This window comes from Diadema setosum, chromosome 10, assembly GCF_964275005.1.
Source record: "Diadema setosum chromosome 10, eeDiaSeto1, whole genome shotgun sequence".
NCBI lineage: Eukaryota > Metazoa > Echinodermata > Echinoidea > Diadematoida > Diadematidae > Diadema > Diadema setosum.
In genome coordinates, this window is record NC_092694.1 from 39,688,841 (window position 1) to 39,760,929 (window position 72,089).

Here is a 72,089-nt window from a genome sequence, read left to right on the forward strand (position 1 = left end):
AGAGGTCAGACAATGGGGGGGGGGGGGGGCAAACGCCCTGCTGCATACAATACGGCTATGAGTATAATTGTACCAAGTAATCTGGTTATTTGATATGTAAGTTTTTTGTGATTATGAATAATTACTACACAGTATTATTATTTGAAGAAGGCGGCAGTCATACTTCTCTTTGTACAACCCGATTTCGATTTCGACTAGTTATCATTGTGTATTATGTATGTATTTTGTTGTTGTTTGTATATTATTGACAAAGTGCAAGAACTTGTGTTATTACTTTTAATGTAATATTGGTATATGAGAAGTATGAAATAAATTGAACTTGAACTTGAACTATAAACTGTTACACAATTGGAAAGATAATTCGTATAGTGGCGTAAATAATCACTCCTAAAAAATGCATTTTATTGGATGGTGATGAATGATAGGGGCCTATGGAACACGATTCCGTTTCTTTTGTCTGACAGATCAAAAGTCTTATCTCAAACTGAAGAGAAAGTTTTGTTTGTATTGAGAAAGTCTTTTGACATCTGATTTTATTCTGTAGTCGACAATTGAAAGGACTATCTATAGGGAAGAAGACTAAACCGCATTAATTGAATCGACAGTGAGTAATCCACCCCTTTGTTACATTTCACCAAATCTGTTAATGAATCATGCCCGCTTAATTTAAAAATATGTGTCTCCTCATCAAGACTGGTTACCATAATGGTTACATGCTGATTCGTATTTAGTTGTCAATTGACTTATCATATATGAGTCTATTCATAATTAGGAGTATTAGAGCCTCCATCACTTCAAAAGCTTACCAAAATCTTCTGCTGTAGACTCGCAAATCATTTCTCAAAGCTTGCACAGCAGCATGTAAAAAGAGTAGAACACACGCACACAAACATGCATGCACACACACACACACACACGACGAAATTAAAGAGGATAGTTGATATTATTACAAGACGTGGCAATTTAGAGGTTTCCCAGTTGAAATTAGTAAATTGTCGTTTTGTGCAAAGTAGTTGACTTTACAGTAAGCTATCAATTAGTATTATAAGAAAACAAAGATGACTGTCAAAGCCTCACCTATAATGAGAAAGGGCATTGATGCCACAACGAGATTGAAGCTGGCTCCCACGTAACTGAGGAGACCCACGGAAGAGGCGATGGCTAGCGACGCAGACAAAATGCCAAGAGAGCCCAACTCGGCCTTGCTGAAGACCCAGTCCGCCATGGCACAAGATGTGATGGCAAAGGTGAACAGAATGGTGTATGCGATTGTGAAGTATGGAAAAACTGCCAAGGTCAGTGATTTTATTTCGTTATCCAACGACTGTGATACTATGTATGATACCATGATGATATTGGAATCAAAGTCTTTGATGTAGTCGATGAATGTGTTTTCCCAAGTTCTGCACGAAGTCTCAAGCTCTGGCAAGTCTGGAGTAGTCTGTAAGTAGAAGTTCAAGGCGAAATATCCTGCCCTCGTAATCTTCGAATCATGGTCGTCTGTTAGGGAAACATCACCGAGGGAAGCTCCTATAAAAAGTTCGGTGCTAGTGTTAGGCAAACGAAATACTGGATGTGTTAGTGCAATGTCATTTATGCGACTTGCATTGTACCGCAAAACCTGCAACACAGGATTTTCCAGGCAAGACCCCTGCCATTTTGAGCACAGATTGCTATACCCGAGTGCAGTGCCGTTTGGAGTTTTAATCGTAATGTTTCGTACAGCTTTATCGAGCCTAAGTATTTCAGCCATGATATCCTCAACGAGAACGTTATTATTGACTCTCGGTCTGACGATAACGTTCGCACCAAAATCAGCAGTTCCCTTCCCGCGACTTGGGAGATACTCGTCATAGCGAACGGGAAAGACATCGTCCATCAGAATTGCGTCATCTCTTGCCTGGCTCTCATCCGGTGCAAAGAGGAAAACTGAGTCTGTCTCAAGTCGTATGAACACAATGCCAGCACCTAGAACTGCTGCCATCATTAAAGAAATGATGAGCACTGTAAATGGCCACCTGGCAATGAATTTTCCATAACTTGTGAAGGACTTGGAAAGTCCTCGTTCGATGCAGTCAAAAGCAGCCATTGCGCCTTGTTTCAACCAGCTACGAGGGACACCTGATGGAAAAAATGGAGAGGGAGAGAGTGAGAGAGAGAGAGAGGGAGAGAGAAACCAGTTCATCACAGTTCCTTCTACTGGTCCTAGTTTAAACCAACAGGTGCTTTATGTAGTTCTATGAAGATTCCTGACGTACGGTAAGACTGTTAGATGCACTATGAGTGAATAGATGGATACGTTAAGTGGTATATTAATAAAATAATGTATACGATACATACATGCATCTTCCTAATACGTTTTATTATTATTATTATTATTATTATTATTATTATTATTATTGTTATTATTATCATCATTATTATTATTATTACACTCTTGTGACTTGTCTTAGGTTTAAAAACGCACAATGCCTGTCAACCTATCCGTACATGTATAAAGTGTATGTGTGTGTGTGTGTGTTTGTGTGTGTGTCTGCGTGTGCCTGCGTGTGTATATCTAATACAATTGTGAATGTAGGTTGTGTGTATATGCCATTTGATTATTACACATTCATGATCATTCTGCGCATATGAATTTCTTTGGAAAGGTTATGCTGGTCCAAAAGCCAGAAAATGGGATATCCAAGAAAGCATTAACGTCCTGCGATGTCGTCTACTTCCACCTCCTATTCTACTGGTGTATGTATGTAGGGTGGCTGCTTTTTCAGATATGCAAAAAAAAAAAACACCAACTTTTTTTTTCCACGTCTGTGTAATTGCATTTCAATGGCAGATATAACACTATAGTCGCTCATTATATAAAAAAAAACCAACAACAATAAACTGATACAGCGATCTCACTTTTTTAGTTCCTGTTTAAACACTAGGTTGATAAGGCATAACCAATAGGTCCTATATATATATATATATATATATATATATATATATATAGATATATATATATATATATATATATATATATATATATTATATATATGAGTCGTGCGTCTTCAGCTACTAAACCCCTGGGCCGTCACATCTTTTAGGAGTGTGTATAACGAGAGTGAGGAGGCGGTAGACGTTGCTTTTGAATCCTCACAAGTGATTTTACTTCAAGCTTTCGGGTTTTCTGCCCTTTGTCAAGACTGAGGACAAATCGGACAAAATACAAAACATGGATATCATATACAAAAAATAAGGATGATCAAGACAATTAATAGTGAAAATAATAACGACAGCGATAGAGGCAGAGAACGAAACTGATGCATATATACACTCCCATTTGTGTATTTATTCTCTGCCGTCTCTGCCTCTATCACTGTCGTTATTATTTTCACTATTGTCTTGATCATCATTATTTTTTGTATATGATATCCATGCTTTGTATTTTGTCCGATTTGTCCTCGGTCTTGACAAAGGGCAGAAAGCCCGAAAGCTTGAAGTAAAATCACTTGTGAGGATTAAAAAGCAACGTCTACCGCCTCCTTACTCTCGTTATATTATATATATATATATATATATATATATATATATATATATATATATAACTCAAAATCCAACAGCACATAATTATGTATCTATATAAGTTCGTGGCAAAACATGTCACCCGCTCACATGCATGAATAGCTCAAATTGATCAATTTCTGTGTTCAAATCATCTCTTGATGGTAAATCAGTCGTCATTGTAAGCAATTTGACATTCAAGTCATACGGCAACAGTGAGGGTATTAAAAAAACATAACATAATTATGTGCACTGACATGACATGGTATAATACGATGCACCACATAATCAGTGGATATGTACACATAGTAAAATGCCTGTTCAAATACTGTACACGATTATAGGCCTACGTGCTTCCTATTGGAAAGCCGTGGCATGTAGCCTCTTTATACGACTGCCAAGTGCTCATTTTATCACTGGATGATACCCTATCTTTGAACGATGTTTACAAAAACAACAGTAGAGGGCCTAGTGATGTAGCAGCATGTCACCTTGCTTATGTGACATCAAATGGCTTACATGAATATTTTTATCTATGATGAAATACAATATGAAAAAAAAAGTAAATATATTCATATCACGCTTTCTCTTTAAGAAGGTGAAATGATAATAAAATAAGACTAACAGCAGTGAACAGGGAGCCAATCTCAACCCAATAATGATTTCTTACCAACCTTTATCAATCGAAACGTGACCAGCATGCAGATATTAAAGAAGATGAATTCCGGTCCCGTATTAATTTTCTTCTCACAGGACATGGCTCGATGGCCGGCCATGTAGAGTCCACGCCGCACCAACGCCTTTGCAGTTTGTTCATACCGTGGATCCCATACGTAGGGTCCATGTCCATACATACACTACGGTAATTAGATGCAACCCGAGAAACATTATGCAATGCCGTACGGTGTGTCGTGTGTCATTATTATAATGATATGCAGACTTTCGCTAGTCCGCCGCGCGGCGCACTGCACTCAGACGCTAGTATATGATGGGTTTTAGTTTCGATCAGTATAAAACATGTGGCTATAGAGACATGCATTATACACTGTAGCATGTATTATACATGTATATGACGGCGGCTTGGACTGGAACTAAGCTATCATTTCATGTTTAAGAATGGTATGATATTTATAGCATTGATATGCACACAGCAGAAGAAAAAATATAGGCCTAGCCTTTTGGCAGGATGAATGCAGGTGAATTAATGGAGATTTGGAACGGGAAAAAAAAAGGTGCCTATGCGAGCAGAGTAAAATGTACGTATTTCTCTTATTTGCAACTCAAGATCTTTAGCATTGGTAACAATACATGATCAATATCAAGTACATGTATTGGTTTCTTTTGCAAGCACCTTCGCTCCATTAATGTAAGGGAAAATGGGGTAAGATGACCGTAATTTACTTTGGAGGCACGTCATTCTTAACCTAACGGAATTTGGAAATTTTTCTTTGGTGTATATTACAATGTATGTCGTGGCCATATATTGCTACTCACCCATGTTGATTAAATCAAACAAAATATCTAATCATCAGAACAAAGTCAAACATTATTTTTTCATACCACTGGCAGTTTTACCCAAGGCCTCGGGCATAAGACGGGCCAGTGGAAGTGACAAAAAGGATCTCTAGGGCCTTTTTGCTCGAGGCAGTTAAAAAAAAAAAAAGACATGGAAAAACACGGTTTGAGCAGCCTCAGAACACACGCAAAAAACTCCATAAAACATATTTTGTGCAACATCCAATAACACTATTTACACACAGATTCAATGAATGAAACATTTGTAAGTATATCTGCAAGTCAACATAGCCAATTCTTGATTATTTCTTTTATTTTAAAAAGGTCTTGTGTGGCAAAACAACCATATACAGTAATAACAATATTTGAAACACAAAATGACCACACACACACACACACACACACACACAAAAAAAAAAAAAAAAAATAACCTAAACAAATCGATAGACAGGAATACTAACTCTCAACAAAACATTTTTAATGATGATTAACTTATACAGATAATTCATATAAACATACGAATGGCAGTCTTACATAATAGAGCAAAACTAAACATTACGTTTATCTTGCATGCTGTTCGGCGAAGTCAAAGATCAATCTATTATTCTTCTTTCATTGTTGTTGTTATTGTGATAACAAGCTAATCTGTTTATAAACAAAGCTTTCCAGTAATATCTCTCTTGTGACATAACAAGGTATGCTAAAAGTTATGATTAAAAATACCCTGTATTTTCTTACCATTTTCCTTGTTTTTAGCAGCTTTAATCACAAATATCTCAACTTAACAAGAATGAAGTTAGCTCGTTTTGCGATAAAAATCTTCATGTGGTTGTTTGATTTTATTTTTTTTTCAACATTTTTGTTTCGCTGTTTTCTTTGTGTGATGTGCTTGCTAATTACATTCTTCGTTTTCGTAGTGTGAGAATACACAATTATTTTACTGCTCCATTTTCAGGGCCACATTCGGAGAAAAACTCCCCCGAATGTGGAACTTTCCATTTTCATATAATTTCATATATTGATAGAAATAAAATTTCTTTATAATGTAGCAAAAAATCAACATAATATACACGATTCGAAGAAAGCAAATAAACCTTATACAGTGAATTTCATTAACAAGGTTTATACTATATTGATAAATTAGCAAATAATCGACAAAATTTTTTTCACAAAAAATTAAGGACTATACCACTTAAAAGGGATGGCAAGTATATCTGATCAGTGACAGGGCGATCGTTAACGGCCCGTTAATGATCGCCCCGTCACTGTACAGGCATGCTAACCTGGAAACATTGAACTGCACATTACTTGAATATGAGACCATTCTGAAGCAAATCATTTTCACACAATAGATATATAATGTACTCTTAAATGAATCCCACAAGGATTGGAACAATCAACCCCCATCCCCTTTAAAGGGATCGTATAGTTTTGGTTGAGACCTAACTTCAGATATCTAACATTTTTTTTTTGTGTGTGTGAGATAATGAGAAACATCTTATAATATATGAAATAGCTTGTAATTCCAAATGGGATTCAACACTTATTTGATGAAATTGGTTTTGAAATGGCCGAGATATCAAAATCAGAACAATCCTAATAAAAGGTGGGATCCACCTTTTCTTAGGATCGCTTTGTTTTACTTTATTTTCGATGTCACAGCTATTCCAAAACCGATTTCCATCTCATAAACTTTGAATTCCTAGAGAATGGTGTGCTCTGTATTTTTTTTTCAAAGTGTTTTTTTTTTTTTTTTTTTTTTTTTGGTATCTCGCGAAAAATCTTTATTCTCCTTTATTGGACCAAAATTCAAGAATTCTCTTGATAGTAATATAAAAGAAGCTTTAAGTTTTAATACTTTTTCTTTAAAGTTAAAGAATTATTTAAAAACTTCGTACGCAACATAATAATTCACTCTTTTTTCTCTTTACTTTTGATTTTCGAAATTGTTGTTGCTTCGGTAATTTCACTACTCTTTGTTCATCAGCGAGCCCGTGCTTTTGTGCCTCCAGTGCCCTGGTTATGACCCACCATTTCCCTCTCCTACCCCCCCCCCCCCCTTGTCCACCTCGGACTTACTACCTTCCTCACTATCTTTCCATACTCTCATCAATTTTTCCTTACACGGGAGCCGCCTCGTGTTTGATAATGTGCGTCCTTATGTGTGCATGTACGTGTGTATTACTCTGTCTTTCTTTTTTAATACCGCTTAGGGAAGTTGTATTTCTTTTTTTTTTTGCAATTAGATTTTTTTTTTTTTAAATGAGGGGACTGCATTCTACAAGCTCTGCTTTTTAGCAGTCCCCTCCATTTCCAGCAATTTTGTTTCTGCCTTTACCGCAGTGACGTAACAGTTATTTGTATCTCTGTTGATAATTTACCTGTATCTCTTTTGCAATGTTATTCTGTTCATCGCATTGTGGTACACACGTACTAATTTCCTGACATCTGTATATACGAGTGTTTCATTGTATTTCTAATACTTGTTTGTTGGAAATGAAATAAATCAACTTGAAACTTTAACAAAAACTATGAAAAGCCCAATCCTCATCTCCACCAATACTATACCATCCCTTTAAGCGGTTGCTTGTCACGTGGGAGTCCAGAAAACCTATGGGGGGGGGGGGGGCTGAGTGGTGACAGAACGGGAGTATAGGAGAATTATACTACGGTGTACTGTAATACATTTTGTTTAGCATGAATGGAGTGAGAGAATTGAAAGTGCATAAAAGCTTTTGTTATAGGTTTTATATTCACCACTTGAGCATATACTACACTACATATGTTCATATGAATTATAGGCCTAAGATCAAACAATGAGCATTGATGCAAATTACAGTCAAGTATAATTTCAGAGGAATTTGAGGGTTACATTTTCATTTTGTCCCTAGATAGTTTCAAGAATTCAGTAACTACCTAACTACGACTCAGCGTGTAAGGACGCAATGCATTTGATGCGCAAGTCTCCTTGCTTTACAGCTTTGATATGCATGGCCTGTTACGTTATAATGTTAAAGGCATAATTTACCATTTGCAGATGACACAAAAACTCAGCATTAGTGCTTCAAATACATACATGTAGTTCTTAAATGTGAGAGAGGAACAGAAACAACCAATGTGAAAATTTGAATCAGTATAATCAATGTTAATAAATATGCAAAATGTGAACAATAGTTATAATAAAATGTTTCCAGATTAAATGGCTTAATGAGAAAAACAGTGACATCTTATATTTTAGACTTTATTGCGACATGTGTATATGGTAGGATGTGATACAACCGACCTACACATATGCATCAAATGTGATAATATCTTGGACATTTTAAATCACCAGCTCCCAAAAGATAAATAGGACCTTTAAAGGGATGGTACAGTATTGGTGGAGATGAGAATTGGGCTTTTAACTTTTTGCGAGATACCAAGAAAACACTTATGATATACGTAGTACAGAGCATACCATTTTAAGAGGAATTCAAAGTTTATTTGATGAAAATCGGGTTTGGAATGACTGAAACATCCAAAAACAAAGTAAAACAAAGCAACCGTAATAAAATGTGGGTCCCACACTTTATTACATTTGCTCTTTTTTTTTTTTTGATATCTCAGCCATTTCAAAACCAATTTTCATCAAATAAACGTTCAATTCCTCATAGAATTACATGCTCTTTAATATTTCATAGAGGTTACTCATTATTTCACAAAAAAAAAAATGTTAGAAACCTGAAATTACGTCTCAACCAAAACTGTACGATCCCTTTAAAGTGATCTCCATGAATTTCTCAATTTTTTTTTTATTTTTTTATCATACTCAGCCTAGAAGCATAATAAAAAAAGTTATAATCTATTTGACGATGTAAATAATTGTAAACCAGATTCGAATACAATTGCTTTCGTGATATTTTTGTGCCTCCGCCACGAAGTGTCACCGGAGGCATTGTGTTCGGGTTGGGTGTCCGTGCTTCAGTCCTTCAGTAAATGATAGCGGACAGCGTAACTTAACCGTTCGAACTACGACTTGGAACGCTTTCTCCGACAAACACACAAACATTGTCTTTAACATCTGCACCCAAATGTCATCGTGTACCTAAGCTTCATCTAAATTGCTTCAAAATTGTAGGAGTTCGCAACGTAAGATTTGCAATTACGAACCGCCCGACCGACCACACGCCGATTCCTATTCCCCCTATGGCTTGTACACTTCGTGTATGCGGGAGGTATAATTCAATATGGCATACCAGTCGCCAAAGCAACATCTCTAGTTCTAATGTTATTTGATGTTGTCTATTTTTTTTTCCAATGCAAACTGTAGATGGACAGGAGAGTTCTTATCTTATGGAAAAGAAAACTTGTGTGTTGTTTGATAAGAAAACATATTCCATTTCACTGATTTTATTTGTAGGTCATATTTTAATTTCACAAGGGGCTGTTTCTTATTTTTAACTGAGAAAATGTGTGAATACAATGTATTGCACTCTGTTGAAAACAACAATAACGCATGTTACAACTGTAATTGGCAGTTCTTCGTTATTTCTTTAAAGAAATCTTTAAAAAAACAAGGAAAAGTAGAAATTACGCGGTGCGTAATATATGTCCCCGCCGGAAGTAGCATTTAGTAGCAAAATGTACAATATAGGTAAAAAGATCAAGGTCAAAGGTCAAAGAAGTCAAAGGTCAAAATTCTATGTAGAAGTTTTGAAGCCCTCACCTAGTGCCATCACATAAAGCAAACGGAATCGAAATCGGGTTAGAAATGGCGAAGGAGTAGCATTCTGTAGCCAATGTACAATATAGGTAAAAAATCAAGGTCAAAGGTCAAAGAAGTCAAAGGGCAAAATTCTGTGCAGAAGTTTTGAAGCCCTCACCTAGTGCCATCACATAAAGCAAACGGAATCGAAATCGGGTTAGAAATGGCGAAGGAGTAGCATTTAATAGCAAAATGTACAATACAGGTCAAAAATCAAGGTCAGAGGTCAAAGAAGTCAAAGGTCAAAATTCTGTGTAGAAGTTTTGAAGCCCTCACCAAGTGCCATCACTTAAAGCAAACGGAATTGAAATCGGGTTACAAATGGCGAAGGAGTAGCATTTTGTAGCAAAATGTACAATTTAGGTCAAAAATCAAGGTCAAAGGTCAAAGAAGTCAAAGGTCAAAATTCTGTGTAGAAGTTTTGAAGCCCTCACCTAGTGCCATCATATAAAGCAAACGGAATCGAAATCGGGTTAGAAATGGCGAAGGAGTAGCATTTTGTAGCCAATGTACAATATAGGCAAAAAATCAAGGTCAAAGGTCAAAGAAGTCAAAGGTCAAAATTCTGTGTAGAAGTTTTGAAGCCCTCACCTAGTGCCATCATATAAAGCAAACGGAATCAAAATCGAGTTAGAAATGGCGAAGGAGTAGCATTTTGAAGCAAAATGTACAATATAGGTCAAAGGTCAAGGTCAAAGGTCACAACTGAAATTCTTTATAGAAGTTTCAAAGCTCCCATGTAGTGCTATCATATAAAGCAAACAGAATCAAAATCGGGTTAGAAATGGCGAAGGAGTAGCATTTTGAACATTTTGATCACACACGGACGCACGGACGGACGCACGGACGCACGGACGGACACACGGACGCACGGACGGACACACGGACACACGGACACACGGACACACACACGTACGGAGCCCGTTTCATAGTCCCCTGCTCGAACTCGTTCGGCGGGGACAAAAAGCGCAGAAGAGAAAAGCAAATCCTGAGCTAGCTTCAGTCTACTCCTTCAACAAGTGGTGAGATGTGTTTCTATGCCTCCCTTGTCATAAGTGTGTTCAGCTTTTATCAGCCTTCTATTGTATGTGTGACAAAGTTAATCATCATCCTGGAAGGAAAAAATATATCTCCACATTATGCTGATATGCATTAAATATTCAATTGGAGTTTTATGTATAGGTTAATAGGCCTACTGTTTGATCAGATATATCACAATACAGATGTCTCACTGCTACCTTTTCTCTCATCCTTGTATACTTGTACCCTTAAAAAGTGTTTTTGCACAATGGTTACCTTTTTTTTTCCCAAAAAAATCTTTATTCAGTATATGAAAAATTTTACTCTTTACTTATTATGCCCCTCCGGTTTCAAAACTACTTTCGAACAGCCCCCTCCCCCCCCCCCAAAAAAAAAAAGGAAAAAAAAAGAAGAAGAAGAAGGAAAAAAAGTGGTTACTGCGATGGCATCATTCCTATCGGCTTATTCACATGATGTTATCAGCTAGTACAGTGCGCATAATGATCCAGGATAATGACTTCAATTCTAGTCACTGTTGTTCAATCAGCCTTATAGATGATGATCTCGGTAACCAAAAATGGTGGAATTTCTTAGTACACACATTAAGCTTGGTAACCAAATCAATATTTGGTAATTGTGGTTATTTTTAGTGATTTCAGAACCAACAAAAAATAATCACAACAAAAACGAATTTTCCCCAAAGTTTTCCCCTTACACTACATTGCAAGTTCCTGTAGACACATAACATGTGCGTCTTTTGTAACTCACACACACGAGAAAACAGGCCATACTGTAGACCTACATGTATACCCATGTACACATCTTGAGCACATGTTTTGCATGTAGTGGGTGTGACTACATGGTATAATTATGTTCTGCATGACTTTTGTTGCTGTGAAGTTACAAATTGTTCTAATCTACGGATCTGTGGTTTGTAATGCTCTGAAGGGGACATCAAGTCAGTGAACTACATCTTACAATTCAGCTTATGGAACATTCTGCAGGCCTATGTTCCCTTTCACGTCAATACATGTATCTGACAAACAACAAGTGGAGTGAAATCAATGCAATACATGTACATAAAACGAATTGACATTTATTCATTGTCCTGATACACATTGTTCTGGTGTATATACAATTATTCCTACAAATGAAAACAATATCCTTCAGATGTTGGAACACATGAGGTACAGTATTCACATAAATATGCCCACATACACGTCTATAGTGGAAACCGAGGACCTGTTTTACCCATAAGAATTTTACCACATAACCGAGGACTGTGTGTCAGTAGGACTCTTGTCAACTGAGGACTCATTCGTATACAGATTGCATTACCATCCAACCGTGGACTTATTACAATTATAATGCTAATCGAGGACCTACAAACATGTACCCCAACATGCAAAAGCATACAAAAGCACTGTTTGGAATGGTCTGCGTACCGAGGACATCCTTGGTTCTCTGTGTGTCCTCAGTTTAAATGTAAAGTTCGTATGTGTGTCCTCTTTTTACACCATGGGTAAGTGCACATACACTCACCCCCCCCCCCCCACACACACACACAGTCTTCCATTACCTAATGAGAAAGAAAGCATTTTGAATCTAAACTTTTCTCACAGAAAAAAAAGAAAGAAAGAAAAGAAAAGAAGCATGTACATGTAGACTGGATTTACATTTCAGGAGGACAAGAGAGGGGATCGACGAGTGAATTACAAGATTTACACTGAAGCCTGCAACTCAAGGCATGCACTCCTCTTGCAAACCAGTAACCAAAGTGAGGTGGTGTGGGTAAAACAAGACCATGGTATGTCAGGAAGTGAGAGATATTCAGGACCAGCTGAGCAGAGAAAGACCATGGACAAGAGGTCAGCAGTTGATCTGTCAATGGTCTATAAGATTTCCATGTCATGCGTATAGGTCACACAGTAGGATGGCGTATTGGTTCATAATTCATTGATTTACATCTAATGGAGATCTGACATCAAGTTGAATGAGCTAAAACTCAAGTTTATCTTTACATCTCATTAAAACACAAACACAGAATAATAAACATGGGAAAATTAGGCACATATTCATGTCATACAGATTTACAGACGGCATTATAACATTTACAGCAGCACTGGCCAGAATACAGGGTAATCCTTTTTACATGTAATCCTTTTACAAGACATCTGTAACTAGAAATGTCGCTATGGCGACTGATGCCTCCGCCATAATGCATGATTCTCCCAATAGGTGTATGGTACAATGTCTTCACAATGTGTTATGACAGTTTCACAAAACTGACAAAATATTGAAATGACAGGTTTGTCAGAAATATCTTGAATGTTCACTTTCCTTGAACTAGGTTTGCTATAATTGTCTAAGAGTGCAGGTACCTGTATTTGGGGAATTGAGAATTTTTACTTGACTTCTGACCTACCCTTTTATAAGTTTACGCATTGAGTAATTTTCAAGGTATGAAGAAAGAGTGTAATTACAGTATTAAAAAAAAAAAAAATATATATATATATATATGCATTTAAACCTGACCTTTGACCCTTAACCTTTGACCTTTGACCTTCTGGCTGGAAATTTCTCAGAGAATCTCCATTAGGGAATACATGTATATATCAAGTTTTAATTTTAAAAATAATAATGTAAGCATTGCATATTAATATTAGTATATGAGGGAAATATAGTAAAATTTTGAGTTGACCTTGACCTTTGACCCATGACTAGTGACCCATGACCCCTTCATTCCCTAGAAAATCCCTGCCAGTCAGTACATGTGTATGTACCAAGTTCCATGAAGATACATTGAACCATTTGCAAGAAAAGTGAAATAGTAACATATTCACCTAACCTTTGACCTTTTGACCTTTGACCTTATGACATGAAACTCTCTCTGGAGAATCTTTATGCAGTAGTACATGTCTACTGTAAGTTTCAAGATAATACCTTCAGGTATTGCATGGATATGGGGGAAATATCAACGTTTTTAGCATTTGACCTTGACCTTATGACCTTTAACCTCTTGCCAATGTCACTAAAATCTAATCAACTAATTGCTCCATCATACATCATCCTTGGACCAAGTTTGGTGAAAGCTGCTAATTCATCCAGTTTTGAGTTATCATGTAAACAGATAAATTCTAGGATTTGACCTTGATCTTTGACCTTTGACCTCTGTCCAATTTCACTCAAAAACTAATCAAGTAATTGTCCCATCATACATCATCCTCAGACAAATTTTGGTGAAATTTGCTGAATCCAGTCTTGAGTTATCGCGTAAACAGATACAATTTAATGATTTGACCTTGACCTTTGACCTTTGGCCGATTTCACCCAAAATCTAATCAATTAATTGCTCCATCATACTTTATACTTGGACCAAGTTTGGTAAAATTCCAGTCAATATTACTCAAGTTATCGTGTAAACGAATGCGGACGGACGTACGTACGGACAACCCGAAAACATAATGCCTCCGGCACCACTTCGTGGCGGAGGCATAAAAACACTGTAACTGATAAACAAATTACATGGAGTTTCATAATGGGAAGGAATGGGTTCCTTTTTGTATTCTTTATTTATCAACATAATGTCCTGGTCTCATGGAATTCTAAGCACTAAATTTTCACTGTACAGTGTAAAGTAAAAATTATGCTAATTTATGCATAATGATGCATGAAATCAGACTATTTGGTATAAATCACTAAATAAAGCTCAGAACAGGCACACTTTTTGTGTGAATATTCTCTTTAGTGTCCTTAGCAAATGTAAGAGAAAAAAAAATTGCACCAACAGAAACATTTCTTAATTAGTTAATTGTTTTTTTTTGAATTTCTAACGTATTTCTTTGTTTTTTCGACTTTGTTTTTCATTGCTTTTTCAATGAAATTTGTCCACAACATTGTTCCAAACATGCAAGTATGAATTGATTTTAATCAATAAAAAGCCCAAATAATTTTGAGCAAGTTTTGGTCTGACATGCATGTACATATTTATGCATAACTTCGGAACCGCTCGCCCGGGCATCGCAAATTTGGTGTCAAAAGATGTGGGAGACTCAAAAGAAAAAAGTCATGAATTATCACGGCGATAGCTTTTTGCAATAGCGATACATCGCACAGAACGTCGAAGGGGGGCGGGGCCTCGGAGCCAAATTTCAAATGTACTTGTGATATGACATGGTCTTCTTTACATATCAGATGGTTCTATTGCTTTGCTACAACGCCTGCTACGTTTACACCCCCCCCCCAAAAAAAAGGAAGAAGTTTAATAGTGCAGTTACATTGTAGAATTAGACAAAAGGAATAAGTCTGCTGATACAGGTAGAACATGGTGAAATTATTGTATAAAACTAATTTCTAATGGTAAAACTGGAATATAATGTCAACCCATATCGTCGCTGGGGCAACAAGACCTCGTATCTACAAAATGTCAGATGTTCACGAGAGCCAAAAAACATATATACTATAAAGAATGGGATAGCCTTTCCTTCCACATGCCGTGGTGGCTTCATTTTTGGGGTAAGACAGCTAAAATTTGGACAGGACATCGCTTAACTGATTATCAGACCATCATTTAAAAGAAGTCATTTTGACCAAAATTTGAGATACAAGGTCTTTTCACCCCAGCGACGATAAGTATGTTCACACTGCCAACTGAAGACGAGTACACACACATATATCATCCTGTAAGCAAGTTCACACTGATGCTTCATAGCATAGAAGGGATTGTACTTTACCCAGTGAGCGTATTAACTTACAGGTGCCTCATAGCATAGTAGGGTCGTATGTCATCCAGTGAGCTTGTTCACATGGGTACCTCATATCACAACAAGAGACCCGCGGGTCTAGCGCTCACCTGAGTATCGCAAGTTCACCTTTCACGCAGTCACTAATCTAAATTATTCACAGCTCTACTAAAATTTGACCAGGCATTCTCAAGTAGAAGATGAAAATGTACAAAAAAAAAAGGGCCCAAATTTTTTAAGATTCCTTAATTTGGGGAGATTGGGGCCCCTGGGGCCCCCTGGGTGGGGCATGGTGCCCATTTTGATAAATTGAGATCCTGACCCCCTAGGGATGCTACCTGCCAAGTTTGACGAAAATCCATCATGAGGTTCTCAGGAAGAAGATGAAAATGTACAATTCAGGCCCCCATTTGGACCCCCCCCCCCCCCCCCCCCGCCCCCAAGAGGGGCACCCCTGAATCTGCTATCAACAAACTTGAAACTACAGTCATTAATGTACTCACTCATAGTATTATCTTAGTTCTATAACTTCTGATTCTAGAGAAGATTTTTTTTTTAAGATTTCTTCATTTTGGGGGGTTTGGGGCCCCCTGGGGGCCTCCTGGGTGGGGCATGGTGCCCATTTTAACAAATTAAGATCCTAACCCCCTAGGGATGCTACCTGCCAAGTTTGGTGAAAATGGGTCATGGGGTTCTCAAGAAGAAGATGAAAATGTACAATTTAGGCCCCATTAGGACCGCTCCCCACCCCCCTCCCCTGGGTCCCAAGGGGGGCACCCCTGATTCTGCCATGAACAAACTTGAAACTACAGTCATCAATGTACTAACTCATAGTATTAACTTAGCTCTATCACTTCTGGTTCTAGAGAAGAAGATTTTTACAGATTCCTTAATTTTGGGGGGTTTGGGCCCCCCTGGGGGCCCCCTGGGTGGGGCATGGTGCCCATTTTAACAAAGTGAGTTCCTAACCCCCTAGGGATGCTACCTGCCAAGTTTGATGGAAATCAGTCCTGGGGTTTTCAAGAAGAAGATGAAAATGTAAAAAGTTTACACACGACGGACGACGGACGACCACTACGGACGACGCACGCCGGACGCCGGACGAAGGGCGATCGCAATAGCTCACTTGAGCCTTTGGCTCAGGTGAGCTAAAGAGGATTGTATGTCACCCAAAGTGTGTTCATATGGGTGCATCGGGGCATAGTAGGGATTGTATGTTATCCAGTGCGTTTGTTCACACTGGTGTCTCATGGCATGGTAGGGATTGTACATGTTATCCAGTGCATTTGTTCACACTAGTGTCTCATGGCATAGTAGGGATTGTAAGTTACCCAGTGCGCTTGTTCACCTTCCTTGCTATCCTTTGAGAGAAAGAGTGATTTGTAAACTTTGCTATTCTTGGAATTATACTCTGGTGCCATAATGCTGGGGTCTAAGGTAGTCTTCTGTGTCTGGGATTGTGGAAGTCCTGGTTTCTTGTCTGACGTTGCTTTTATGTTATCCTCCTTCCTGGCTGCAACAAACTTTTTGTTGAGACAACTTGTGTGATTCAGACCATTGCTACCTGCATCTTCTGTATATAAAATACAAAGGGATAGATAATGTACATGTACAATCAAGCATTATAACCTTATACCTGTAAATGGAAAGGTTGTTGTATTAGTCATTGACATAAAACTCACTAAAAAACATCTCATAAAAAAGTGCAAGTGTGAGTTTAAACAAGACTGTAACATGGACCATGTGTGAACACTTATTCTACATCATAGTTGGAGGACTATTATGGGGAGACTATGTAATGAAAAGGTTGGTCCGTCACAAAATATATTAGGGAATCCAAGTAATGCTTCACAAAACACTTGGGCAATGGACTTTTGCAAGTGAAAAAAAAAAAAAAAAATCAGAGAAAATTATCAATCAGATAAGACCTTCCTTCACTCAACCTACCAGTCCATGCCAAGGATCTATTCTGTTATTGCTTTGGTGCATATGTGACCCTGCATCACAAAACCAACAAAAATTCACAAAACATTGATTTTCATTTCAGGGCAGATTCTGAAAGAACAGACTCTAAGCTTTAAAATGATTATAACTCGATTCAAATTGACCCTCCTAACCTATATAAATATTGGAAAGAAAGCGCACACTCTCGGAAAGTGTGAACAGAAAAAAGAGGTTCTGAAGTACAGGGTCTATTCAAGCGCTTTCAATAATCTTTACCAAACTGGGCTAGCTGTGTGATGAACGGGGCAAAAAACATGATGTAAACCACTGGAGCAACAACAATGAAGGGATTATCAGATTAAGCTGAAATTGATCATGCTTATTAGCACATTCTGTCCATGATTAATAGCAACGTTCAAAACAGTAACATTACTGCATGTATTTCAAAAGTTATTATAGTTGAAAGAGAAGTGTGTATAAAGGATTTTTAAGAAATGAAAAGAGGCCTCTAAGATATACCTTATCACACTACTCTACACAAAAAAAAAGAAAAAAAAAAGGGTTGTGGGTCAATCCATGTCAAATCATCCAGTGCTTGTCACCCGACCCCCTCCGATTTTCTTAAAAATCGCACCAAATGTTCCCCAAAGTGTCTGACGGAAAATCCCAAAATATTTTGCCCCAAGGTCAATTGGTTGCTAAGATACAGCCTCACATAGCAACAGGTGCGCATTCCAAACTGTTAGTTAAAAGAAAATTAGGCATTTTTGATTGACTGTTTTAGCATGGATATTAATGCAAAAATGTTCATTATCTGGAAATTGAGAGAACTCTATAGTCTTTGCAAGAAAAACTTACTGTGACACGAAATTGACTTTTCGTTAACGTGCACGAGGTCACCGAAAATGGTGTTAAATGTTGATTTTGAAAATTTTAATGCATATTTAGAGGCTAATATCTTCCACATTTCATCACCTCAGGTTCTAAAATATTATGCTGTTGAAGGCTTTGACTTGCTCAGTAATTTTGAAAAAAATCAGCGCATTCATGCGCACCGTTTTTACGGAGAGCGCCCTCAAAGTTGACAAAAATGAAAAATGTGCCAAATTCAAGGTCACGGATCACCCTTCGTCCCACCTAGGAATGGCATCAATTTTTGTGTATTGATAGACATTTACCTATATTATCTTGGGTTACCAAAGAAATTTTGCTACCGAAATGTTCAATGGCAAATTTAACCCACCGAAAATGGTCGTAAACGGCCAAATTTCCATGTAATATCACATATTGGGTTTAGAGGACATTTCAAATGTCCACACTTTCAAGATGAAAAGCACTAGCCCTGTGATATTTGCAGTAGGCATAGTCTGTTATACATATTTTAGTAATATATACCACAAAACACTTTTATTCCTTAATAATGACCTTGAAATTTAATCCAAAATTTGATAAAAACAATAAATTGCTCCATTTTCCTCATTGCACTGCATATAAATACGTGTTTTGAAAGACATTTCACAGAGCAATATTTCAAGAATTATGAAAGCTGAAAGCCTACCTTATTAAGGTTCTAAAGTATTTGTGCTCTTCTTTCAGATTTAGTGTCAATTTGATCATTAATGTTTTACCCTTGACCTTGAAGCCCTTCTAAAAAATAGCTGTAAATTTGTTAACTACAAATTACACACACGACAGGTGTATTATGGCATGATATACTTGTGATTCTTTCACAAACACAAAAGCTTTTTATGGTGTAAATGTATATACTGGAATTAATCTACACTCATGCTTGCAAGATATGTTACAATTAATAACTTTGTTCTGACAATGACCCTCAATTTCAATCAAAAAAGGGGACAGTAATATTTTGTGATTTTGTGTGCATTTCTTATGGAAAACAGTGCTTTGTTTGGAAACTCATAAAAACTTGACCATTTTTACTATCTATCACTTTGATTGATTAATTTTATTCTGGTTATGGTAGAAAAGTGGCCCGTGACAATTTCCAATAAAAGAAAACACAGTTATGCTTTAGAAAATGAAAAACAAAGAAATACATAAGAAATTCCAAAAACAAGAAAATACATAAGAATTGAAATGATTTTGGAAGTTTTCATAAGGTACAGAACAAATCCCCCGAAAAAGAAGACTCTCAGTCCTTTTAATGTGCGTTTCACAGGCTAGAATAAGAATCTATATTATGTTGGGCGCAACGTCCATAATAATAGCAACTATTACTCAGTACATAATACAGGTCTTTATGGAGAGGAATCTAGGCATTTCTCATGATTTTGAAGGTCATAAATTGAGGGTCATTGTCAGAACAAAGTTATTAATTGTAACATATCTTGCAAGCATGAGTGTAGATTAATTCCAGTATATACATTTACACCATAAAAAGCTTTTGTGTTTGTGAAAGAATCACAAGTATATCATGCCATAATACACCTGTCGTGTGTGTAATTTGTAGTTAACAAATTTACAGCTATTTTTAGAAGGGCTTCAAGGTCAAGGGTAAAACATTCATGATCAAATTGACACTAAATCTGAAAGAAGAGCACAAATACTTTAGAACCTTAATAAGGTAGGCTTTCAGCTTTCATAATTCTTGAAATATTGCTCTGTGAAATGTCTTTCAAAACACGTATTTATATGCAGTGCAATGAGGAAAATGGAGCAATTTATTGTTTTTATCAAATTTTGGATTAAATTTCAAGGTCATTATTAAGGAATAAAAGTGTTTTGTGGTATATATTACTGAAATATGTATAACAGACTATGCCTACTGCAAATATCACAGGGCAAGTGCTTTTCATCTTGAAAGTGTGGACATTTGAAATGTCCTCTAAACCCAATATGTGATATTACATGGAAATTTGGCCGTTTACGACCATTTTCGGTGGGTTAAATTTGCCATTGAACATTTCGGTAGCAAAATTTCTTTGGTAACCCAAGATAATATAGGTAAATGTCTATCAATACACAAAAATTGATGCCATTCCTAGGTGGGACGAAGGGTGATCCGTGACCTTGAATTTGGCACATTTTTCATTTTTGTCAACTTTGAGGGCGCTCTCCGTAAAAACGGTGCGCATGAATGCGCTGATTTTTTTTTAAATTACTGAGCAAGTCAAAGCCTTCAACAGCATAATATTTTAGAACCTGAGGTGATGAAATGTGGAAGATATTAGCCTCTAAATATGCATTAAAATTTTCAAAATTAACATTTAACACCATTTTCAGTGACCTCGTGCACGTTAACGAAAAGTCAATTTCGCGTCACAGTAAGTTTTTCTTGCAAAGACAATAAAGTTCTCTCAATTTCCAGATAATGAACATTTTTGCATTAATATCCATGCTAAAACAGTCAATCAAAAATGCCTAATTTTCTTTTAACTAATATTTTGGAATGCGCACCGGTTGCTATGTGAGGCTGTATCTTAGCAACCAATTGACCTTGGGGCAAAATATTTTGGGATTTTCCGTCAGACACTTTGGGGAACATTTGGTGCGATTTTAAAGAAAATCGGAGGGGGTCGGGTGACAACTTTTCTGAAAATTGGATGATTTGACGTGGATTGACCCTTGTAGAAAAACAGCCTACAGTGTGTACATACAAACTTTCCAATTCATTTTATGATCCCAACATTAAAAATAATGTAAAAGAAGCACAGCTCTTTCAGGAAATATGAAAAACTCAAGATTGAAATGGTTGACCTGTTTCACCTTTTTGAATCCTCCCTTAAAATCAAGTGGTGCGAGTTTTTGTTGGTTTTGTGATGCACGGTCACATACTCTCTGATTGGCAGGTCTATAATAGCAGGCCTGCCCTAGTCATGTTTGTTAAGACTGGTGTGCAATAAATTAAGACTGATTCAAACAAAGGACCATACTATCTGCTGAGTAGTCCCTTTAAGGGGATTAGCCTTTGGAAGCTTTAAGAATCATGACTTACCTCAATGACATAAAAAATGACATGGGGCAGAAAGACAGCACACGACTGAAAATGGTTCATCAATAGATTACATGTATCAATTGAGAACTAGCTGAAGGGAATGGTGCTATCACAATAACTACTGGGTTTTTTTTGTGTGCTATTGGAAAGTAATTTTGAAACTGAATGGGCATAATACAGTGTAGTTAAAAACTAGAAATGTCGCTATGGCGACTGATGCCTCCGCCATAATGCATGATTCTCCCAATAGGTGTATAGTACAATGTCTTCACAATGTGTGATGACAGTTTCACATAACTAGCAAAATACTGATATGACAGGTTTGTCAGAAATGTATTGAATGTTCACTTTCCTCAAACTGGGTTTGCTATAATTGTCTAAGAGTGCAGGTACACATATTTGAGGAATTGAGGATTTTTACTTGACTTCTGACCGACCCTGTAATAAGTTTATGCATTGAGTAATTTTCAAGGTATGAAGAAAGAGTGTAATTACAGTACAAAATAGATTTTTTTTTTCATTTAAACCTGACCTTTGATCCTTAACCTTTGACCTTTGACCTTCTGGCTGGAAATTTCCAGAGAATCTCCATTAGGTAATACAACATGTATATATTAAGTTTTAAAACTTATAATGCAAGCATTGAATATACACTAGTATATGAGGGAAACAGTAAAATTTTGAGGAGTTGACCTTGACCTTTGACCCCTGACTACTGACCCATGACCCCTAAATTCCCTAGATAATCCCTGCCAGTCAGTACATGCGTATGTACCAAGTTCTATGAAGATACATTAAACCATTTGCCAGAAAAGTGAAATTGCAACATTTTCACCTAACCTTTGACCTTTTGACCTTTGACCTTATGACATGAAACTCTCTCTGGAGAATCTTTACGCAGTAGTACATGTCTACACTAAGTTTCAATAAAATACCTTCGGGCATTGCATAGATATGGGGGAAATAGCAACATTTTTTGCATTTGACCTTGACCTTTTGACCTTTGACCTCTTGCCAACGTCACTAAAATCTCCTCAACTAATTGCCCCATCATACATCATCCTTGGACCAAGTTTGGTGAAAGCTACTTAATCCAGTTTTGAGTTATCACGTAGACAGATAAATTTTAGGATTTGACCTTGATCTTTGACCTTTGACCTCTGTCCGATTTCACTAAAAAAACTAATCATGTAATTGTCCCATCATACATCATCCTCAGACAAAGTTTGGTGAAATTTGCTCGATCCAGTCTTGAGTTATCGCGTAAACGGATACAATTTCTTGATTTGACCTTGACCTTTGACCTTTGACCTTCAGCCGATTTCACCCAAAATCTAATCAAGTAATTGCCCCATCATACTTTATACTTGGACCAAGTTTGGTAAAATTCCAGTCAATATTTCTCAAGTTATCGCGTAAACGAATGCGGACGGACGTACGGACGTACGGACGTACGGACGTACGGACGTACGGACGTACGGACGTACGGACGTACGGACGTACGGACGTACGGACGTACGGACGTACGGACGTACAGACGTACGGACGTACGTACGGACGGACGGACAACCCGAAAACATAATGCCTCCGGCACCACTTCGTGGCGGAGGCATAAAAATACTCATATACTGAATACAGATTAAATCAAAATGTCAACCATTGTGCAAAAACACTTAAGGATGCATGGATGAGGGAAAAGGTAGCAGGGAGACATCTGTATTATGTTATAAATATCATACACATAGTGTATATCTGATCAAACAGTATAAAAATCCAATTTGATAATGCATATCAAACATATGTGGAGATATATTTTTTCCTTCCAGGATGATGATTAACTTTGTCACACATACAATAGAAGGCTGATAAAAGCTGAACACACTTATGACAAGGGAGGTATAGAAACACACATGGGCGTACATCCCGGGTGGGATGGGGGGGGGGGGATATATCCCCCCCTGAAATGGAGGAGGGGGGGATGGCCTGTACAATCATCCCCCCTGAATTTTGAGGGAAAAAATGGAGGAAGCAGAAATGTGATTGTAACAATTTTGACATAATTATTGCATGACGTTTGTACGCCGGCCTTCAGACAGGTAACATAGCTGAACAGTATTCTATCTTGTAGGAAAATGTATACATAATTTTCTCAAGCGCTCGCTCGCTTCGCTCGACATACAGTCACTGTAAGGTATGGCTCAGACGTTGACAACGTCAAATAGTATAGGCCTACATGTCAGTGGCGTATCTAGGGGGGGGGGGCAAGGGGGGCACGTGCCCCGCGCGCCACTCCTTGGGGGCGCAAAAAAACGGGGAAAAAAAACGAAGAAGAAGAAAGAAAAAAAGAAAAAAAAAAACGAAGAAGAAGAAGAAAAAAAGAAAAGAAGAAGAAGAAGGAAAGAAAAAAAAAAAACTCGCCCGGAAGGGGAGAGGGAGAATGGTGGGGGGGGGGGGGGGGGGCAGAAAACCAAATCAAACAAGATAAAAACCATGATGATGACGCGGACAAAATGACAATGTTTATTGTGTTCACACAATTCCATGTTCTGTGAGCTGAAATATAAAAATTTTCGGCTCACTCGCTGCGCTCGCTCGCCAAAATCTATCAAAATTTATTACAATTAAATCACCCTCAAAAAGATCCCTTTTAAGTGCTTGAAAAAGCATCATGTGGACTTTGTTTAAAGTCCCTACCGGGATGGGGCTGGGGTTGAACAATTTTTCAGAAATTAGGGGCGCAATTTTCGTGCTTGCCCCGGGCGCCGTTTTGCCTAGATACGCCACTGCTACATGTAAACATGCTATGACGCGAGTAACTGGGGACCATCTGCAAAATATGTACGAAAACAAAAAAACAAACAAACAAACAAACAAACAAACAATAACAAAAACTATATCGTCATAATTGAACCCCCTCCATTTCCTGAATCATTCCTGAGAAACGACAGTGACTGATTACTCAGTCAGGATACATCTATGGGCATTCCCAGGGAAGATCAGGGGCGTCAAATCTATCTCGGGGGGGGGGGCAAAGGGGCATTTGCCCCGCCCCTTTGGAAGTGTTTAGGCAGACAAATCATTTATCCCCCAAGCAATTCCCGAGATGAGGACAAATCTCGAACTTTCTTAATGGAAAATTGTCCAAATATCCCCAGAACTATGCACCAGATCGTTGTATTGCAATCATAAGCATGCAAAAGCTCCGCTATACAGGATCCCTTTCGATAAACTTTGTACACTTTTGACATTGACGTATATATCCCTAATTCATCAAAGAGTGTGCAGCAGATCTTTCACTTAACAAAAGCACCCTCATATGCAGAGGCATTGATCGGGGGGGGGGGGGGGATGGTTCTCCCATAAAAGTGGGACAAACAAAAGCGAAAAATATAGCTACAAACGGCAATTTTTGGAGTGTAAAATACCAAAATTTTAAAGCTCGCTCGCTCCGTTCGCTCGCATTCAACCATAAGGCTGCTTTCACATAGAAGTATTTGGTATTCGCTATTCGCTATTCGAGCACCGAATATACCATCACCCGCACCGTCAACTCACCATCCCATGTAGTGAGGATTTCTTCCTCCTACATCGCAGCAAATCTTATAAACAATTTCTAAACTGCATCAGAATGTCGGTCTACATGCTCATATTTGCTAACGGGCAAATCCAGACCAAAAGTGTCATTATTTCATAAACGAGAGACGGTATACGCTGCAAGAAAATCGAACAAGCTCGATTCACACTTTGCTATACTTTTCGCAGGTATTCGGTACTTTCGAATAGTGCCCTCTTATGTGAACCGGTGTGAGGAAATCCTATCGTTCGATTCAAGCTATTCGCGTGCCCTCGAAAAACGAGCCCGAATACCCGAATAGTATACAGTGAAACCCCGTTATAACGAGTTCGGTTATAACGAGGAACCGCTTATAACGAGGTGATCGCGTCGGTCCCGTTTTCCTTTGCGTGTAAACCTATGGCAGAACGAATCGGTTATAACGAGTTCGGTTATAACGAGATTCCGGTTATAACGAGGACATTTTCGGCGCATCATGATAAAGAAAAACATAAGAAATTTGATCGGATATAACGAGGTACCATTTCTTGACTTGCCGCTTTTAAACACGAGACAAATGAAACATTGAAAATCGAATTCACGCTATCCATGTCTTTTTCCCGTTTTGCAGAGAACGGTTCCTTCCATGTTTTCTTCTAAACCACGCAAAAAACAACAACATATTGATACCATTCGATGTTCCTACTAAATTATTAAACATAATCACTCGATTTTCTTTTACGCGAGATCACACGCTTGCGTAATGTTTTGCAGACCACAGCGCAACAAGGGAAAAAAGATAACGCACTCAAAAACTTTTCATGTAGCGACAGTCGTGGCAAATATGGAAATTGGAATGCGTGTGCAATTCAACATTATATCCTTTCCATTTGTAGTCCCGACTTCCAGTTCTTTTGCTGGTTAGCAAATACGAGTGTATGATTATAGCCGAACTAATTAATGAAATCGCGATCTCGCCTGGTGACAGTAGCATAAAAATAGTTGAATAACGCAATCCTGTCGCATTTTTTTAAAGAACGGATGTATACAATGCGAAGGGATTTTCGGCAGATGATAAAGAACGCATCTTTAATCCTTTCGGGCGAAACGATAATACATTGTATGAGATTACAGCCGAAATGATTCATGAAATCATCGCATTCCCGCTGGGCACCAACAGCGTAAAATAACCTCGCAAGTTATGGTAAACGACGCACGAATGTTACTCTGAAATCATCGCGATCTCGCCGGATGACAGTAGTGTAAAAATAGTTGAATAACGCATGTTTAGCTACTAATCGGTGTTCATAAGAAGAAACAAACGTATTTAACAATTTAAATAGATCTGGGTTTGTTCATTATCACAATTTTAACAACGCATTTCACAATGAAGATTTTTCTTTCTTTCAAAATGGTCTACGAGTAACAGATTTGGGTAGAAAGGATCACAACCTTCTAAATGCAATCCTGTCGCTTATTTTTCAAGCACTGATGTACAAAACGCGAAGAGATTTTCGGAAGAAAATGAACGCATCTTTAATCCCTTCGGGTGCAACGAACATACATTATATAAGATTACAGCCGAAATGATTCATGAAATCATCGCATTCCCGCTGGGCTGCAACAACGTAAAAATACCCCGCAAGTTACGCTAAACGACGCACGAATGTTACTCTGAAATCATCGCGATCTCGCCGGTTGACAGTAGCGAAAAAATAGTTGAATAACGCATGTTAAGCTACAGTCGGTGTTCAGAAAAAGAAACAAACGCATTTAATAATTTGAATAGATCTGGGTTTGTTCATTATCACAATTTTAACAACGCATTTCACAATGAAGATTTTCTTTCTTTCAGAATGGTCTATGAGGAACAGATCTGCGTAAAAAGGATCGCAACCTTCTAAATTCAATCCTGTCGCTTATTTTTCAAGAACGGATGTACAAAACGCAAAGAGATTTTCGGAAGAAAATAAACAACGCATTTTAATCCTTTCGGGCGCAACGATCATACATTGTATAAGAATACAGCCGAAATGATTCATGAAATTATCGCATTCCCGCTTGACACCAACAGCGTAAAAATACCTCGCAAGTTACGGTAAACAACGCATTTTATACAATGTGATTTTAATATAATATAGGCCTATTCTTCTCAAGAACATAACGTGCACTATTATGCGAAGAGATTTTCGGAAGAAAAATAAAGAATTATCCTATTTCAACCCCGACATTTTCGCCTAATTCACAAATAATTTCCCTTTATTCTCTCGATAATAATGACCCATACTTGTGTAATAACAACGCAAAGGATGTTCTTAACTTTCATTGTTGGGTATATTATGACGTCGTGCTTATGTTTTTCTTTGTTTTTGATGCGTACGGTTATAACGAGGTACCGGTTATAACGAGGTAATATCGCCGGTCCCACGGACCTCGTTATAACGGGGTTTCACTGTACTTCTATGTGAAAGCAGCCTAATGCCATTCTCCTGATGTTGCTGCCAGTGACTGCAGCAGTTTTCGGCCGGTGCGCCCCCCCTCAATTTCCAAAGCGAAAAATATAGCTACGAACGGCAGTTTTGGGACTGTAAAATGTGAAAATTTTGAAGCTCGCTCGCATTCAATCATTATGCCATTCTCCTGATGTTGCTGCCAGTGATTGACAGCAGTTGCGCCCGGTGCGCCCCCCTTAACATGCTTAATTTCCAAAGCGAAAAATATAGCTACGAACGGTAGTTTTGGGACTGTAAAATGTGAAAATTTTGAAGCTCACTCGCTTCGCTCGCTCGCATTTAATCATTATGACATTCTCCTGATGTTGCTGCCAGTAATAGCCAGCAGTTTTCGCCCGGTGCGCTCCCCTTTATTTCCCAAGTGAAATAATACAGCCACAAACGGCAGTCTTTGGACTGTAAAATGTCAAAATTTTCAAGCTCGCTCGCTCCGCTCGCTCGCATTTAACCGCTATGCCATTCTCCTGATGTTGCTGCCAGTGATTGCCAGCAGTTGCGCCCGGTGCGGCTCCCCTTAATTTTCAAAGCGAAAAAATATAGCTACAAACGGCAGTTTTTAGACTCTAAAATGTCAGAATTTTCAAGCTCGCTCGCTCCGCTCGCTCGCATTTAATCGCTATGCCATTCTCCTGATGTTGCTGCCAGTGATTGACAGCAGTTGCGCCCGGTGCGGTCCCCCTTAATTTCCAAAGCGAAAAATATAACTACGAACGGTAGTTTTTGGACTGTAAAATGTGAAAATTTTGAAGCTCGCTCGCTTCGCTCGCTCGCATTTAATCATTATGCCATTCTCCTGATGTTGCTGCCAGTAATTGCCAGCAGTTTTCGCCCGGTGCGCCCTCTTTATTTCCCAAGCGAAAAAATACAGCCACAAAGGACAGTTTGGGGGACTGTAAAATATCAAAATTTTCAAGCTCACTCGCTTCGCTCGCTCGCATTTATTCGTTATGCTATTCTCCTGATGTTGCTGCCAGTAATTGCCGGCAGTTTTGCCCGGTGTGTCCCCCTTAATTTCCAAAGCGAAAAAATACAGCCACAAACGGTAGTCTTTGGACTGTAAAATGTCAAAACTTTCAAGCTCGCTCGCATTTGACCGCTATGCCATTCTCCTGATGTTGCTGCCAGTGATTGACAGCAGTTGCGCCCGGCGCGGCCCCCCTTAATTTCCAAAGCGAAAAAGTATAGCGACAAACGGCAGTTTTTAGACTGTAGAATGTTAAAATTTTCAAGCTCGCTCGCATTTAATCGCTATCAAATAGCGGCCATTTTCCTGATGTTGCTGCCAGTGATTGACAGCAGTTGCACCCGGTGTGCCCCCCTTAATTTCCAAAGCGAAAATATAGCTACAAACGGCAGTTTTTGGACTGTAAAATGTCAAAATGTTCAATACAAAAAGATTTATACCCCCCCCCCCCCGTTTGCTTCGCTCCCTCACATAACCGCTCCTCCTGTAGGTCAAATCCTGTTTACGCCGGTGATAGGCCCCATTATTTAGTAGGCCTTCACAGTGATGTCGCACAGGCGGAGCAAGAGCTGAAATACCACGATTTAGTCTTTCAATAATGTATTGTGAATATTTCATTTTCTTATTTTTCTTTTAAGAAAAGAAAAGACAATTTTCACCAAAAGTGTGCACCAGATTGCTGAATTTCAGGTCTGAAAATGCAAAATCTTCCTTGTGTGGGAGAGGGATACCCCCCCCCCCCTACACACCCTCCCCCCGTTCGGTCGCTCCGCTCCCTCTCACAGATATTTAAAAAACAAAAAAATGTCTTCATACTTTTAAGGTCTGATTTTCCGCCGAAAGTCATCTGACAAGCAAAAAAAAAAAAGCAACAAGAACAAAAAGTCTTCATATTTTTGCTGCCACTTTCCTCCCACTTTATATTTCATGCAAAAGAGTGGGACATCCGGTTCCTGTAAAGTGTGTGTGTGTGTGTGTGTGTGTGTGTGTGTGTGGGGGGGGGGGGGGCAAGCTTCTTTCCCCCCCCCCCCCCCCCGGTCCGGTTATGGGCTTGTAATCGTGGTGATGGTGACCATCCCCCCCACTCCTCAGTACGGATTTACGCCGTTGGAAACACATCTCACCACTTGTTGAAGGAGTAGACTCTGAAGCTAGCTCTGGATTTGCTTTTCTCTTCTGAGCTTTTTTAGCTTTCTACAAAGAAAAGATGAGAGAAAAAAAAGAAATATGCAAATAAAAATTGAGCTGCAAATTATCATTTGTTATTTTTGTTTTTGACGAAGTGCAACATTCATACATTTTCTTACAGTTTAAATACAAAACAGCCTCTTGTGAGATCAGAACATAACTTACAGTAAAAAAAAAAAAAAATCAAAGAAAATGAAATATTTCTTTTCTATAAAACAAGAACCCTCCTGTCTGTCAACAATTTTCATATAAAAAATGAACACTTTTTTAAAGCAACATCAAATGCTGCCACTAGAACTAGAAACATTGCTATGGCGACCAGTATGCCTCTGCCATATCGCATTTATATTCTCCAAATAGGTCTACAGTACATATTGCCAATGTGAGACAACAATTTCACACAATTGGCAAATAATCATTTTATACACCAATTTTCATGACCACACTACAAGTCACTTACAAAATATGGAAAACAGGTAACATTAAGCATTTTCACTTGGCCTTTGACCTTTGACTTTTATGGTCTGAAACTTCCCCTAGAGAATCCTAAGGCCCCCCCAAAAAAATTGTTGCATTGGCGTAACCCGCCCGACCCTAAAAATTCCGCCGACCCCATGTTTTTTTATTATTTTTTTTGCTATCGATATCAAATATCTTGTTGATTGCGATCACGATCGCACATACCCGGAAGTGGAAACGGCTCTGGGGATATCGGATGTATATCGGAAGCCTTCCTTGATCAGTACGTCATCTGTTTCCAACACGGACATGTACTCTAACAAGATTTATTCAGTGTATACGTAGCATTCAGACTGCGATGTATTGTGCACAGTTTTGCCATAGGTTTCTTGTGTAGAGAACTTACACGAATCTGTATATGTGGGACTGTAATAGAGATCGCCGTGTGCAATGAAAAGATCATACATATGGGTCAATTTGCATCTATCTTATCTAAGTCAAAATAGTAAAATATGAAGTGAAAACATTCAGGATAGGGATTTCAACATCTTTAAATTCTGTGAAGGGGTATAATTCCAGTAATATCGGCCTCATAAATGATTTGTAGAATAGATGAACACAGCACATTCGGTGCAGCAGTTGTAACTGTTTACTGAGCTGAGCACGAGTTTTACACGTAAAATGCAGGTAGCAAAAAAAAACAAAAAAAAAACAAAAAAAAAAATCCGCCCGACCGACCCTATTTGAAAATCTCATGTTACGCCAATGCAACAATTTTTTTTTTTTTTGGCCTAATTTGGTAATAGATGGCTCAGTATGCATAAAAAAAAAAAGTTTCATGAGAAAACACTGAGGCATTGTAGAGATATTGGGTAAAATCGTGAAATGTTAGCATTTGACCTTGACCTGTGACCTTTTACCTTGAGCATGTGCACCCAAAAGTTGATACATGTAGGCACAACTTTGTCCACTCACACATACATATGCCAAGTCAAATTGGATACATCAATTGGTTTTTAAGTCACGCTCTCCTAGAACTCCATTACAGACGTTCTGATGGATGGACGGTTAGATGGAAAACCCAAACACATTAAGCCTCCAGCGACACTTTGTGGCAGAGGAAATCAATAAAGATATCATGAAAACACTTAGTAATTTATTACAAACATGACAATGCTAACATTTTCTTTTACACACTACTGTCTCTACTTTTGTTTCTCTCTCTCTCTCTTTTTTTTTTTTTTTTTTTTTTTTGCTTGTCCTAAGGTCCATCAATGACACATACCTTCAGGGCTTTAGCTAGAGCCCTACGCTGCTCCATACGGACAGTCAGTAGTTTGACGTCCTCTTCTGTTCCATGGATGATAATGCCATCATCAATAGAGAAAGGCTGGCCACACTACAAATGTTAGAAAAGAGTAATGTAGAGAATTCACAAATATCAAGTTTGAATTTCCTTTTTTTCAACTCTCCATTGATATCCTACCCATGTGATACTAGTGGTAAAAGTTGTACCAGTATACAGATGTACATAGACTCATGCAAATCAGCTGTTGTAAGTTTGTAACCTGAGAAACCAAAGAATGAGCTAATATGGCTGACAAGTCAAAATTAGACATTTTAAAAAGGATAATACAATGTAGATGTTTGATATCCTCACTACATCCTGGCTAAATTTAAAAGTCTACAAATATGTTGGAACTTGACATTCCCTTTCCAAAGAGGCATGTTACAAATAAACATACCAAGTAGGTCCCTACTGCATTTTATGTGAATAGTGTATATCTTATTCTCGGGTACACACAGTTATTTTCATGAATGAGGAGGTACATGTAATAGAAATTTTCATGAGATGTTTGGTGAATTGACGCTGGCGCTAGCGTAAATGCACTACTACCCTAGCGCATGGAGACATTTTCGGGTGTTGCTACATTCCCGATCTAACTGTAATTAAAAAAAATTGCCAGAAAATTATATCTTCACCGAAATAACAGCTTATATTGTAGCCATTCATGTGCCCTAAAAGTTTATCACCAGAGCCAGACTCTTCAGAGATTTAAGATGAATTACAGTATTTGAGCCAAGCAAAAGACTTCATCAAAGACAAATAATGGAAGTTATATAATGTCTGGAGATCAGTAAATATGCATGTATGTATGTATGTAGGAGTGTAGCAGATTACATATTGAACTCTTTCATACTCTGTGAAACATGCACTGTAGATGTACTGTACATATGTTGTTGTTGTTTTTTTTTTTTTTGGATGTGTGTATGTGTGTTCAGCAAATACATTTCCAAAGATGTCCTCTTGTCACCTCGAAATAACACTCCCTCCACAATTCAAAATGTGATATTCTAACCATTGTATAATACTTTACCAATGTTTTTGTCTCACATACATTGCTAATAACTTTCAAAAGGAGAAGCGATGAATTAACAAAAGAAACTGCTTACCTGTAAGTAGCAATCACAGTATGAAAAACAATACATTTTCATGGTATTTTGGTCTCTCATATATATCTTACCTTGTGACAAATGTCTGACTTGACTTCTTTGAAAGCCTTTTCTGACATTACACAGCCACAGTTCCACATGAAGCAAAACCTAAACAGTAAAAAGAAATAGAGAACACACTATAAAGATATGTGCATATAAGTGCAGGCTAAGCACTTCGTCAAAATCCAAGCAGCCTTACCACTCTGCACAAAATATAACATGTCATACGGCAGCAGTGGAAGAAGGAGTAATTCAAGCCCCTCTCTGCATACTACAAGGGAATGAAGAACAGGAAAACTAAGCAAATTCTATTGCCATGCAAAGACGACTTGGGCTTTGGCATTTCACCCTATCATTTCAGGCAACTATGGTTTAAGTATTCATTAATTTCTATCCTTACCAGATAATTATAATGCATTAGACTTTCCTAGCTGAGGTTGCAACAACTTGAAGTACAACAATTTTTGACCTGAATAATTATCTAGATATTTTTACCTTTCCCGTTAATCAAGATTACATTATCACTACAACATCACGCAAGGCTGCACACTGTGTCATTTTTTCTACTGGTGCGACCTGTCTGTCGGACCAATAGGTACCCAGTTTTTCCATATTTTACTGGTGTATATCTGAGAAAGTTACTGGTCCGACAGTGATTTTTACTCGTCAGGGACCGTCGGAACAGTGCCAGTGTCCAGTGTGCAGCATTGCATCAATACAGTGTCAGTTTCTTTCATTGAGTGAATGAATGAATGATCAAGACTGTTTACTGATAGCATACAACATCTTACATACAAAAAAGAAACACAATCCTTTTACTGGCACTGATAAAGAGAAAATAGTCGCCATGACAACATTGCATGACTGTATGATAATGAACACGAGATGGCGCATTAACGAGATCTGGGATGGGCAGGTACACATCCTGAAAACATAATGCCACAGGCACCATTCAAGATGGAGATATTGGATTCTCAGAATAAGACAACATAACTCACAAACAACTACAATGTTATACAAACAAGATAGTCTGCACTATGATCATTCTCACCATAAGAACTTTTGTGACCATCTTAGTAAGCCATTATTATGGGAAAATACAGTGTATGAACCTGTGTTTATTATTCAGTGTTTAAATTGCAATGTCCTTTCCTCGAACAATTTCTTGTTCCTTGTTCAATAAATCTGTGAAATGCCAGAAATGTTAAGGATAGGGGAAATACTAACCGATATTTTCCATTCATCTCAAGTCCTGTAACAGGGCAGATGTATGGTGCTGTGTGTCTATCCACGTAGGAATCACCCTTGTCTCCTTTCTCACCTTTGTATGCTGGGTTGTCAGTGAGGTTCAGTTGACGGATATCCTATGAACAGAAAGAGCAAATCAAAACACAACATGGCATGTTACAGGAGTATGACACCATGGACAGATAGACAACTGCAAGGAAAACATATACACATACATCAGAAACAAAATCGTTCCTCTATATTCACTGAGTCATGACACATCCTGTGTCTAATCAAATTTCAATACACCAATGGTCCAAGAAATGTTTAAAAATAATTTCATAGGAATACCATTGTAAATATTTCATTCATTTTGTGAAAGGAAAGAAGTCTCAAATTTCTGAACTATTGGCTCATGTTCTTTAAATGTAGAAACAACACAAAACTTTACATGTACATGCACAAAGTTGCACAATCAATTCTGACTGGAGCTTTTATAGCTGTACACCAAAAGCCAGGTAAACTGCTCATGGCAGATAAGTATGGTGTAAATAACCTGCATTTCAATACAGCGAAACAAACTGTTGATGGAACTTTGACTGTAACATGTAAGTTTGAAATTCAGATAATTTGTACAACATTCAGTTCAAAGGTTTTTACTCTCTACAGCACTGTATTTACCATCACATTAATGTTGAACATAAGATTACAATGTACAATTTATGGAAGTCACTTTCAGATGTATTTCTATAATTTGTTACTTTAATTCATACAATGTATGTCTTACCTTTAAACTCTTTATATGCTGGGCAGAGTCACACTTGGATTTATCAAGAAGATATTCCAGTACTGCCTCCTTGTTATATAATCTATTCATGGAATGACAAACACAATTACAGTACAGTTTACTGTTATGTCACATTCTGATGATGAATGCGTGACCATGCATCAAAAAGCCTGTACTGTAAAAGTGTAAATTTTCGCGAATTTCGCGCAACCAAAAAGCACGCGAATATTTCTGCTGCCCATACGTTCCATTATATTGATGTCTTGATTCTGCGGAATTAAAAACAAGCGAAACTCTTCTTGCCTGGCTGAGCGGGAAAACTAGTCATGCGAAAATATCCACTTTTACAGTAATCTATTATACATTATATGAATGAATGAATAAATAAATAAATAATAAAAAAAAAAAGAAAAGAAAAATCATATATATTGATACAAAATGTGTTTTGGGGCCAACAAGTTCTATATAGTTTCTAGTATTTCCTCAGAAAAGTTAATGTTCTTCTATCTTTTATCTATTTTAATGTAAACGATGAATTCACAATTTATTAACCATATTTGGGCTTTGATATTGTTTTTGGGGAAGAACAGTCTACTTAAAAGTCCACTTGCTCAATTACTGGCAAGTATTTTATCATTATTATTATAATTTTTTAAATACAGATTCAAACATCAATTTACTCAGGACTTTCAGTGGATTTGAAACGTCCAACTTGGAAGAGTCACATATTCTGTTAACGATGATTAAGGCTGAAAATCTCTTCTGTAAATGTATAAACAAACTCAAACATTTTTCTCTCCTGACTCTTATCGTTTTAGTTTTATACATGGCGAAATCTGGTGAAAGTGTGTTTCTAAACAGGCATTATTTGTTCAAATTTTCAAATGATAAAGAAAATATAAAAAATCACAAAAACTAGAACTAAGGTGCCAGTTCCTACTCCTAGCTCAAAATATAATAGAAACCCAAGTTTAATACATTTTTGATTTGCTACAGTACGAGAGTTCTAAATACATGATTTGGAATTACAATGCAGACTTTGTTGGTTGTTTAATTATAAATAAAATACAATTTTGGTTTTCATTTATTTTCATCCTGTTTCATGGCATTATAATATCGGTCATGTATACATCATGAAATGAAGAGTCATTCTACACGTTGTAGTAAGGAAGACTCTTTACCTTCCAAGTTCACAAGATACAATGGGCTGTCGGAGCTTCTCCTGAGTGATGGCACAGTGATGCCACTTGGCAACTCTCTCCATATTATGGTCTGCCTGCAAAGAGAAAGAAAACCCATTTGCAATACACTGTATGACCAGGACGGCACCAGGTACATGTGTGATGGAGAATGAGAACTTTTTGTGCCCCATACATTACAAGTTGGCCTCCCCCCCCCCCCCCACTTTTTTTAACAGTGGAAGTACGCAGTAAAAAGAAATAGAGAGAAATCTTGAAGTGTGAGCATGGTAAGGTTATGTTTTTGCACTGAAAACCTTTTTTTTTTTTTTTTTTTCCTTGTAGAGCTGAAGAAATCAAGAAGTTGAAGGAGATTCTTTTTTTTTTTTTTTTTTTTTTTTTGCTTGTCATCTGAAGGGACCCAGAAGCGGAAGGAGAAAGATGAGCTGAAGACCCCCCCCCCCTTTTTTTTTGCTTGTTAGCTCATGAATTCCGGAAGTGGCCCCCTCCCCCCCCCCCCCCCCCACTTTTGAAAACGCTCTGCCGGCCCTAAATAAGAACAACAAAGTAGCGTGGCTCTAATGGTACACAATCTTCACTGGTAGTCTCTACAGGAGCGTCGTGTACACAACAAGGCCATCATGTTATACAAGATCATCAATGGCCTTATTGCTATCCTTGCTGCCCCACCATACCTGTATCATTCATCAGACCTGACCAGAGGCCACCACATCCAACTCCGGCAACATCACTGCAGAATCCTCTCTTATCAACACATGCAGTTTCTTCCCTTAAGTGTTGTTTGCATCTGGAACGGCCTTCCCACAGCTGTGGTTTCAGCTCCGTCTCTCGAGACCTTTCGGAGCAGTTTGACACCACTTACACTCCGATAACCCTCATAACAGGGAGGTGGAAGAAAATCTTCCACCTCCCTGCTCATAATAAGGTTTTTTTATTTGCACCATTAAAGGGACTGTACAGTACTGGTTGTGGTGGGAATTTATGTTTTGAACATTCCTACGTGAGATAATGAGAAACCTCTTATGTATGAAAGAGCATGTAATTTTAAAGAAGGATTCAATGTTTATTTGATGAAAATTGGTACCTTGATACCTGATACCTTGATGTAGTAATCCCTTGAAGCAGCTTGTACATGAAGCTATACTGGGATGAACTCGAGCTGTGTGTCATGAGGGGGTGTCATTCAGTGTATGTACAGATGTCTCACTATCATACAATAAAATGTGAGTATAGGTGCTCAGTGCGAGTAAAAACAGCGTCGATCCTCTTACACAGTGGCAGATCCAGCAGGAGGCTGCATTGCCCTGAGGATGGGCAAAGCAGCTCCTTGGAATAATGTTGGGTTGGCGGTGCTTACTACGGGTCCCGGCAGGCGGTTCCATAGTCTTATAGCTCTTGGGTAGAATGAATACTTGTGGGAGTCAATGGTGGATCTAGGGATTGTGTATTTGAGTTGGTGATCTTGTCTTCCAATGTAGTTAGCTGGGGTGATATCGGGTGGGAAGGGCATGGCAACCAGGTGATGTTGGATTTTGTGAAAAAGTGTGCATTGTGCAAGAAGGCGGCGAGAGTGAAGGCTATCCCATCTGAGTGCTGTTACTAGGGCTGTGGAAGATGATGTTGGGCTGTAATCACATAGGACAAAGCGGGCTGCAGACTTTTGTACTTGCTCGAGTGAGTTGATATTAATAAAAGTATAAGGATTCCACACTGCAGAGGCGTATTCTAGAGGCGTATTCTAGTTTTCTGGTTTCCAAATGGCTGAGATATTAAAAAAGTGATGATAATAAAAGGCGACAGGCCACACCTTTTATTAGGATCTCTTTGCTTCACCTTGTTTTTGGATTATCTCAGCCATCTCAAAACCGATTTTCATCAAATAAACTTTTGATACCCCATAGAAAATTTGCATGCTCTTTAACATCTCATAGAGTGGTTTCTGAATATCTCGCAAAGCAATAAAAGCTAAATCTTCGCCTCGACCAAACTGTACACACCCTATGGCCCGAATTCACAAAGGTGGTACAAACAAAACCGTGGTTTAAACCCTGGACAAAAACCATGGAGCGCCAAGTGTCGCACGGAATATTTCGTTACGAAATTGGTCATTTCGTCGATAAAATGACAGGTTTCGTAAACGAAATTATCATTCCGTGGACGAAATGTTCATTTAGTTACAAAATGTTGTCATTTTGTTACAAAATAATAATTTCATCGACGAAATGACTGATTTCGTGACGAAATATTCCATGCGACACTTGGCGCTCCATGGTTTTTGTCCATGGTTTAAACCATGGTTTCATTTGTACCACCTTCGTGAATTCGGGCCTTTAAGTTTATCTTCTTGCACCACATGTGAATGTTTGTTCCTGTAGTCACACCTAACACACACAGTTTTATAGGCCTATACTATATAGCACCCCCAGTACGACAATACTCTTTGAGAGTCGATCTACCCATCTCGGAAGAAGAAGAAGAATTAATATATGTGATGCTCAGCACGGATTTCTCTAGGCCTAGGCCTACCCAACGTTAGAAGATTTTGTGTCACACAAATAAGAAATCGTAGGAATGTGGAATGCATCTCTCGATGAAGGTTGTGAGTTTGACGCCATTTTTATCTTGACATTCTCTAAAGTTCGACTCTCTGCCGAGCTGCCCTATACTGCCTATGTCCACTTAGTCCATGACTGCCTTGTTTGGCTTGTGTAGGCTAAATGAATTAAATTCCATTGCATTTTTATGGACAATGCAGCAGCTGGGCTGCACACAGCAGGCGCTGGGCCGTGCAGCATCACACGTACACGCACGGCGTCTGGTCGGGCTGTAGTGTAGGGCATAGATAGGGGACACTAGTGGCACTGGTAGGGCCCCTACTGCCATTTGCCATTTTTTTTACTGGTAGGCCTAGGGCCTAGTAAATTTGATTTATTATGATATGACTATGAGTGGGCTGTAGACTAGGTCTAGGGCATAGTAGGGGTTAGCCCGACCAGACGCTGTAATTATGCCGTGCGACGTACCATGTACCATGCTCCTCAGTATAACATATCAACTTAAATTACTCCAAAAATACATCCCTGCTAGATCTTTACCATACGCTCATCCAATTCCGGTTCTCTGATAATCCCAAGATTCACTACAATATGGGGCACACGTGCCTTTGGCCATGCTGCTCCCACCTTATGGAATAACTTACCTTCAGCCGTAAAAAATTGTTCTTCATCAGACTCCTTTAAAAGCAGTCTAAAAACTCACTTGTTGAAAGCCTCAATGCTCAATTTGACTAGTCTACTCATTACATCATGTAACGTTATTTGATATTTTTATGTCCTTTATCTCCTTCACTTTCTCTTCCTTCCGCGCCTAGAGAGCACTCTGCAGAGTGGATTTGGCGCTATGTAAATCATATCAATTATTATTATTATTATTATTACAGCGACTGGGCTGTGTATAGTTAAGTAGGGGTCTAGTTAACTGCGACCAGCCCCAACACGCAGTGTTGGGGCTGGTCGCAGTGGGGCTCCCACAGTGTGTAACTGTGTACACGGAGCGTCCCGGGGTTTAGTATTCAAATCCTCATCAACACTTGATCAACAAAATACAAAATGATGTTCATGTTTACATACTCTCTCGGGCTTCCTCCTTGTCCTCACAAGATCTTGACGACCAGGAATACTTCCTCCATCCCCTCCCATTGTATTTACTGTCTTTCTACTCCACAAATCTGGTAATAAATGGTGATCCCCTCTCTTATCCACAACGGTAGGCACTTTTGAGGCGAGAATGCTCTGCGGGAAGTAGTTTCACCAAAGGTCACAGATATTAATTATTCATGAGCTGGCGGGCTGACTGCCGAAGCCTTATTGAATATGTATGAGGTGGGAAATTCCCTGTTCCCCTGCGTTATAAACACCACCGAGTGTACGTCATGTAAACACATTTTGCTTGCACAGTTGCAACAGTATGTGTATGTGTGTGTGTGTGTGTGTGTGTGTGTGCGTGTGTGTGTGTGTGTGCGTGTGCGTGTGTGTGTGTATTTGTCCGTCTGTCTGTCACTCACTCGAGGGATGTCCATCGACGACTCACCCTTGCTGACATCCCGAAGATTCTGTACAAACCTGGTTTGACGATGAGTTTGATCGTCATTGTGGTAAGTGCGTTTGAAGGGGGGTGAGAAGATTCTTCAAATAAATACTTTTAGTATGGCCTAGATGTTATTTTTTTTTATTTTTTTGTTGGGGGGGGGGGGTGGGTAAAATGGGTTGGGTCAGAAAACACAGAGAAGTACACTTAAAGAAATCAGTCATTCTCTTAAGTTCTAATTGAATCGAAGTTCATCTCAATCAACCGTTAAAAATGACAACGTCTATAGTAATACATGCTCTTCTAATGCCTATGCGTTATACACATGAAACGAGGCGACAGTAGAGTGTGGTGAGGCGACAGTAGAGTGCGGTTTGGTCATATTGGTGAATTTACCGATGAACTTCAATTTTTAACATTAATTATTTTTAGTGGAGTGACAAATAAAGCTCCTGGAGCCGAAACTCATGTCTTTTGGAGCGATTCGACCGTTAAAAGTGACAACATCTTAGTATTAAATGCTCTTCTAATGCCTATACGTTATACACATAAAACGAGGCGACAGCAGAGTGTGGTGAGGCGACAGTAGAGTGCGGTTTGGTCATATTGGTGAATTTACCGATGAACTTGCATTTTTAACATTGATTATTTTTAGTAGAGTGACAAATAAAGCCCCTGGAGCCGAAACTCATGCCTTTTGAAGCGATTCGACCGTTGAAAGTGACAACATCTTAGTATCAAATGCTCTTCTAATGCCTATGCGTTATAGGCCTACACATGAGGCGACAGTAGAGTGTGGTGAGGCGACAGTAGAGTGCGGTTTGGTCATATTGGTGAATTTACCGGTGAACTTGCATTTTTAACATTGATTATTTTTAGTAGAGTGACAAATAAAGCCCCTGGAGCCGAAACTCATGTCTTTTGAAGCGATTCGACCGTTGAAAATGACAACATCTATAGTATTACGTGCTCTTCTAATGCCTATGCGTTATACACATAAAACGAGGCGACAGTAGAGTGTGGTGAGGCGACAGTAGAGTGCGGTTTGGTCATATTGGTGAATTTACCGATGAACTTGCATTTTTAACAGTGATTATTTTTAGTAGAGTGACAAATAAAGCCCCTGGAGCCGAAACTCATGTCTTTTGATGCGATTCGACGCTTGAAAATGACAATATCTGAGTATTACGTGCTCTTCTAATGCCTATGCGTTATACACATAAAACGAGGCGACAGTAGAGTGTGGTGAGGCGACAGTAGAGTGCGGTTTGGTCATATTGGTGAATTTACCGATGAACTTGCATTTTTAACATTGATTATTTTTAGTAGAGTGACAAATAAAGCCCCTGGAGCCGAAACTCATGTCTTTTGATGCGATTCGACCGTTAAAAGTGACAACATCTTAGTATTAAATGCTCTTCTAATGCCTATGCGTTATACACATAAAACGAGGCGACAGTAGAGTGTGGTGAGGCGACACCCTTACAAAAAAAATTGCTATGGTATACCATAAAAATACCATACAATGTACACCTGTATGGTACCATACCATACAATGGTATTGTATGGTATCATAGACTTATACCATTCGAATACCATATGAATACATCACAAATACCATAGCACAAATACCATATACCATACATACACCATACACATGTACCATACATATACCATACACATACCATAGCACATGTACCATCCATATACCATACATATACCATACAAATACCATACATCTCATTTACATTTTTGGGACAAATTTATGCAAATTTATGCTACCATACATCTACCATAAAAAAATACCATACAGTTACCATATAACCACCATACACTTACCATATATTGTTAACCATACATCTACCACAGAACCACCATAAATTTACCATATAAACACCATACAGATCCAGCAAGCAGCATATACCTACCATATAACTACCACACATCTACCATATTACCACCATACACCACCACCAATGCACCATATATCACCATATAGCTACCACAGAAGCACCATAGAAGTACCATACAACCACCATACACCAACCAGCAAAGCACCATATACCTACCATATAACCACCATACAGCTACCTCAGAAGTACCATATAGTTACCATACAACCACCATACACCATCCAGCAAAGCACCATATACCTACCATATAACTACCACAGTAGCACCATGTACCTACCATATAACCACCATACACCTACCACCGAAGCACCAGATACCTACCATATAACCACCATACAGCAACCGTAGAAGCACCACATATTTACCATACAACCACCATACACCATCCAGCAAAGCACCATATACCTACCATATAACCACCATACAGCTACCACAGAAGCACCATATAGTTACCATACAACCACCATACACCATCCAGCAAAGCACCATATACCTACCATATAACTACCACAGTAGCACCATGTACCTACCATATAACTACCACAGTAGCACCATGTACCTACCATATAACCACCATACACCTACCACCGAAGCACCAGATACCTACCATATAACCACCAGATACCTACCATATAACCACCATACAGCAACCATAGAAGCACCACATATTTACCATACAACCACCATACACCATCCAGCAAAGCACCATATACCTACCATATAACCACCATACAGCTACCACTGAAGCACCACATATTTACCATACAACCACCATACACCATAGCACCATATATCTACCATATAGCTACCACAGAAGCACCATATACCCACCATAAATCTACCACAAAAACATCATACATCTACCATAGGAGAACCATATATATACCATAGCGGTATCATACATGTACCATATAACCACCATACATATACCAAGAAGCACCATACACCCACCATAAATCTACCATAGCGGTATCATACATGTACCATATAACCACCATACATATACCAAAAAGCACCATATAACAGCCATACATCTACCATATAACCACCATATATCTATCATATAGCCACCATACATTTACCTCAGAAGCACCATATACCCACCATAAATCTACCATAGCGGTATCATACATGTACCATATAACCACCATATCCCAAAAAACACCATATAACAGCCGTACATCTACCATATAACCACCATATATCTATCATATAGCCATCATACATCTACCATAGAAGCACTGTGTGGTAAAAGCATGGTGATTTTGTGGTAGATGTATGGTGGTTATATGGTGTATGGTGGTTATATCCCTAATAGCAGAAACACATCTTAAAAACGTCTTAAAGACGTATTTTCCTGACCAGTAAGTTGTCTTAAAGACGTCATATAACGGCGCAAATAAGACGAAAACTTGCACCAACGCGAGACGTCGTGATGACGTCATATTTTTACGTCATTACGTCTTATTGGTCATGAAATGACGTATTTGAGATGTTATTAAGACCAGTAACTGACCATAACATGACGTCTTAAAGACGTAATTCTTAGCTGTCACTGGTCATGACAAGGTGTCTTTAAGACCAGTTACTGACCATAATACATTGCATGACATGTTTAAAACATAATTCACACATTTAAACGGGCATGAAAAGACGTCATTAAGATGTATTTAAGACCTGTTACAAGTCATGACAAGACGCCTTTACGGCATATTTTGGACATGTTACTGGTCATGAAAAGACTTCATTAAGATGTGTTACTGGTCAGAATAAGTCGTAATACTCTGAAAACATTTTAAAATGTATAAATGTTCACAAAGATGTCTGTGTGATATCATTACGGTGTCAATAATTGTTTTATTTTAAATTCTATTTATCATGTAAAATGAGTGGGACAGCATTAATGCATCAAAAAGACAGATTGTTCTATGGTTACAGTATATCAATGTATAATTTACAGTACTCAGTGTAATGAGCATACTTGTCTTACAACTACACCTGTCAAAACCACCTCATAAACTGACACTCAATCACTAACACAAGACAAAGACTACAATACTGCATCAAAAAATTAAATACACACAAGTTGATTAGAAACGTATTTACATAATTCAATCATGAACACAAGAAAAACACATACATTCTATATCTTGAAAAAAGGAAAACATTTTTAAAAATACACTTTGCTGTTAACATAGCAGTTTCCAAGCACATGTATTGAAGGTCTAACTAGTATATTGCTTACTAGAATCAACTGAAAGACCTGAAAATTTACACATACAGAGTAGAATAATTTAACCACCCCCTCAAAAAAAAAAAAGACCAGTATTTTCAACATTTGGATTTCAATATGCAAATTTCTTATGAATTTTAGGGAAAGTTGGAATTTCATCTAAAATCAATGAAAAATAGAACTCCTTCAGGTTTTCTGTAGAAAAAAAAATCTTCCAAATGATGTAATTGATATCCATGACACAAATTCGTACAAATTTTGCACATTTCCTATTTTCCTTTGTTTTTTGTTTTTACAGAATTTTCTGCTTTTTAAAAATGAAAAGGGAAAATCTAGCCATGCTTACTTTAGACAATAATAAAATATAATTTTAAAAACTGTATACCCCCTTGCCCCCAATGTCACTGGAGGGGGGTGATTACCCACAATTTCAGAACATGAAATGGCGGTTCTCCACAAGACTGAGCATAGAATTCATGTTATTGCTGATATACTCTGTTACTGTTTCACCTTCCACAGCTCTGATACAAACTTCCAATTTTTGGCTTGATAAAATATCCACGTGTATCAAACATTTTGAAAGCCTCTCATAAAAAGCTTATCATACGATTGACAATCTGCAGATGTCCGAATTTTCACACTGTAACATTGGCAATTCGCCGGGGCAGCGGCTGAGCTGCTGCAAGCAAGAGCACAGAAGTGGTCTCAAGTGCTCTGTGTTGGTTGTATACCTGCTGCGATGTGGCGTGTGAGAGCCATATGACAGGCGTAGAAGTCCGCATTTCACTGACTGTATATTAGGGAGTTAAGATTGCACCTTGACATACGTTGTAGTCGACATGAACCGATGGCGTCATTTAAGGCTACGTTTACATGGTGCAGTGGACGACGTTCACCCGTCTGAGATGACGTGAAATTGGCGGGTAAGGAGTGAACACATCGACGTACTGTTGAGAGTGAGGCACATGCGCAGTAGCCCTTTCGTTGCAGGCAGACATGATCTCCACTCCGTCCACTAGTGCATGTTCACTGAAATCTTAAACTCCCTATTGGGAAACCACACACAAGTAGACGTGCTAACTACAATAGGTTGTGGGTGTTGACTTTTGTTCCAGCCTTTTTGCAAAATTGTTTATTCCACACTGACGTAGTAATTTCCATTGGATGCTTCCTTGGAGACAAGATACAGCTAGTACAGGGTGCTGAGTAAAGCTAGCTTGTTACTTGCGAATTTTGTTACGGGGCTTGCTCTGGATCCTGAAATGACCAGTCATGTTGGGGATGCCACAGCTGGTTGCTGGACTTAGAGTGCTGGGAAAAGAAGGGGATGTGAAATGAAGATTTGAAATACTGGTGGAACTTCTTTTTGCTACTATAAATTACATCTTAGCCATATACTGAGTATCAACACAAGAGTTTTGGGTCAATTTAACATGAGTCACAAAATTAATGCTCATCTAAGTTAACATATTCATTACTCTTCTTACCCATCATTGCTAATTTTCTAGGACAAGGTGCTAGGTAAGCATGTGCCCGCTTGCCCTGGGCAAGTCAAAGTCGGGCAAGTGTTGTGGAGCAAAGGCAAAAACTGATTGCTCAAATCAGGCACGGAAAATTCTCAAAGTAAGGTGGCATTTTTTTTCTTAATATTCCTCAAATGCCATTATGCAGTTAATGAATTTGATCCTATCAAGGTAGGACAAACTGATCATCCAAATGGATGACTTGGTACCCTCTAGTTACTACAATCTTCACACAAAAGTATATGTTTTCATTGGCTTAAATACTCTGTATAATGATCTGACTTTGCAAGGAGAGGAAATTTGTGAAAACTTTTCAGATTTACCAAAACTATCTTTGTGCTTTAGAATCAGTAATGTGATAATCACCTGATTCTTCTATTGCTGATGGTTGCCTCCAACATGGAATCCACACCTAATCTGTTGCCTTTTGACACCTCCTGGTGGCTATTTCATGATTTTCTGTGCGAGAGATAAAAGTGAAAAGGTGATCCAAATTGTGACTGAGACCACACAAGACAGTACACAAGTGCCATTCATCTACCAATATTTCTTGTGAGCAATGGAGAGTGATTCATGGGCTATGGATCACTTTCCAAGAAATATTGGAAGATGAATTAAGCTTTAGAGGCTTATATTTTTCCCTTTCTATTCAATGAAAAAAAACTAACGATTCAAAGATCCATGTATTCATTAAGCAATAAAAAGCAAGTTACAGAAAACAATACATTTTCTATTACAAATATCAGTCTAAAATTCATATCTACAGTCTCTTTAAATCAAATTATAGGCACACTTTTTGGAGTATAAAAGTGAAGAAAATCAAGCAAGTTGAAAGCAAGCTTCACATAACACATTTCCATCATATGAATACATTGTACATCATGTATGACAAAAAAAAAATGAATTAATCTATTCTGCACATATTTTTGTTGAATATTAATTGAACTCAAATGCTCTTTCACTGAAAATGATGTGAATCCTAGCATATTGCAAAATACAGAGTCATAAGTGCACTTATTTGCTTCTTGAGGGTCAAATCAAATGCAAATTTTGCATGTCGATTTTATGCTTATATTACGTACTACCACGGTCATTACTGTATATGTTCTCAATAGATTTTTTTTTTCAAACATGTAAAATTGTCCCTCGGGGGGGGGGGGGGGGGGCAACTGCCACTGAAAGGTGGACACCATGCTCATTCAACAAAACATGCAAAAGGTTTTTTTTTCACGGTCAGGCAATGCATGCGCGAACAGTGGAAAGGGTATCAAAATCACAGAAATTTTGAAAAAAGGGTTCGCTTTTCAATAGCTCGATATGTGTTCAGGGAATATATTTTACAACTCATGAAAATCTGAATACGAATACTTCATACGGTGGAAAAAATCGAAGGGTCATTACTGGTACTCGTTTAGGGTCCATTTTGAAAGTTCATGAACGAGCATGGTGTCCACGTTGCAATGGCAGTTGCCCCCCGCCCCCGGAATTGTACATGATGGTGATGAATTATGGGTGCTCGTGTGGTATCATACCTGTGATGTACAAAACCCAAACAAGCCATGATGTCCAGCCTCCAGGACTCAGGGTCAGGGGCTCAGAGGGAGCATTGGTCATCATCATACATGTGCCTTTCTCAACATGAGTGGTAGGGCAGGCTGGTACATGTGTCTCGCATCAGTTCTGCCCTACGTACACGTACGAAGCTCCCATTTGTTGCCGACAAGTGTAGTTCATGTCATGGCTCCTCCAGTCGCCCTCCATTCCTACAAGCACTTTTCATGCTCACTGCTAGCAGCCATACCTTTAAATATGAAATTAAAACAAAGAAATTGACAAAAACGATTTCATTACTTCACTGGAAAGTATGAGTTTTGAAAAAAAAAGCCACTTCCTGCATTTGAATTGCCACATCAGCAAAAGTAAATTTGTTTCATGTGCTGTATTTTTATAAAGTTGCGTGTTCTCTATAAATTTCTTAAAAGCCTCAATCAACATTGGAAGGCAGTGTCTAACATTGTTCAATCCAAAATTGTTGAATTGTACTTATCTAAAGTTTCATTATATAAATCAATGCAGATTGCAAGAATTCTTATAGAAAACCAATATTAACGAAAACATTTTGAATCAGCAATGTGACAATAGGCCTCCTCCAAAATCCAAATGCAAATTTGACAGTATTCTGCACATAAATAGTAGTAGCATTATGTTTAATTAGTATTAAATTTGCATTCGACATTTCTAGGGTGTTATGTTTCCAGTTCCTCCTTTTTATCCACGAAACATCACCACATACTTGCATGACAACAAAGTTAAAGAGAATTCATTTTTAAAATTGATTTTAACAATGAACACTATAAAGGCTTCATTTAGACAAATACATGTAGCCGGATAACATGATATATTATTTATTTCGCAATCGCAATGTCACTCATTTATCATTATCACTGACAACTGATATATGAACATGCAATCTTCTTGAGTACACACAGCCTCATACTCACAGGCTGTAACACACTAATATGCATGGGTTAGACTGCTTCGTGTTCCATATGGGCCATGGGCTCTGACCTTGTCCTTGTCTGTAAGAATTGTAACATTGTCATTGACAGTGTCAACAACAATAGATTAATTGTGACAATGAATAATATCCTGCCAGTACTATAAACCTTCGGTGAAGCCTTAATTATGTTGAACTTGGATTTCTGTTTAAGTTACACATGTTATGACTTATGTACAATGTAGTTGCAAGTTCCGTCTTCGTATTTTGTAATGCCACAGTAGATCTTGATTATTACGGCAAAATTTAGGAAGAATCTTGCAAGTCCTAACAAGCACAATCCTGTCAAGCACAGTCCTGAGCCGATTCCAGTTAGAATATTGTTTCCTTTGATCTAAGGTTGCATTTTCTTCTAACCAGCTAACGAGCTACATCGGTACATCATCATGTATAGCCTGCATATTCAACACACCGATCTTGATCACTTAAGTCGATTATTTCTGCGTAAGCGGGCTTATAAACTTGCAGTTGCACTGTAAATTACTGCAGAATGTGATTTCATTTTGACAGAAACTGCCCCCACATCTATGTTGGTTACCAATTTAAGCACTAACTGCGACCAGCAGCCCATACGCATAGTGTATGCATGGGGCTGCTGGTCGCAGTTAAGCACCAACACAGAAAATCATATATGGGACTGAGGGAGTAAAAAGAATATTTACCGAGTGCGAGTGGATGGAGAACAGGCATCAAATAAATTCTTACCGAATTTGACGTGGAATTGTTAGTTCTTTGATGAAACCGGCCTCTTCAGCGAACAGATGCTTTTATGCAGTTCACCTTTCCACTTCCAGTCTCCAAATTTGGCATTCAATCTCCGATCTTTCGAGACGTGTCCTTAGATCGCTTGCGTTGGGGACATCTAACGGTTACAATTCGAACACCGCGCGCTGGCGGTTAACGTACGAGCTGTGCTTTTTAATTTTGGCGCGCACGGCCAGGGGATGGCAGAGCGAAGGGGACTATAATTGGTATATGGCTATGGCAGGGCTCGACACTAACTTTTATTTTTGGTGGCCCGATTGGGCCACCAAAATCATTAATTTTTTATTTTTTGGTGGCCCGAAAGTAAAATCTGGTGGCCCGAAAAAAAAATCAAGAAAAACATAAATACTAAATCGGTCCTACTGAACATAGAAAATGAAATATTAAGTATTACTCAAGTGATACATGTACCCATGTCTAAAATAAATGAAGAGAAAATTCAATCATCTTACCGTTATTCTCAGTTCTAAGATTTAGCAAATAGGCTTATAGATTATTATAAAAGTTGATGCCTATTTAGGTGGTCAAAACTTACGTTTGAAACGATAGAGTGGGAGCATTTGCAGACATTTGTGAACATCCGACATCTGTTTTGGCATTATAAAGAGCTGGAAGTTACCGTTATTCATTTCTGATTGTAAAAGCAATTATCCAACATTTACTAGTATTTTAACACCATACGGAGCCGAATGTTACTATTAATTGTGTTTTTTTTTCAAATGTAAAAGCAAAGAACTGACATTCATTTTCGCATGTTACGGAGCTGAATGTTATCCTTATTCATTTCTGAACGTGAAAGCAAACATCCCCGATTTATTGTAGCATCTAACTGAGCCGATTGATACCGTTAATCATTTCCAAATGTAAAAGCAATAATCTGTTATTCATTTTAGCATCGTACGGAGCAGAATATTACCGTTATTCATTTTAAAATTAAAAAAGCAAACATCCAACACTTGTTTTATTATCGTACGGAGTCGAATGCTATTGCTGTCCACTTCCGAAAGTGAAATGAATTACCTGACAATTTAGCATTGTACGGAGCCGAATTTTACTGTTTTTCATTTTTGAACGTCAAGGCAGACATCAAACTTTAAAGGACAAGTTCACCTTCATAGACATGTGGGTTGAGTGAACGCAGCAATATTAGTAGAACACATCAGCGAGAGTTTGAGCAAAATCGGACAATCCGTTAAAAAGTTATGAATTTTTGAAGTTTCTGCTCAGTCACGGCTGGATGAAAAGAGTATACCATGGCTTGTGATGTCACATGAGTACAACGATATAAAGAAAGAATAAAGAAAATTCAACATATTCAATTTTTTTTGCATAACAAAAGAACACTCCACTTCTCTCTTTCAGAAGGCAGGGGGAATAGTTTACCCTTAACATACGTCAGCAGCAAGTCGAAGAAATATGTGCACTTTATTAATAAAGTAAAGTTTTGTGAAATTCTCTTTTTATTTTCCTTATATAGTTGTACGCATGTGACATCATACACTGTAGTAGTCTTCTCTTCCAGCAGTGACTGCGCAGATACTTAAAATATTCGTAACTTTTGAACAGATTGTCCAATTTTCCTCAAACTTTCACTGATGTGTTCTACTAATATTGTTGCATTCTCTCAATCCTTATGTCCTTTAAATATTTTACCATCAAACGCAGCTGAAAGTTACTGTTATTCATTTCGAAATGTAATAGCAAATGTCCGACATTCATCGTAGCATCGTATGGAGCAGAATATAACATGCTATTTACTTCCGAACGTATACAAGAGCAATCATCTGACATTTATTTTAGCATCTTCCTTAGCCGAATGTTATTGCTATTTACTTTCGAAAGTAAAAGCAAACATCCGACATTTATTTAATCATCATTCGGGGTTGAATATCATTGTTATTCATTTCCGAACGTCAAAGGGCAAGGGATCATTCGACATTTATTTTAGCATCTTCCGCAGCTGATCTGTTATTGCTATTTATTTCAAACCTGAACGTGAACATCCGGTATTTATTTTACTATCTACAGTGATCTATGGAGTTGAATATTATTGTTGTTCATTTCCGAACGTCAGAGCAAAATTAATATCCGACATGTATTTTAGCATCATCCGGAGCTGAATGTTGTTGCTATATACATTCGAACATAAAAGCAAACATGAGACATTCTTATTCACCTGAACGTGAACATCCGGTATTTATTTTACTATCTATATGGAGTTGAATATCATGTTTATTCATTTCCGAACGTCAAAGGGATCATTCGACACTTGCTTTAGCATCTTCTGGAGCTGAATGTTGTTGTTATTTACTTTCCAACGTAAAAGCAAACATCCGGCATTTATTTTCTCATCGTACGGAGTTGAATATTATTAGTATTCATTTCCGAACGTCAAAGCTAACATTCCACATTTTTCAGCATCTTCTGGAGCCGAATATTATCCTTATTCAATTCCGAACGCAAAACCAAACATCCGACACTTCTTTTAGTATCATACGGAGCCGAATATTACCGTTATTCATTTCCAAAATAAAAAGCAAACATCCGGCATTTATTTTCTCATCGTACGGAGTTGAATGTTATTAGTATTCATTTCCGAACGTCAAAGCTAACATTCCACATTTATTTCATCATCTTCTGGAGCCGAATGTTATCCTTATTCAATTCCGAACGCAAAACCAAACATCCGACACTTCTTTTAGTATCATACGGAGCCGAATATTACCGTTATTCATTTCCAAAATAAAAAGCAAACATCCGGCATTTATTTTCTCATCGTACGGAGTTGAATGTTATTAGTATTCATTTCCGAACGTCAAAGCTAACATTCCACATTTATTTCATCATCTTCTGGAGCCGAATGTTATCCTTATTCATTTCCGAACGCAAAATCAAACATCCGACACTTATTTTAGTATCATACGGAGCCGAATATTACCATTATTCATTTCCAAAATAAAAAGCAAACATCTGACATTCATTTTAGCATCTTACGGAGCCGATTGTTACCGCTGTCCATCTACAAAAGTAAAGGCAATTATCCGACATTTTGGTGGCCCGATTGGGCCACCAAAATCTTCATTTCTGAAATGTTGGTGGCCCGACGCGCGTTTTTGGTGGCCCCGGGCCACCGGGCCACCGGTAGTGTCGAGCTCTGGCTATGTCATGTAACAATTCTCCATTTTGACAAATATTTTAGATCTACTAAGGTTTGGTAAAAGATTTAGAGTGAAATATGTACATATACAGTAAACTTTAACCCTTTTATACAACACGTCTAGATTAGGTTAATAAATGACGTGAAATTGACGTCTTTATCTGGTTGCGGGAATGCATTAGCTCTGGTCAAAAAGCGACGTAAAACTGGCGTCTTAATCCCGACATGAAAGCAGGAGAAAAACACTGGTAATTTATTGGTCAATAACTGACGTAAATGTCACAGCATACTATTTTAGTTGTGCAATTCATTCGCCGTTGAAAGTCGTCATAAAGATGTTGTATATGTCTTAACACGACGTATGACCAGCTGACCTGTTTACGACCAATAAAAGACGTTTTTTTTTTTTTTGATGGTGAATGGTCGTCATATAGAACATGTATGGTGGTAATATGGGGTATGTATGGTCGCTATATGGTGTATGTATGGTGGTTATATGGTGTATAAATGGTAGATATATGGTACTTCTGTGGTAGATGAGTGGTGGTTATATGGTGTAGGTATCATGGCGGTCATAATTGTAGCTGTATGGTGCTTCTGGGGTATTTTTATGTATGGTGATTATATGGTAGAAGTATGGTAGTATTTGGTAGATGTATGATACTAGTATGATATATGTATGGTGCTTATATATGGTGTATGATGGTTATATGGTAGGCATATGGTGGTATGATTGCACCATTTACCCACCATAGAAGTTATAGAACCACCATGCATACACCATAAACACCATACATAAATCATACTTCGTTCATATAATTACCATATATCTACCATAAACCAAAACAGCTAACACAAATGACGCATTAATCTGCCACAGATACTAGTATCTACCACAGTCACCATACAATGTTCCATGTTAGCACCTAATATCTACCATATAACTACAATGCATCTATTACCATCATAGAACCAACACTATACTTAACAGCCATATTTTGTTCACATGGTTAATTACCTGTATGAAAACAAAAACCGAGTCATGAAGAAAATGTAACACAATAAAAAAATATTTTAATATATGAGCTGCATAGAGAAGTATATATAACAGAAATGTCTGTATGTACCATATTCACCATATTCTACACCATACGGTATATTGTAGAACAAGCATCTACCATACAGATGTACCATACGCGATCTACTCACCATAATATATACACCATATGTGATATACCATAGAACAAGCACCTGTCATACAAATGTACCATATTTATTCTACTCACCATGATTAACACTATGTGGTATACCATAGAACAGGCATCTACCATACAGATGTACCATATTCATTCTATAATTCTACTCGCCATCATTTACACAATGTGGTATACCATAGAACAAGCATCTACCATACAAATATACCGTATATATATGCATTCTATGATACACTATAAATTTACACCGTGTGGTATACCATAGAACAAGCATCTACGATATTCATTCTACTCACCATATATTTACACCATGTAGTATACCATAAGACACGCATCTACCATAGAGATATACCATATCCATAAATCTGCTCGCCATATATTTACACCATTTGGTATACCATAGAACGCATATCTACCATACAGATGTACCATATGCACTTTATTCATCATAAATTTGCACCATGTGGTATACCATAGAACATGCATCTACCATAGAGATGTACCATATGCAGTCTACTCACCTTGTATCTACACCATATGGTGTACCATAGAACGCATATCTACCATACAGATGTACCATATACACTTTATTCACCATAAATTTGCACCATGTGGTATACCATAGAACATGCATCTACCATAGAGATGTACCATATGCAGTCTACTCACCTTGTATCTACACCATATGGTGTACCATAGAACGCATATCTACCATACAGATGTACCATATGCAGTCTACTCACCTTGTATCTACACCATATGGTGTACCATAGAACGCATATCTACCATACAGATGTACCATATGCACTTTATTCACCATAAATTTGCACCATGTGGTATACCATAGAACATGCATCTACCATAGAGATGTACCATATGCAGTCTACTCACCTTGTATCTACACCATATGGTGTACCATAGAACGCATATCTACCATACAGATGTACCATATACACTTTATTCACCATAAATTTGCACCATGTGGTATACCATAGAACATGCATCTACCATAGAGATGTGCCATATGCAGTCTACTCACCTTGTATCTACACCATATGGTATACCATAGAACAAGCATCTACCATACAGATGTACCATATGCACTTTATTCACCATAAATTTGCACCATGTGGTATACCATAGAACATGCATCTACCATAGAGATGTACCATATGCAGTCTACTTACCATGTGTCTACACCATATGGTATACCATAGCACAAGCATCTACCATACAGATGTACCATATATGCAATATTCCCACCATATATTTACACTATATGGTATACCATAGAGCAATCATCTACCATAGAGTTGTACCATAGATTTACCATACACCATAGAGCCATACCATACATGTACCATACAATTTTTTTTTGTAAGGGCAGTAGAGTGCGGTTTGGTCATATTGGTGAATTTACCGATGAACTTGCATTTTTAACAGTGATTATTTTTAGTAGAGTGACAAATAAAGCCCCTGGAGCCGAAACTCGTGTCTTTTGAAGCGATTCGACCGTTAAAAGTGACAACATCCTAGTATCAAATGCTCTTCTAATGCCTATGCGTTATACACATAAAACGAGGCGACAGTAGAGTGCGGTTTGGTCATATTGGTGAATTTACCGGTGAACTTGCATTTTTAACATTGATTATTTTTAGTAGAGTGACAAATAAAGCCCCTGGAGCCGAAACTCATGTCTTTTGAAGCGATTCGACCGTTGAAAATGACAACATCTATAGTATTACGTGCTCTTCTAATGCCTATGCGTTATACACATAAAACGAGGCGACAGTAGAGTGTGGTGAGGCGACAGTAGAGTGCGGTTTGGTCATATTGGTGAATTTACCGATGAACTTGCATTTTTAACAGTGATTATTTTTAGTAGAGTGACAAATAAAGCCCCTGGAGCCGAAACTCATGTCTTTTGATGCGATTCGACGCTTGAAAATGACAATATCTGAGTATTACGTGCTCTTCTAATGCCTATGCGTTATACACATAAAACGAGGCGACAGTAGAGTGTGGTGAGGCGACAGTAGAGTGCGGTTTGGTCATATTGGTGAATTTACCGATGAACTTGCATTTTTAACATTGATTATTTTTAGTAGAGTGACAAATAAAGCCCCTGGAGCCGAAACTCGTGTCTTTTGAAGCGATTCGACCGTTAAAAGTGACAACATCTTAGTATCAAATGCTCTTCTAATGCCTATGCGTTATACACATAAAACGAGGCGACAGTAGAGTGTGGTGAGGCGACAGTAAAGTGCGGTTTGGTCATATTGGTGAATTTACCGATGAACTTGCATTTTTAACATTGATTATTTTTAGTAGAGTGACAAATAAAGCCCCTGGAGCCGATACTCATGTCTTTTGAAGCGATTCGACCGTTGAAAATGACAACATCTATAGTATTACGTGCTCTTCTAATGCCTATGCGTTATACACATAAAACGAGGCGACAGTAGAGTGTGGTGAGGCGACAGTAGTGCGGTTTGGTCATTTTGGTGAATTTACCGATGAACTTGCATTTTTAACAGTGATTATTTTTAGCAGAGTGACAAATAAAGCCCCTGGAGCCGAAACTCATGTCTTTTGAAGCGATTCGACCGTTAAAAGTGACAACATCTTAGTATCAAATGCTCTTCTAATGCCTATGCGTTATACACATAAAACGAGGCGACAGTAGAGTGTGGTGAGGCGACAGTAGAGTGCGGTTTGGTCATATTGGTGAATTTACCGATGAACTTCAATTTTTAACATTAATCATTTTTAGTAGAGTGACAAATAAAGTAACTGGAGCCGAAACTCATGTCTTTTGGAGCGATTCGACCGTTAAATGTGACAACATCTTAGTATTAAATGCTCTTCTAATGCCTATGCGTTATACACATAAAACGAGGCGACAGCAGAGTGTGGTGAGGCGACAGTAGAGTGCGGTTTGGTCATATTGGTGAATTTACCGATGAACTTGCATTTTTAACAGTGATTATTTTTAGTAGAGTGACAAATAAAGCCCCTGGAGCCGAAACTCGTGTCTTTTGAAGCGATTCGACCGTTAAAAGTGACAACATCTTAGTATCAAATGCTCTTCTAATGCCTATGCGTTATACACATAAAACGAGGCGACAGTAGAGTGTGGTGAGGCGACAGTAGAGTGCGGTTTGGTCATATTGGTGAATTTACCGGTGAACTTGCATTTTTAACATTGATTATTTTTAGTAGAGTGACAAATAAAGCCCCTGGAGCCGAAACTCATGTCTTTTGAAGCGATTCGACCGTTGAAAATGACAACATCTATAGTATTACGTGCTCTTCTAATGCCTATGCGTTATACACATAAAACGAGGCGACAGTAGAGTGTGGTGAGGCGACAGTAGAGTGCGGTTTGGTCATATTGGTGAATTTACCGATGAACTTGCATTTTTAACAGTGATTATTTTTAGTAGAGTGACAAATAAAGCCCCTGGAGCCGAAACTCATGTCTTTTGATGCGATTCGACGCTTGAAAATGACAATATCTGAGTATTACGTGCTCTTCTAATGCCTATGCGTTATACACATAAAACGAGGCGACAGTAGAGTGTGGTGAGGCGACAGTAGAGTGCGGTTTGGTCATATTGGTGAATTTACCGATGAACTTGCATTTTTAACATTGATTATTTTTAGTAGAGTGACAAATAATGCCCCTGGAGCCGAAACTCATGTCTTTTGATGCGATTCGACCGTTAAAAGTGACAACATCTTAGTATTAAATGCTCTTCTAATGCCTATGCGTTATACACATAAAACGAGGCGACAGTAGAGTGTGGTGAGGCGACAGTAGAGTGCGGTTTGGTCATATTGGTGAATTTACCGATGAACTTGCATTTTTAACAGTGATTATTTTTAGTAGAGTGACAAATAAAGCCCCTGGAGCCGAAACTCGTGTCTTTTGAAGCGATTCGACCGTTAAAAGTGACAACATCCTAGTATCAAATGCTCTTCTAATGCCTATGCGTTATACACATAAAACAAGGCGACAGTAGAGTGTGGTGAGGCGACAGTAGAGTGCGGTTTGGTCATATTGGTGAATTTACCGGTGAACTTGCATTTTTAACATTAATTATTTTTAGTAGAGTGACAAATAAAGCCCCTGGAGCCGAAACTCATGTCTTTTGAAGCGATTCGACCGTTGAAAATGACAACATCTATAGTATTACGTGCTCTTCTAATGCCTATGCGTTATACACATAAAACGAGGCGACAGTAGAGTGTGGTGAGGCGACAGTAGAGTGCGGTTTGGTCATATTGGTGAATTTACCGATGAACTTGCATTTTTAACAGTGATTATTTTTAGTAGAGTGACAAATAAAGCCCCTGGAGCCGAAACTCATGTCTTTTGATGCGATTCGACGCTTGAAAATGACAATATCTGAGTATTACGTGCTCTTCTAATGCCTATGCGTTATACACATAAAACGAGGCGACAGTAGAGTGTGGTGAGGCGACAGTAGAGTGCGGTTTGGTCATTATTGGTGAATTTACCGATGAACTTGCATTTTTAACATTGATTATTTTTAGTAGAGTGACAAATAAAGCCCCTGGAGCCGAAACTCATGTCTTTTGAAGCGATTCGACCGTTAAAAGTGACAACATCTTAGTATCAAATGCTCTTCTAATGCCTATGCGTTATACACATAAAACGAGGCGACAGTAGAGTGTGGTGAGGCGACAGTAGAGTGCGGTTTTGTCATATTGGTGAATTTACCGATGAACTTGCATTTTTAACAGTGATTATTTTTAGTAGAGTGACAAATAAAGCCCCTGGAGCCGAAACTCGTGTCTTTTGAAGCGATTCGACCGTTAAAAGTGACAACATCCTAGTATCAAATGCTCTTCTAATGCCTATGCGTTATACACATAAAACGAGGCGACAGTAGAGTGTGGTGAGGCGACAGTAGAGTGCGGTTTGGTCATATTGGTGAATTTACCGGTGAACTTGCATTTTTAACATTGATTATTTTTAGTAGTGTGACAAATAAAGCCCCTGGAGCCGAAACTCATGTCTTTTGAAGCGATTCGACCGTTGAAAATGACAACATCTATAGTATTACGTGCTCTTCTAATGCCTATGCGTTATACACATAAAACGAGGCGACAGTAGAGTGTGGTGAGGCGACAGTAGAGTGCGGTTTGGTCATATTGGTGAATTTACCGATGAACTTGCATTTTTAACATTGATTATTTTTAGTAGAGTGACAAATAAAGCCCCTGGAGCCGAAACTCATGTCTTTTGATGCGATTCGACCGTTAAAAGTGACAACATCTTAGTATTAAATGCTCTTCTAATGCCTATGCGTTATACACATAAAACGAGGCGACAGTAGAGTGTGGTGAGGCGACAGTAGAGTGCGGTTTGGTCATATTGGTGAATTTACCGATGAACTTGCATTTTTAACAGTGATTATTTTTAGTAGAGTGACAAATAAAGCCCCTGGAGCCGAAACTCGTGTCTTTTGAAGCGATTCGACCGTTAAAAGTGACAACATCCTAGTATCAAATGCTCTTCTAATGCCTATGCGTTATACACATAAAACGAGGCGACAGTAGAGTGCGGTTTGGTCATATTGGTGAATTTACCGATGAACTTGCATTTTTAACATTGATTATTTTTAGTAGAGTGACAAATAATGCCCCTGGAGCCGAAACTCATGTCTTTTGATGCGATTCGACCGTTAAAAGTGACAACATCTTAGTATTAAATGCTCTTCTAATGCCTATGCGTTATACACATAAAACGAGGCGACAGTAGAGTGTGGTGAGGCGACAGTAGAGTGCGGTTTGGTCATATTGGTGAATTTACCGATGAACTTGCATTTTTAACAGTGATTATTTTTAGTAGAGTGACAAATAAAGCCCCTGGAGCCGAAACTCGTGTCTTTTGAAGCGATTCGACCGTTAAAAGTGACAACATCCTAGTATCAAATGCTCTTCTAATGCCTATGCGTTATACACATAAAACGAGGCGACAGTAGAGTGTGGTGAGGCGACAGTAGAGTGCGGTTTGGTCATATTGGTGAATTTACCGGTGAACTTGCATTTTTAACATTAATTATTTTTAGTAGAGTGACAAATAAAGCCCCTGGAGCCGAAACTCATGTCTTTTGAAGCGATTCGACCGTTGAAAATGACAACATCTATAGTATTACGTGCTCTTCTAATGCCTATGCGTTATACACATAAAACGAGGCGACAGTAGAGTGTGGTGAGGCGACAGTAGAGTGCGGTTTGGTCATATTGGTGAATTTACCGATGAACTTGCATTTTTAACAGTGATTATTTTTAGTAGAGTGACAAATAAAGCCCCTGGAGCCGAAACTCATGTCTTTTGATGCGATTCGACGCTTGAAAATGACAATATCTGAGTATTACGTGCTCTTCTAATGCCTATGCGTTATACACATAAAACGAGGCGACAGTAGAGTGTGGTGAGGCGACAGTAGAGTGCGGTTTGGTCATTATTGGTGAATTTACCGATGAACTTGCATTTTTAACATTGATTATTTTTAGTAGAGTGACAAATAAAGCCCCTGGAGCCGAAACTCATGTCTTTTGAAGCGATTCGACCGTTAAAAGTGACAACATCTTAGTATCAAATGCTCTTCTAATGCCTATGCGTTATACACATAAAACGAGGCGACAGTAGAGTGTGGTGAGGCGACAGTAGAGTGCGGTTTGGTCATATTGGTGAATTTACCGATGAACTTCAATTTTTAACATTAGTTATTTTTAGTAGAGTGACAAACAAAGCCCCTGGAGCCGAAACCCATGTCTTTTGATGCGATTCGACCGTTAAAAATGACAACATCTATAGTATTACAGAAGCGGATCTAGAGGGGGGGGGGGGGGGTTGGGGGGGTTGCAACCCCCCCCCCCCAAAAAAAAAAAAAAAAAAAAAATCCGGGTACCATTTTTTTTTTATCTTATCTTTTTTTTTTAAACTTGTAATTTTATTTTTTTCTATTTATGGCAATGACCTCTATACCAAAAATAGTGGTGTTTTAGATGCCAGAAAACGCCATTTTCACACACAGATTTTCAAAAATTCTCCCTGCTGTGGGAGGGGGGGCACCCCCCTCCCACACCCTCCCCCCTTGCTCGCTCCGCTCGCTCGCGCTCGGTCGCTACGCTCCCTCGCATACCGCCCCCAACCCCCTCCTTTATAAAAAGCTAGATCCGCCCCTGTATTACGTGCTCTTCTAATGCCTATGCGTTATACACATAAAACGAGGCGACAGTAGAGTGTGGTGAGGCGACAGTAGAGTGCGGTTTGGTCATATTGGTGAATTTACTGATGAACTTGAATTTTTAACATTAGTTAATTTTAGTAGAGTGACAAACAAAGCCCTTGGAGCCGAAACTCATGTCTTTTGATGTGATTCGACGCTTGAAAATGACAACATCTTAGTATTAATTGCTCTTCTAATGACTATGCGTTGTTAAACAGATAACTAAAAATATGTCACAATATTGCAGTGGTAAAGTTGAAAAGTATTAAGAAATTCAGGTCCTTGTGCGTTTTTGCTATCATTTTCCTTACACAACCATTATAATATTATGTGGACGCAAGCATGGAGAACTCCACATGCTTGTTTGTTTGTTTTATTTTTTTACTCAGTTGATGTAACCATGTGCAGACAAAGAAAATGCTAATCGAGGAAGAAGAATAAATATAAGGAAATGGAAGTTTTGGCATTAGTCTGATGGTCCTCGAAAGGAAAAACAAATCTTGATATTGTAGATTGCATGTGTTGGTTGTTGCAGTGGTTAGTAACGTGCGTGTTGTAAACTATGGCGATGTACATTGAGTATAGGCCCTCCCGTAAAAAATTCTTTGTTTCTCCTTTTGTAACATCAGATTTGGTAATCAAATATCAATATCTGAATGGTGCAAGTGATAAATACTTCTTTGATAATACTTTCGTGGCCTTGTATTTTGTAACAAAAATAAAATGTATTTTATAATGACAAGTTTAGATCTAATTTAGATTTTAACAGAGATACTCAGATTGTTCTAGTTGTTAGACTTGGTATTATCGTCATTGCCCTCATAACTTCACATACTATAAAGCAACACTAGGGGCAGGGGTATTAATCACATTCAGTGATAATTCTACTTTGTGCTTATCATGAATTCTTCTTCCATTTTTACCCAAAAGAAACCTCTGCGAATATCGACAAGAGTGCACCCCCGGAAATACCAAGACAGAGACCTACACAAGGTTTGTTATTGTTGTTGTTGGTGGTGGTGGCGTTGTTGCTGTTTGTTGTTGTTGTTGCTGCTGCTGCTGAAAGTCTTGTTGTTTGGCTTTCAGTGTGGGAAATAGAAGATGCAATTGTCTACCTGAACATATTTAGGATATTTCAGGCCAACACTTGGATTGCAAGTCTGCCACTGCATGAAAATCAACTTGTGACACCTGCATGGGCCCCATTTAATAAAAGATGTTAGGATGGCAACCCTGCTGGAATGGCAACTTCCCATAAGTTATTAGAAAAATGTGTTGCCATGGTAACCACTCATTTTTGTATCAAATTGAACCATTTAATCTATGAAGGTAAAATTTGGTGTGTATGATGGTCTTTAAGTGTAGTTATGCAAAATGTCCCTTGTGTTTGTATCAGACAATGCATTGCCATGGTAACCTCACTTTTTACCCAGACCTTGTGGAACTCATTATCAACTCTGTAATTGTACAGTAAACTAAAATTATTCTGTTTCCAATTCGACAAGTGCACAAACTTGGTATTAACGTCAATGCCCTCATGACATCACATACTATAAAGCAACACTAAGGGCGGGGGTATTAATCACCTTCAGTGATAATTCTAGTTTCTTCTACGCTTAAGGGCGAGACACATTTTGGCATTTGCCTTTGTAAAAAAAAAAAGAGTGCATCACTATGGTCGACACCCCTCATGATACATTTGTAGTTTATTCCAGTATTACTTCGTGAAGATGTATAAGTAAGATTTATACAGCATCAAGTATGAAATATCAGGTTCACAGCTTTAACACATAATATAGTTTTTACTCACTCTGCTTGGATCAATCGTTGCAGGTGCCATCAGAAAACTTCTCCAAGAGATTGATGTGGAGAATGTCACCTTGCCCATGCATAAGAAAGCTCGGTACCACGTGTGGTGATGTATTGGAATACCGGGACTTTGAAACCCTCATACATCCCAATTGGTTGAACGGTAAGGTACGTGCCAGTCTGTTCAAAAGTTATGAATTTTTTAAGTTTCTGCTCAGTCACGGTTGGATGAAAAGACTACTATAGCTTGTGATGTCACATGAGTACAACTATATAAAGAAAGAATAAAGAAAATTCAACATATTTCCATTTTTCTCGCATAACAAAAGAACACTGGACTTCTCTCTTTCAGAAGGCAGGGGGAATAATATTACCCTTAACATACGTCAGTAGCAAGTCGAAGAAATGTGCACTTTATTCAAAAAGTAAAGTTTTGTGAAATTCTCTTTTTATTTTCCTTATGTAGTTGTACACTACATCATACACTGTAGTTAGTCTTCTCTTCCAGCAGTGACTGCGCAGATACTTAAAATATTCGTAACTTTTGAACGGATTGTCCAATTTTCCCCAAACTTTCACTGATGTATTCTACTAATATTGCTGCACTCTCTCAATCCTTATGTATATGAAGGTGTACTTGTCCTTTAAGAGTGAATCCTGCTCAATTTTTGTACAGGAATTGCAGAATCTTGTCACTTAACCTTTAATATACCCATGCAAAATAGCGCAGCTGGAGGTTGACCCAGACGCAAACTCACAAGTTCGTTGATTATTGTTGTGAGGTGATGTTGGGCACTGGTGTGTATATTGTGTAACAATCTTTGGGTTTGTACTCAGATGAGTGAGTTTCAGCACTCATAATATTGTGGGAGTTTTTTTAGAGCGAGAGAAAGAGAAAGAATATTTTGGGCAATAAGGTCAAAAATCAAATGTAAAGCGTTGAGTGAAAACGTGAAAATTTTATATTTCCTCATATCTCGAAAATGGTTCAAGGTAGGCCTATATATCATTCATGGAACTTAGTGAATATGCAAATACTGATTGGCAGTGATTGTTGCGAAAATGTTATGGTCAAAGGTCAAGGGTCAATGGCCAATTAAAAGGTCAACTCAAGCTTTCATTATTTCCCTACTATGTATGCGGGTTTTTTTTTTTTCTTGTTTTGTATGAGCCTGTAGTAATTTCACATTTTTATATTCATGTTATATTGCATATAAATATTGTTTCTTCATTTTTGTAAAATCAATTTTAATTCAGCCTCTGGCTGTGTTCAATGATTTGTTAGATAAAGGTGCTTAATAGTAATAATAAAAAATTACTAACATTATTCTGTGTACTCACTGATGATGTGTTTCTAATCATCAACTATTAAATCTTTAAGATTGCTAGCTTTTGAGTGCACTCACACGGCACTTAACTACAAGCTAATCATCAAGAGTTTAATTTTGAACGTAAATTTATGTAAAGTTTAGGAACAGCAAGTGAATGCCACTTTTCTAATGAAGCAAGTTAAAGTAGCAAGAGTGGGTTTGTGTAGTAACAAAGAATTGTTGGCAATTAAAAAAATATGAGAAGATAAAGCTTATCAACTGCTTGAGCAGATCGAAATCTGTCAAAAGAACCAATTCCACGCTTTGAAAAAAAAAATCCTAAAATATAAAATGCCCACATACATCGATCCTCAAATCGTTGAAATGATGTATGAAAAAAAACCCACATATACCTCCTTGAACTACTAGACATTGTAACGAATGACGAAAAGTTGTCATTCACTTTAAAATGAGAGTATTGGTTTATTTACCTGTAGGTGACCCTTTCAAAGTTCAAGTGGGCATGTATGCCAATCAACATTAGACAGAGCCACTAGATCCTTCTTGTGGCAAATGTTCCAGAAATGAAAATGTCTGTTCCTGACTCCCTTCGGGATCTGATCACACCATCTATACGTGGACAAGTTCAGGTCAGCTTTTCAAAGACAATGTGCAGAATGCCAATAGACATATGTTATGTTTTGATATCGATCTTTTATTCTTAGAATATTAATTTCAATGGTGTTTAGTACGCCATTCAATGAATTTATTACAGTGAGTATATAAACATGTACATTCAATTTTTCACTCACAGTTCTGCAAATCAAAGGAACATTTATTATGTGTATTGACCTATATTCCCTCAGGTTTGAACAATTGACCCCAGACTTGACATGTGCAACTACTATCATAGGAGAAGAACAAACCCCCTTGTCTCTTCAAAGATAATGTACAGAATGCCAATGGACATATATGTTATGTTTTGATATCAAACTTTTTTTCCCTCCATTTCAGTGGTGTTTAATGAACCATTAAATGAATATGTCATAGTGAGTACATTGTCATGTACGTACATACATTTCTTTTTCACAGTTCTACAAATCAAAGGACAATATGTTTATAGACCTAACTCCCTCAGGTTTTTTTTTTTTTTTTTTTTTTTTTTTTTTTTTTACAATTGACCCGAGTTTCAATTGCTTTCATAGGTAGAGGTACAGACCACAAGAGTGTTTTGTAGTCAGGTTATCATAACGCATAACCATGGCAACATTACATTTTCATTAAAAAAGATTATTACTTCACATTTGGCTTCTTCAGAAAGTTTCAGCGAAGAAACACTAATTTCATACAGTGTAATATTGTTAATTGAAATTGGAACATAAAAAAGATGCAAAGTCTGACTGACACGGTTGTCAGTTTATAGTTGCCATTGCAACCAGCAATAGCAAAGATAGCTAAATTATATATCAAAATGTCTGTAATAAGATTTGAGGAAAAGTCACCAAATTTGGACAAAATGGAATTAATGGCGAAGGAGTGGCAAATGACACCGAATCCTGAAATGCACTAGAAAATATATCAAAAAAGGCTTTGTTTTAAATTTCTTATTGCATTGTCAGTTGATACTTTCTCAATTAAGGTTCATGAGTTTGTTAATGCTGGGAGCGTGCCTTCTATTGTCAAGCAATGAAAACTGTCTCGCCACCCCTTGATCATGTTATTGTCAGAAGGAAAACTTTGAAGGTGTTTTTCTCGAAACTCTGATTTCCTCAACCACTTGACATGCGCTAATATAATCACTGACATCTCCGCAATTGAGTACTTTTACGAGTTGTACTAAATATGACATTAGAGTAGAAGAGTAAGGGAATGATGTCATGCCATTTTCAGAAGATTGTCCTCCCCCGACCTTCGGATCCTTTTGTTGTAGCGGGTCACATATTACTCCAGTATACTTGTGATCTCCAATAGGGTATTTGGTTAACCTCAACATAAGCCAGGACAAAAAAAAAAAAATCAAATACATTTTTTCGTCCATAAGAAAGATGTTCTATGTGTGTGTCTAGATCAACGCTGATATTTTTTTTTTATGAATTACAAATAGAGTGTTGCCATCTATTAATAGATCCAATTACTTAAGTAATGCCAACAAGTTGACTTCATTTTGAAGCTAATGAGAGTCAAGCCCTCATCCCCACCACCTCAATCTTATCTCCTTTTTTGCATTTTGGCTGTAGCTCTTCAGTAAACCTTTACCTTTACCTTTATCTGTTTCTGTATGTTGGTGAAGGCACTCCATGGCACAGAGGGCCCAAGAAACAGGGGAGCTCCAAGGTGAGTGGAGCCATGATGAGTCCCTGACGTCTGCACTGCAGAAGGATGGAAGTTCGTGTGGTGCCTTTGTAATGCTGGTAATTAAACAGGACTAGCATTCTTCTTTATTTCAAATATTCTGTGAACAAGAACATGTACTAATATATTCTTTTCTTGTGCCCATCATGTAAAAGTGAAGAGGTACTGCATGCTTTCAGGTTGTTTATTTGTCCATCCCATAACACTTAATTGCAAGTTTAGAGAAAACAAAAACAACAACAACAAACAGGCTTTTATGTTGGCTGACCATGGTATCTGCTACACAGACTAACAACTAGTCTAGGGCTAAATCTCTCAAGATCAAAGGTTTGATGTGAATTGTATAGATAGGTATGCTAGTACTACAGTTAACAAAAATAATAGGGCCTACACGCATTTAAAATCATGGGGTTAATCATAGAAAAGAGTAGAACTGAATTCTCACCATATTTCAGAAATGGCTAAAGGTTTATCTTCATGAAACTGTAGGCCTACTCATATGGTTGTACTGACTGACAATAATTTTCTCAGGAAGTTCTTATGCCTCAGATACGCCATAAAGTGTCACCTGAGGCATTATATATTTTCAGGTTGTCCTTCTGTCTGTCCTTTCGTCTGTCTTTCTGTCTGTGTGACAGTTGAACTGACCTGTCTTTTGGGAGTTGAAATGAATATTTCCTCTGAATGCTGTGTTGCTATTTTCTTACAAGGTCAGTCTAGAACATGAAATCTTAGTGTTATGTGTCTGCAGTAATGACATTTATTGCTTTGACAACGTCAATTACAGATCCACTTCATCTTTTACTTACAACAGCTTTGTTAATGGTCCTTTAAACCCAGGTAGACGAGCTTGATGATTTCATGTTCATATCTTATCAATACTAGTTGACTATAATAAGACATTCACATATTATAGATTTCATACACTAGAATCTGAATTTTACATGTTTCAGCATGTTGATGTTCCAAGTTTGCTTATTGATATTATCACATTTGTTGAGCCAGTCTCCTGACTCTTTGTTAGGAATATGTTTATGATTGTATTTCCTAATTAGATGTAATAGTACACGTGATTGGTTACGTATTTCTTTACTCACATAAATGTTAATGAATATACGTATATATGTGTATATGTGTGTATATATATATATATATATATATATATATATATATACATTGTATATATATACACACAAACAAACAAACATACATACATACATAGTTATGTTCATTAATTATTATTATTATTAATATTATTATTATTATTATTATTATTATTATTATTATTATTATTATTATTATTAATATTATTATTATTATTTGTCTTTGTCTTTAGAACGCATTAGCGATCGCAAGAGGTCTGAATCCAGCTATAGCCTTGGTCAGGTACATGCAAGAAAAATGAGGGATATGTACTAAGGGCATTACTGGCAGCAGCAGTGAAACCACCCAAGCAAAGACGAATCTGTGATGCTGTGGGGTGCAGCAAGCCCCCTCTGCCAGCAGACTGGGTTTGTTGTGAGGTGTGTGGGAGGTGGTGTCACCTCATATTTGTTGACATCTGCAGACCTCCAAAGGGTGACTTTGTATGCCCTGTGTGTAAGGCACAGTATGAGTAGGTGAATATAGAGGACCATCTTCCATGCATTATGTGACCGTGCATCACAAAAAAAAAAGTCATACACTTGATTTTACGTGAGGACTCTTGAAAGGGGAAATGGGTCAACTGAGTCAATCTTGTGTGTTTCATATTTGCTGAAAGAGCTATCCTTCTACATAATTCTTTAGTTTGGGATCATACCATGAATGTGAAATTGTGTTTTCAGCAGTTTTTCTTCAACCTTTTTGGAGGAAGAGTAGAACGATCAGGTATGTCCCCTTTTCATTTCTTGAAATTATTTACACACTCTTTACTTTTAAGTCTAATAACTTTTGAAACGATAAGTCTACTGATTTGAAAGTTGACATTAAACATGCATAGAATATGTTAAAGGAGCATGCTCAATTTCAGCTTAATCTGATAATCCCTTCATTGTGGTAGCTCCAGTGGTTTACATTCATTGCACAGCTAGCACGGCTTGAATAGACCCTCTTTTCTCAATTCACACTTCTCCAGAGTGTGTTCTTTCGTTCTAGTATTTAGATAGGTTAGGGGAGTCCATTTGAATTGTGTGATACATCATTTTAAAGCTTAGAGTCCGCTCTTTAAGAATCTGCCCTTAACTTAAAATCAATGTCTGGCAACGTTTTGTTGGTTTTGTGATGCATGGTTACATTATGTCACATAATCATTCTGGATGGAGACATCAGTTCTCCAAGTATATATATTATAATGCATTATTCTACCAAGTGGGATTTCTTGAAAAAGGCTTGCATTAAGGTCATAATGACATTTCAATCTTGTAAAGATAACTTGGGGAAACAGTCTCTTCTACCCAAAATTAGTATACCAAATCATAAAATCATAATTGTGTTTGCAAAATGGCGGCTGAATCAGCATAGATTGCAATTTCAGAAATACATCTTCTCCAACCATCTTATTATAGGAAATATGTAGTATATCATGGCAAAATACCATAGGCACATGCCAGTAAATGTTTTCCTGGCTGTATATCAAGATCCTTTTATTTTCAGTGAATGTTTAATGTAATTGATAGAGACTTTATCCTGATATGAATGCATTTGTACATGCCTTTATACAGTTGTTCATACTCATACTTCCATGAAATGCAATGGAATTGATAAAGGAGACATGGCCCTAAAGTCTAAGTGAAAATTTTACACATATGTGCCCAAGCTTAACCCCTCGATCGCCCAAAGTCCCCATTACACAAAACAGTAAATGCAAATGCATTTGTTATAAAAGCATATACCATTTAGGACATAACTTTCTGAAGTTGCTAATTTGCATATTTGGCTGCAACATGCTTGTGAGAAACATGTAATCAGATATTTTCTTGTAACCCTTCATGGTTAGTAAGGAGCACCTGAACAGTATTTAAGTCAAGTATATAGTATTAGACAAAATAATGAAAACAAAATAAGTAAAAAAAGGATGGAGATCCAGTATACAAATGAGATAAGATAAGTATTAATCATGCTGTTACCTATTTTCGTGAGATCTTTTAGAAGTTGTAGATTCATTCGTCCCGTTAATGCACGTAGTTAAGACCTTATAAAATCTTCAATCAAATCAGTAGTTTACCCTCTCAATTACCCTTATTTACAAACAAATTATTTCATATATTTTATTCACTTATTCATTCATTGACCTTGTACCTTATATTCTTTAAACTTTCATCAACACTCAATGAACAGTTTGTCTACACTGAATGTACAGGCCTTCTCATGCGTGGGATAAAATCTCTTTTGCCTTGCAATTTTCAGTTCTTTAAAAGAATTGTTGGTAACGATTCATGAAGATTAAAAAGAAGTATTATTTGGTGGCCATATTGTTTATAAGTGTAAGAAATGGCTTTCTGGGCACTACTAAGATTCTTTTTAAGAACTGGGTATTTCTCTTGCCCATGTAGCACAAACGATACATAGTAATCATTTTTCCATCATAGCTGCCATTGTCCTGATCGGTGTCTTTCGCGTACTCTGTCAAAATTTCCATATGGCTTGTAAATGTAAATCAGCTTTCCCTAAGAAGCACAGACGCAAAGTACTGTGGTGTACTCGTATTATCTTTCCGCAGATTTGAGCCATATGACCCCCAAAACTGGCACCACATATTAATGTCTGTGTCAATGTGCTTGAATTATGTTTAAAAGTCTGATTCCCCTAGTTTTTACTGCCACATGTGCTTGCACGCTATCACATTTTTCAGAAATCCCACTTGAAAGAAATACAACTATGCACTCTTCAACTATAGCATCAATTGATTTATCCTATAACTGTTGCAGCTCAAAGTCATAGAAGAGTGCTAGCTTTGCTGCTATGTAAATTTTATGTCAGATTTTTTTTTTTCCAATGCAAAAGTATGAGAGTAGGAATGATGCGTCACCATGGGCCACAAAGCATTAAGAGTGGCACAAGTGCATCACCAGTTTGTTTAGAACATGCTTACCGTACATTCTGTATGGAAAGTTGTACAGTATAGGTCAGATTCTTGTGAGTAGCAGACAGTATGCTACCATGGTAAGAGTATATAATGGTGCAAAATCAACAAGGTCTTGCAACTTGATATTTGTCTCCAGCTAGTAGACAATTCCGACGAAATATGTTTCATGTGATTATTTTGAAAATAAGATGTGTAAGACTTATTTATGACAAGCCAAAAGCATGTTAACAGTAACATGATTTCAGTTATTGTTTTCTCCAGTGCAAAAGGATAAAAGCAAGAATGGTTTGCAAGCTTTGACCACAAAGCATTAAGAGTGGCACAAGTGCATCACCAGTTATGTTTGTATTCAACATGCTTGCATTCCGCAAAGTTGTGCAGTAGGTCAGATTCTTATGAGTAACAGACAGTATGCTCCCATGGTAAGAGTATATTATGCTGCAAAATCAACAAGGTCTTCCAGCTTGGTAGTTGTCTCCAGTTACCAGAAAATTCATACGAAGTATGTTTCATGTGATTATTCGATCCATCTGATCCTTTAAGTGAGGCCTCTACCAGACATAGACTTGAAGCATGTATTAATGATATGACAGCTTGGATGATACGGAACAAACTCAAACTGAATGATGGCAAAAGTGAATTCATGATAATTGCATCAGAACATCTGCCAGCAAAGGTCCGTAGTCAATCATTACGAATTGGACGTGTCAATGTACAATCTGTATCAAATTGTAGGAATCTGGGAGTTTATTTTGACCATGAAATGTCAATGGCGACGCACATTACAAACACATGTCGATCTGTATATTTGCAACTATACGCAATATTCACATAAGTATCAGGAAATCCTTATAAAACAAAGTTGCAGCCTCTGTTATTCATTCGTATGTTTTGTCTCGTATTGATTATGGAAATGCATTATTGTTCAAGGCTTCATCTTACCAACTGGCCAAACTACAGCGTGCTCAGAACTCTGCTGCTCGGGTCCTCAGTGGAACATCTTGCTTCTCCAGCATTACCCCAGTTCTAAAAAATCTTCACTGGCTATAAGTATCCAATGGGATAGAGTTTAGAATTTTTCTTCGTACATGGAAAGTATTACATTCTTCAGCTCCAAAATATTTGCAAAACCTTGTTTCAGAATACGTCCGTGGCAGAAATCTCCGTTCATGTAATAATAAACAATTAACGGTTAAAAGAACAATCTCCACTCTCGGAGAAAAAGCCTTTGTTGCTGCAGCCCCATCTCTCTGGAACGCTCTTCCACTGAGGATCCGATCATCAGAGACCATTGAAACATTTAAAAAGCTTCTGAAATCACATATTGTGTTCGCATCTTGTTTTGATTGAATTTTCAACGAATTGGTCATTGGGTGTACATCTCTATCTATCTCTTTCTTCTTTTTCAACCTTCTTTTGTACAATTATGACTACGATGTATGTTATTCTTATTGTAATTACGACATTTTGCTCACAACATCTAAAATAAGCCTGTTCTGTCAATGTGGCCCACAAAGTATTTAGTAGACAATTAAGAGGAAGTATGTTTCAAGTGATTATTGTGAAGTAAAGTTATGTAAGACTTTTTTTTTAGACAAGCCAAAGACATGTACCGAGTAAAATAATTTCAGTTATTTTGTTTTCGGATGCAAAAGTATGAGAGCAAGAATGGTGTGTCAACGTGGGCCACAAAGCATTAAGAGTGGCACAAGTGCATCACAAGTTTGTATATAACATGCTTCCATTCTGCAAAGTTGTGCAGGTCAGATTATTATGAGTAGCAGACAGTATGCTACCATGGTACGAGTACATTATGGTGCAAATGAACAAGGTCTTGCAACTTCATGTTTTTCTCCAGCTAGTCGACAATTCAGGGGAAATATGTTTCATGTTATTATTGTGAAGTTAAGTTGTGTAAGACTTCTCTATGACAAGCAAAAACTTGTGTCCTGGTAACATTTTAGCTACTTTTTTTTTTTTTTTTTTT

At 37.9% G+C, this 72,089-nt stretch overlaps 2 protein-coding genes and 1 long non-coding RNA gene across 5 annotated transcripts in view; all 3 read right to left on the bottom strand.

Moving 5' to 3' along the window:
- Positions 1-2,089, bottom strand: part of LOC140234510 (patched domain-containing protein 3-like) — a 10,800-nt gene extending 8,711 nt beyond the window's left edge. The window contains exon 1 of the mRNA XM_072314552.1: positions 1,078-2,089. Within this exon, the coding sequence (XP_072170653.1) occupies positions 1,078-2,089 (1,012 nt within the window). The remainder of the gene's footprint in view (positions 1-1,077) is intronic.
- Positions 2,090-16,730: 14,641 nt separating this feature from the next.
- LOC140234057 (replication termination factor 2-like) lies at positions 16,731-39,586 on the bottom strand. Its single transcript, XM_072314138.1, is given in 8 exon segments — positions 16,731-17,137; positions 29,609-29,687; positions 31,426-31,539; positions 32,666-32,744; positions 33,864-34,000; positions 34,651-34,732; positions 35,832-35,926; positions 39,479-39,586. Coding segments are annotated over 8 exon segments (933 nt in total). The 5' UTR covers positions 39,548-39,586; the 3' UTR covers positions 16,731-16,859.
- A 4,085-nt stretch (positions 39,587-43,671) lies between these two features.
- On the bottom strand, positions 43,672-49,028 carry LOC140234105 (uncharacterized). Of its 3 annotated transcripts, XR_011901575.1 has the most exons (5): positions 48,867-49,028; positions 48,106-48,183; positions 47,137-47,405; positions 45,971-46,063; positions 43,672-45,392 (listed from the first exon to the last, which is right to left on the bottom strand). It is a non-coding gene; the product is annotated as an uncharacterized lncRNA (long non-coding RNA). The 3 variants fall into 3 exon arrangements; XR_011901574.1 differs by having other exon boundaries at positions 47,137-48,183; XR_011901573.1 differs by lacking the exon at positions 48,867-49,028 and having other exon boundaries at positions 47,137-48,308.
- Between the last annotated feature and the right edge of the window lie 23,061 nt (positions 49,029-72,089).